Below are 60,948 nucleotides of genomic sequence, written 5' to 3' on the forward strand. Positions count from 1 at the left end.
AGACCTTGCTGATTGTTAAGGATTTTAAGACCTTAGTTTATGTTAAGGATTTTAAGACCTTGGGTGTATTAAGGATTTTAAGACCTTAGGTTCAGGTTTTCAGGGACCTGAATGTATTCGAGATTGTTGAGCTTAGGTCCCGATTTAGGGGGACCTAAATTTTCTTGGAGGGTTTTAAGACCTTTGATGTTTATGAAACTGAATCAATCGTTTTATTAATATCAGATATCAGAGAATACATGATTCAGATTATTTACACAGTAACTATTTTTAGGCTAAGTGTTCTTGGTAACACCTGCCCCTTTGGCTTAGGTGAGGAGGTTGGTGAGAAGAGGTTGGGGCTGCACTCATGACGGAGTTGCCTACGTACCCAGTCAAGGGATCAAGCCAAACGTAGTTCAGGGGTTTTAGGTACCTAATGATAGTATCTTTTGAGGTTCGTGGCATTCCACGATCGGATTTCAGGTACCCCGGTTCGTACCTTCTGGAGTTTGTAAACTCCGGGTCGTACTATGTGGATAATTCGGTAGGGTCCTTCCCAGTTGGTTCCTAACTTTCCAGCTCCCGGTTCCTTTGTTCCTTCGAACACTTTCCTAAGCACTAGGTCCCCTACGGCGAACTGTCGGGGCCTTACTTTGGAATTGTAGTGTCGTGCCATTGCTTGCTGATAATTTTGAATGCGAAGCAAGGCTTGGTCTCGTCTTTCCTCGATCAAGTCGAGGCTATCCATCAGGAGCTGGTTATTAGCTGCGGGATTTGAGGTGCAGAGCTCCCGTCTGAGGCTACCTGCGGTGGTTTCTGCTGGGACGACAGCTTCCATCCCATAAGCTAAGGAGAAGGGAGTTTCCTCTGTAGCTTTTCGTGGGGTGGTTCGGCAGGCCCATAGTACTTCGGGTAGTTTTTCCGACCAAAGCTCCTTTTGGGCTCCTAGGCGTTTCTTGAGGTTTGCTAAAACTGATTTGTTGGCAGCCTCCGCCTGTCCGTTCCCTTGAGGTCGCCGAGGTGATGAGAAGGTGAGGCGGATGTTCCATTTATCGCAGAAACTTTTGAAGTCGTGGGATATGAACTGTCCTCCATTGTCGGTTACGATTTCGTATGGGACGCCATGCCTGCATACGATGTTTTTCCAAACAAATCCTTCGACCTCGAATCTGTTTATTTGTTGGAAAGCTTCAGCTTCAATCCATTTCGTGAAGTAGTCGGTTAGGACCAGGAGGTTTAGTAACTTCTTTCCTTTCCCTGAAGGTACTAATGGACCTATAATGTCCATAGACCACCTCATGAATGGGTAGGGAGCTGATATGTTAGACAGCTTTTCCGCTGGTTGGTGTATGATCGGTGCATGCCTTTGGCATTTGTCGCACGATGAGGAGTAGACCTCACAATCTGCGATAATGGTAGGCCAGAAGTAGCCTTGTCTTTTTATTCGGATGGCTAAGGCTCTGCCTCCGGAATGGTTTCCACAGGAACCGTCGTGCATTTCCTTCATGAGTTTCATAGCTACTAGGCCGTGAACGCATTTTAGGTAAGGTCCGGAGACACTTCGTTTGTGGAGGGCTGACTCGATTATACAGTATCTTGCTGCTAAAGCTTTGAGTTTTCGAGCCTCCCACTTGTTGGGTGGAATTTTTCCCTCTAGGATGTAATCCATGATCGGTATTCTCCAGTCTTCTCTCCTACAACTTTGTTGTGAAGAGAGGAGGGAGATTCCTGTTCGGGACCTGGTGCCGTGGTGCCCCCGGAGATATTTGTTGGAGTAGGTTCTGGGTTCTGAGGAATATCTCCAATTTCCTCGTTATCCCCTGTGGTTTGTGTAGCGTTCCTAGATGCGTTTTTAAGAGCGGTGCGGCTTCTTGTTTGGATTTTATAGACAAGTGGCTCCGAGGTCTGGATGGTGCCCCCGGAGGTACTCGTAGAGTTAGGCTCTAGGGAGTCTGAACTTCGGTGAGTACCTTCACTTTTGTCGTTGTTTTCCGGGTTCTGGGTTGCTTTCCTGGAGGTGTGCTTTCTAAAGCTGCGTGTTCTAGTTTTCGGGAACCAGAATGTCGTGAAAACTTGGGTAGCTACCGTCGGGAGGCTGTTATCCTCTATTTTTTCCTTTGGTTTGCTATCCATCTCAGCCTTGGTAGCTATGTCGATACTTGGCTTCTCGATTCCTTCCACGGGTATAATTCGTTTTACGAGAGGGTCGGATGTGGAAGCTAATGCGGCGAGCGCGTCTGCTGAGGAGTTCTCCCCTCGTGGGATCCTCGTTAGCTCGAACTTGTCAAACTGCTTTGTGAGGTTTAGGACGACCTCGAGGTATGCCCCCATTCTTTCGTCCCTTGTTTCGTATTCCCCGTGAAACTGGCTAGCTACCAGCTGCGAGTCGCTGTAGGCGTTTAGCTCCCGAATTCCGAGGCTCAGGGCGAGCTTTAATCCAGCGATTAGTGCTTCGTACTCGGCCTCGTTGTTGGAAGCGTTAAATCCAAGTCTATAGGATTGTTCGATGGTTTCTCCGGCTGAGGAGGTTAGTCTTAAACCGACACCGGAGCCTTGCCTTGACGAGGCTCCGTCCACGTATAGGCTCCATTTCGGAGCCTCTGTTTCCTGGTCTAGATGTCCGGATGCTAGCTCAATAACGAAATCGGCGAGGACCTGAGCTTTTGCTGCTGCTGCTCGGGTCTGTACTCGATGTCGTACTCGCTGAGCTCTATAGCCCATTTTGCTAATCGTCCGGATTGGCTAGGACTATGCAGAATCGTCCGTAATGGTTGTGAGGTCATTACGATGATCGAGTGCGATTGGAAATAAGGTCGCAGCTTCCTGGCGGCTGTCACGACTGCTAGGGCTAGTTTTTCCATGGTGGGATATCTCGTCTCGGCGTCTATTAAGCTTTTGCTAGTATAATAGACAGGTCTCTGTTCGTTTTGTTCCTCTCGTACTAGCACTCCGCTGACTGCAGCTGCCGACACGGCGAGGTACAGGTACAGTGGTTCTCCTACTACAGGTTTGGATAGTATCGGAGGTTCCGAGAGGTAAGCCTTCAGCTGTCTGAAGGCTTCTTCGCACTTTTCATCCCATAAGAACTTCTTATTATTTTTCAGAAGTTTATAGAATGGAAGGCATTTATCGGTGGACCTGGAGATTAATCGATTTAGTGCTGCGATCCGTCCGGTCAATCTTTGTACCTCTCTGGTCGTTTTAGGTGATGGCATTTCTAGGAATGTCGCTATTTGTTTCGGGTTGGCTTCGATGCCTCTTTCGGTTACGAGGTAACCTAGGAATTCGCCGGAAGGTACTCCGAATGTACACTTAGCTGGGTTTAGCTTCATGTCGTATTTGTTGAGGATTTCGAAACATTCTCTTAGATGGGAGATATGGTCCTCCCCCTTTGAGGATTTGACTAACATGTCGTCGATGTAGACTTCCATGGTTTTTCCGAGTTGTCCAGCGAACATTTTATTTACTAACCTTTGATAGGTAGCTCCCGCGTTTTTCAAACCAAACGGCATGACCTTGTAACAATAGGTTCCTCGTTCAGTTATGAATGCGGTTTTCTCTTGATCCTCAGGATCCATCATAATCTGGTTATATCCTGAAAAGGCATCCATAAAGGACAAGAGCTGGTGTCCAGCCGTTGCTTCGACCAAACGATCGATATGAGGTAACGGGAAGCTGTCCTTAGGACAGGCTTTGTTTAAATCGGTGAAGTCTACACAGATTCTCCATTTCCCATTCTTCTTTTTTACTACCACTGGGTTAGCTAGCCAATCGGGGTATTGTACCTCTCGGATGGACCCGGCCTTTGTTAGTCGATCGACCTCGTCGTTGACAGCTTGGGCTTTTTCTAGACCTAGCTTACGACGTTTCTGTTTGATCGGTTTAAAAGTATGGTCTACATTGAGCTTATGAGTGGTGACATTTGCATCTATGCCTTTCATGTCGCTGGTGGTCCATGCGAAAGTTTTGATATTCTGTTTTAGGAATTCGACGAGCTCCTTTTTGGTTTCGAGAGGTAGCTCGGATCCGATGCTCACCTGTTTCTCAGGGTTTGAGTCGTCGATGCTAACTTTTTCGGTGAGGTTCTTAGGGGGACCTCGGATATTTCGTTGCATTTCGCGACTCTCCTGGATCTGTAATTGCTATTGGGGGGATTCTTTTATGATTTCGAATCCTCCCAGGTAACAGATCCTTGAAATCTTTTGGCTACCGTGTATGGTAGCTATTCCGTTGGTTGTTGGAAATTTCACGCATTGGTGATAAGTTGAAGCTACTGCTTCCATCTTATGAATCCAAGGCCTTCCGAGGATTGCGTGGAAAGGGGATGGTTTGTCGACAATTATGAAGTTGGTCATTTTCATGACTCCGCCAGCTATAATTGGGAGCTTAATTGTTCCCAATGAGGTGGCTGTTTCACCTGAGAAACCTACGAGGTTGGATTTCTGGTCGACAATTTCGTAGTCGTCTATTTCCATTCCCTTTAGTGCGTTGTAGAAAATAAGATCGACGGAGCTTCCGGTGTCGATCATGAGCTTAGGTACCTCGTACCCTGCTATATTTAATGTTATGATAAGGGCATCGTCGTGAGGTCTATCGAGGTCTAATGTCTCGCTCTCCCAGAAAGAGATCTTAGTGTTAGACTCAGGCTTGGTCGGTTTGGACTGAGTGTTTGACACAGCTTTCCGTACGTGACTTTTAATAGAGTTAACGGAGTCTTGACACACACCGGACCCTCCAAGGATGTAATCGACCCTTGAGCCAGGGCTCGATTGGGGAGGTGGTTTACTCAAGAGGGCCTCGATTTGTAGGCTTTTTCCTTGTGGAAACTTTCCAAGGATCATCTCGACTCTCTTTTTGGGAGCTGGGGGTGGTGAGTCTGTTTCTTTTTCAGGTGACCTCTCGCGTTTCGGAGAGCTATCTCTGGGACCTCTCTTCTGATAAGGTTGTGGCTTTTTGAGGTCCACATCTTTTATTTCTCCGGCTGCGAATTTAGCAGCCAGTTGTCGTTGGAGGTCCCAACATTCTTCGGTTGAATGTCCCTTTCGATCGTGGTAAGAGCAATGTTTGCTCTCGTCATAACCTTTGGACCAGGGGGCTTTAGCTGTCGCGGCGACAGGTTTTTCTTCCTTGTCTTCCTCGACTACGTAAGAATGTTCTCCCTGGGTCTGATTATTTCGGGAGCTACCTCTTTTGTGAGGTCCCTTTCCATCGGAGGCTTCGCCTTTCGGGTGACTCTGGGGTTTTCTGTGGAGCTTATCTAATGCTGCCATTTCCTCCTCCAAGGTAATGTATCTAGAGGCCTTATGGAGGGCGTCATCGATGGTTGGAGGGGGATTTAGCGTTAGCTCCGAGAAGAAACCTGATTTATACCAGAGACCTCTCCTAAGAGCCTCAATGGCTACCTGATCGTTGGGATTCGAGAGTTTAGTTCTTACTGCTCTGAACTTTTCGATGTAGACTCGCAATGAGTCTTCCAGTCCTTGTTTGATCTTCCAGAGGTCAGCCTCAGACGCTTGTTTCAGGATGTGAGTTGAATATTGCTTCATAAAGGCGTTAGCCAATTGATCGAAACTGTCTATAGAGTTCGGCTCGAGGCTGGAGAACCATTCGAGGGCTGTTCCGATCAGGTTTTCGGCAAATGTTCTGCAATATCCTGCATCACACTCTTCCTTTGTGAAGTGAGCTTTAACGATAGCTAATCGGAAGGCTCTTAAATAGGCCTTTGGGTCTGCGTTCCCATCGTATTCAGGAATTTTAATTTTTCGAGTATCTCTTATGTAAGAGTTGGCAATTCTATCGGTGAACGGAGTTCCACGAGTCTCCTCAATTAAGCTCTCGATTTCGGGAGCTGAGCTCGTTACCTTGTGAACTTGAGCTCCCAATTTCTGGAGAGCTGCGTGGGTTCGCTCCATGTACCTGCGAATTGCGTCAGGTCCCTCGAAGGGAAGGACATTTGGGTCATTATCAGATACTCGGCGAGCAGGTTCCTGGTGAGACCGAGCTCGGTCGTCTTCCCAGCTAGCTGGCGAAATAGGTCGCATATTGGTCCTTAGGCTCCGAGCAAGGTTAGTGCGGAGAGCTGCAGGATCAGCATTCGTTCTTTGGTATTCGTCTGTGCTTGGGGTTGAAACCCTAGCTTGAAACACTGAAGCTGATGTTCTGGCCCCGGACGGTATGTTGGTTCCTGCTCCAGACCCGGAAGGAGGTGGCGGTGGAGGCAAACGGGTGCTCCCACCGGTGTTTCGATCAGGCATGGAGCTAGTTGTAGCTACATTGCTCCCCATGGTGCTGGTGATAGGAGGGGTAAACGCAGGAGCTGTCCTAGCGCGAGGCGTTCGGAAAGCAGGTTCCTGCCCTTCTGCACCTGGGCTATCAGGGGAGAAGTTCAGGCGCTCTCTAGGGAAGGAAGGGTCGGCTAACCGTTCATGGAAAGTGACTCCTCTTCCCTGGTGGACGGACGGTTGGGTCGTTGCGGATTGAGATCTGGTTATCTCTTCGAACTGTTGCTGCCGTTCGGCTAACTGTTGCACCGTTCGCTCGGTCTCTTGAGCTTTGTCCACTAACTGGAGCATCATCCGACGGATCTCAGAAAGCTGATCTTCCGTTTGGTTCGGAGCGGATTGATGCGATGGGTTATTGAGGGCTGAGGACCCAAAGTTGGTCCCTCCGGAGGCTCTCGGGTTATTTGCCCCCGGAGCAGTGCGGTTCGGTGAGCTATTGCTCTGGTTCGATTGATCGGGGTTAGATGGATTCGTTCCATCTAATGGATTCATCCTTTAAGCTTTAGAGAAAGGGATTCGATTATTTGTCCCCACAGACGGCGCCAATTGTGAGAGACAAGGTTTCACTTCTTAGATTTAGGTTAGGTCAAGAGAGATGAATGAGAATCGTGGGCTGAATCCCGTAAATAAACTTGAAGAATGAATATGATTTTATTGATGAGTTGAAAGATGATGAATACAAAGGAATGTATCTTGTGATGATCAAAGAATACGTAATGCTTTTAATCTAGTACAAAAGTTCATCCATGAAAAAAAAAAGAGCCCTTGTCTTTTATCTTCTCCATCTTTATATAGTCTAGGTTTCGTTGGCAACCCTTCAACTGTTCTCCTAGATATTTGGCTTCAATTACGGAGCTCGCTTTAGGCTCCTCTTGACCGAGTCTCTTAAGGTGTTAGCTCACTTTCTGTCGTGACCTCTGCTATGATGTCTCCCAGGTCCAGTCGTCAGCTCGGCTTTCAGCTCCCTTTGTTATGATGGGCTTATCGCAACCCACATGCTAGCTCACGCTTATCGGTACCTCATCTGAGGGTCATATTCGGGTCCAACAATATCCATTCGGTTTTCAATTTAGTTTTTATTTTTAAATATAAGTTAGATTTAAAAACATTTTTACCGCACATGGTGCAGGAAAACACCTAGTCGTCTTTGATTCGCCTAGCATATGAGGTGACTATTATGATAAAATAAACTAGGTTTTTCGTGATATAACGAAAACATAAAATAAAGCAACAAAAAATAAATAAAAATAGTGTTTTATTTATTCTATTAAAACTGAAGTGCAAAATCATATTTACTTATTTTAAAATAATTTCTTACATATTTTCATTCACATTTAATTAATTCTAACTAATTCATTTATTGTTTTTCTTCATTAATTCGACATTATTTATTACAAAGTATACAACAAAATTTACATATTTTAAATGTTTTTATTACATCTTTATTTTTCACTCATTCTAACTATTTCATTAATTGTATTTACTATAAAAATTCTACATCTTTTATTTTACAGGTTAATCATAATAATTTCACAGGTTTGAATGACATTGATTCATTCGTGACAAAAATTCAATAACAATTTTTTTAATTTGTTTACAGTTAGGCACAAACATCTAAGTAGCCATTCGAGTAAGAATCATTTTTTGGATATCGGTTTTTTTGGTTTTTAAAATTAAACTATATTTGGATATTATAAATTTTTGGAAGGGTTCGAGTCGGATCTTTCCGAGCCCGGGTAGGTTCGTAGAACCCTAAAAATATCACAATAACCTATGTGTTTAAAAATGTCATCAAAAATTTATTAAAAAAGGTAAAAATCATAACCCATGCTAGCCGCGCGAACGTGTGGATCAAGCTCTAATTATAAATAGAGTCATTTACACTTTAAGTCACTTTTGCACTTTTTATTACATTTTAGAACACATTTTACTACTGAGGTAGTTTTGCACACATTCCCACACATTTAACCCTAGAAAATTCCAAAACATCCTTCTTCCTTTTTCCTTTCTCTTTTCTCGTTTGTCTTTTGTTTTTCTCTTCCTCTCTATTGACAGCGGAAGAATAAATAAATCAGTGAGGGTGTCGGGACCGGGGGACCACCGACCTGAGTGGGCGTGTACCGGATTGAAAGATGAGACCTTTGGGAACTTAATGACGGTGGCAGAGATGACTGTGGGAGGAACAACATATAAAGGATTAGTGGTAATGGAGACGGAGGACTGGAGGTGATGATGGAGAGGATGAAGTCGATAAGTATAAGGAGTCAGATACTAAATTTCGATGAAGTTATGAAAGAGACGGAGCGTAAATAGATTACACAATCGGAAGATTGGAGTGACGAAGTCTGTGAGGATTCAGAATCTGCTTCTTCGAGTTACATGTTTAATTTTATTTGTTATGATCATCATGAGGATATGCTTGTTGCTTCGAAACAGCTTCGTGGTCCCGACGCCATCACTGGTTTATTTAATCGTGAGGATTGAATTCAGCTTCGTGGTCCCGACGTCATCACTGGTTTCTTTAATCGTCCGCCGTCAACAGAGAGAAAATAATGATTTTACGATTAAATTTTATAATTTTCTAAAAAAATTGTATGCATTTTTGAAAATTTTAGTTATAAAATTGTATAATTTAAAAATATATAATTAAATTATATTTCGAAATTTATAATGTCATATTTGAATACATTTATTTTAATGATGATTTATGAGTTTCACATTCTAAAAAAATTTCCAAAAATATAAATTGACATTAAATGTAATATATGAATTATTACCATATTTTAAAAAGTTTACCAAAAATATAAATTAACATAAAATGCAATTGTACATGTCATATTAAGCTATAAGACATGTCATCATCAATTTCAGTAGCCATGTCATATTTGTTTTGTGAAATTGATTGTACAAAGGACACGTTTGGCAAAATCTCTTGCAAATACGGTTTGGTTTGGGAAAAATGTGCTACATTAGTCTGATAATTACACAGAGCAAATGATTACCAACTTTTCATGACCAAGATGAACACAAACACACGATTCTTTCCAAAAACGATATAGCTTTCTTTTTATTCAGAAACAAACACAAACAACATTGGAGTTTAAGAAGATGATGATGATGATGACTCCTCTTTCACGCGAACAACACCGTCGTTAAGCAACTTCTGCTCTGTTTTCTTCCCCTCCCCACCACCAAACATCTGCTTCCTATAAACCTGATGCAACCTCCCAAACAACTCCTTCTTAATAGACTCAAACGCCATATCCAACCTCTCCAACTGCTCAAGCGCGTTCTGGTTATACATAAACAAACCATAGTAAAGCTCAAAGCTATCACTGGACGTGTTCTCCACCAAATCAAGCAACGTCTCGTAACCTTTGGTATTAATGGGAGAAGACTCGACTCCAAACTTCTCCAACACCCTCCCCATGGTATGCGTCACGAACTGGGACCCAGCCGCGTGCTTGTCGTGCTCCTCGCAGCTCATCTCCACCATCCTACAGCCTTCGCTCTCGAACACCTTGAGAAACTTGTCGCACCTCTCGTGCCGAGAATCCTCCCCTCCGATCCTCACCTTGTCGTAGACGAAAGGGAGGCCGGACCAGGAGTGCTTGCCGCTCTCCGGTCCGAACATCGGGTGAGTGCAGAGGATGTCGAACTCCTTGGGGAGGTACTTGAGGAAGAGGGTCTTGGGGAACTCTTTGACGGAGAGGACGTCGACGAAGAGCGTGCTGCGGCGGAGGCGCTGGAAGGGGAACGATCGGAGGACGGATTCGGTGGAGAGGATGGAGGTGCAGAGGAGGACGACGTCGGGGTGCTGCTCGCAGAGGTCGTGGGGGTTGTGGAAGAAGCGGGCGCCGATTGAGGAGGCGGCGGAGGAGTAATCGGAGCGGGAGTGGGTGATTAGGTTGTGGCCGTGGCGGACTAGGGTTTTGGAGAGGAACTGGCCGAAGTTGCCGAAGCCTAGGACGGCGATTTTGAGGGCGGAGGATTTGCGGTACTCGGATTTGAGCTGGGTCTCGTAGTCGAAGATCTGGGCGGCGTCGATGGCGCGGATGCGGAGGGATCTCGGCGGAGAAATGGCGATAGCGGGTGGGTTCCGGCGGAGATTGGGGGGAGAGAAGAGGGGCTTCGTGGGAGAGAAATGGAGTAGCATTGTGTGGTGCCGGTGGTGGCGGTGGAGAAGAGATTTGTGGTGATTTGAGGAGTGTGTATGCAAAGCAACAACTTGTGGAAGAAGAAGAGAAGCGATATGAGGAGAGGAGGAAGACGATCGAATCTGATGAATACCACAACCACAAGGACCGTAAAGTAAATTAAAATAATTTGTCATCAAGTTGAATTATGCTTCCCACGTTTTTTCACTTTTCTGTATTAAACCCTCGTATAACATTATAATTAGAAAAAGCCCCACAAGTTCTCTTTCCTAACTCTTATCCCCTCGAATCAAGAGTTCCAACTCTGTCTTCCCAAACGAAATAAGCTCTCAAGTTATAGCAGATGATGTGTTTTTGTTGTTTGTGAGTGAGGAGGTGGATAAATTTTGTGGCTTTGGTGAAATATGATCCTGTGATCCACACTCTCTTGCCACTGACGATGAAAGGAGAGTGTGTTGATGCTATGGAGGATGAGATGTTTAGGCTAACGAGCAAAGATGGGAATCTTGCTGTGGAATGGACGATGCAGTTGGAGCAAGACCCTGTTCAGATACTTGATGCAGTTATGCCTTTGTATTTGAACAGTCGGATTCTAAGAGCATTGCAGGAGTCATTAGCGACTGTCGACTGAGCTCGCTTCCAGGATGAGTGCCACGTGTAGTGCGACTGATAATGCTCTTGAACGGAAGAGGAATATGACGGTGACGGTGGCTTACAAACGGGAGAGACAGGCCAGGATGACTGGGGAGTTGATGGAGAGTGTGGCTGGATACGACGGTGTTAGTTAGAAACCAAAGTTGTTTCTAACCATCTAGTGTATGTGTAATAATGTTATGAAAGAAGACGAAGACGAAAAAAGTAAAAGAAGCAGAGCAGGCAGAACCTCAACAACTAAAAAAACAAGTCTCAAATACTTGGTGGATTTCTAAATTCTAGACAGCACAAAAAGTGATAAGAGAGAGAGAAACATCATTCGGTTGGTTCTTTAAATGAGCTCTCATCAACAAAAACAGGTTTTGTTTAACCACCTACGCAAAACGAAAATAAGAATGGTAAGAAAGAAGATCTCCATCATCTTCATCTTCTTCTTCATCATCATCATCATGATCATCTTCTTCTTCTTTCACTCAGGGATGAGTTTAGAGGTACTTGAAAAGGATACCACCGTGAGTGGCAAAGAAGGGAGCAAACACAAGAGACTCAACAGCCATGAGCTTGATCAGAATGTTCAACGAAGGTCCTGAGGTATCCTTCAACGGGTCTCCAATGGTGTCACCTATAACAGCTGCCTTGTGTGGCTCTGAACCCTTTGGTCCTAGACTCTTTGCGTGTTCCGACACACCAGCCTGAAAAAAAACAAATCTCAATGCTTAAGGATTTTGATTCTCATCTCTTAAAAAATGGTTTGATAAATCAGTTCTGTACCTCAATGTATTTCTTGGCGTTGTCCCAGGCACCACCAGTGTTAGATGCAGAGATGGCAATCTATTTATATAAAACAAGAACGTCGATGAGCATAAGTTATTCACAAGAGAACTGAGAAGAGAATATATATACCTGAACACCGGAAACAAGGGATCCGGCGAGAACACCAGAGAGGGTCTCAACACCAAAGAAGAAACCAACAATGAGAGGAGTGAGCATGACAAGGCAACCAGGAGGAATCATTTCCTTAATAGAAGCATCGGTGGAGATCTTGACGCATGTGGCGTAGTCAGGCTTTGCGGTACCTTCCATGAGTCCAGGGATGGTGTTGAACTGCCTGCGAACTTCTTCAACCATCTTAAGCGCTGCACTTCCCACACTCTTCATCGTCATTGCCGAGAACCAGTAAGGAAGCATGGCGCCGACAAGCAGACCAATGATCACCTTTGGGGTCAAAACATCAACGGTGTGGACTCCTGCACGGCTCACGAAGGCACCGAACAAAGCCAAGGAGACCAACGCAGCAGAGCCAATAGCAAATCCCTATACACAAAAAAAAAAAATCAGAATCACATCAAAAGCAAAGGCATGGTTTAAAGCCACGAACCTTTCCAATAGCGGCAGTGGTGTTTCCAGCTGCGTCAAGAGCATCGGTTCTTTCGCGGATGCGGTGGCTCATTCCAGCCATTTCAGCAATACCACCAGCATTGTCACTGATGGGACCGTAAGCATCGATTGCCAAACCAGTGGCGATGGTGCTGAGCATCCCTAGAGCGGCAACGGCAACACCATACATAGCAGCAAAGCTGAAGCTAACGAAGATACTGATAGCAATGGCGAAGATTGGAATGATGACTGATTTGTAACCAAGAGCCAGTCCAAATATGACATTGGTGGCAGCACCAGTTCTGCATGAATCTGCAACATCTTGCACAGGGCTGCAAAAACAAATACGGGAACATCAGAGTTGTCCTAACAGTGAAGAATGATAGTAATTAGGCCTGCATATTTTGTCTGCACCGAACCAGCCGAACCGAACCGATTTTCAGTTTTCGGTTTGGTTAGTTCGGTTAACCAAAAATACCTGAAATTAATCGAACCTAACTAACCAAATTTAACCGAAAACCCGAAAATATCCTACTTTTCAAATTATACCGAATTTTCACCGAAAACAAAAAGTGTTATTTTCAGAAATTATGTTTAAAAACCAAAAACCAAACCGAAACGATTTTTTGGTTCACTATGGTGGGATTGTGGTCAAACGGTATAAACCGAAACCGAAATAACCGAATGCCTAATAGTAATGGTGAAAGTAGTTTCTTACCTGTAGGCGTTGCTAGTGTAGTACTCAGTGACGAAACCAATAATGAGTCCAGCCCAAAGACCAACACAAACACACAGGAATAGCTGCCTGCAATCCAAAAATTGTACACCGTAATTAGAATCTTACACCGTAGACAAAAAGCAACCACACAAAAGAAGGATCATCATTACCAGTTCTGCACGACTTTTTGTGTTCCAAAGTTGAAGATGGTGAAGGAAGAAGGCAAGCCAACCCATGATACAACAGCGATTCCAACGGTCATGATAGCAGTTGAGATGATGAGCTGGTTCTTCAACGCTGGCTCAATCTCCTTAACAGCCTTAATCTCAAAGAAGTCAGTGGCGAAGAGGGTCGTGATCAAACAAACCAAGATACCCATTGAACTGATGAGCAGTGGGTAGCACATGGCAGTGAAATCGTGGTTGATACCAAAGGAAGAGATCGAAGCAACGACAAGGGCAGCACATGACGCTTCAGCGTATGACCCAAAGAGATCAGATCCCATACCAGCAATGTCACCAACATTGTCACCCACATTATCAGCAATAACCTATAACACAACCAACAAAAAATCAAGTCAAAAACTTATAAATAAATAAATAAAAAAAGTAAAAGATCATATATGTACTTACAGCTGGGTTTCTTGGATCGTCTTCTGGAATATTCCTCTCGATTTTACCGACAAGATCAGCACCAACATCAGCAGCTTTAGTGTAGATCCCACCACCAACACGTCCAAAGAGAGCCATGGAAGATCCACCAAGCCCGTAGCCAGTGATAGCCTCAAAAAGACCTTCCCAGTCATCACCGTAATAGATCTTGAACACGTTAATGGTAATGTACAGCACCAAGAGACCACTAGCGGCGAGAAGGAAGCCCATCACAGCCCCTGACCTGAACGCAACGATGAAGGCCTTTCCGACACCTTTCCTGGCCTCCAAGGTGGTTCTAGCGTTAGCGTAGGTGGCAATCTTCATGCCGAGGAAGCCAGAGAGAACGGAGGTGACCGCACCGAGGATGAAAGCAATGGTGCTGAAAGCTGCGGTGGCTAAAGCAGGCTTGCAGGTTTTGGTGGAGTCGTAGGTGCAAGGCTTGCTCTCTGTGCTGAATCCCTCGACGGAGCCGAGGAAAACGAAGATGATAGCGGCAAAGAACACCATGAAGACACCAACGTATTGGTACTCCGTGAATAGGAATGAAGTTGCACCTGTCCCCAAACACACAACAAATCAGATCCTCACTTTTCAGACAAGACTAGATTCCAAAACACATCAGATTAAAAGATTACTAAACTAGTAGTAGTTTAACGTCCTTATCAATACAGTAAAACAATCTTCAATCATCAACCAAACCAAACATAACCAGATCTAGGACAACGACCGTGAGATCTGAACAGAGTTTGACGAGATCTTACCTTCAGATATAGCTGTCTGAATCTCAGCGCACTTAGCGACGACGCTCTGGTCGTTAACACCTTCCTCTTCCTCGATGAGGTAATCATCGTAGCCATTCTTAGCACCGCCAGAAGACGAGGATGCGCCTTGGTCGCCGGAGACCTTCACGCGAGAGACGATGAACCATTGGAAGAGCGAGAAAACGATGCCGACCACCGCGCAAACAGGGATGAGGATCTCCGTCCAGAGCTCCGGGAGAAAAGCTGACGCCACCATTCTCTCCGTACAAAACGATAAGAGAGACAACAAACAACACAGAGTTGAGATGAGATGAGATGATTCGATGGAAGATGAAATGAGGATATCGTGTCGTTTTATAACACTGCCTCTCCCTTCTCTTGGATGCTCTATTCAAAATCAGGTACGGTTAGTTGCACCGTTCTTTACGCTGCACCCTTAACGCTTGCTTTCATCTTGGCCGTTGATTTTAGGGCTTAAGAGACGAGGTGCGTGTGCGTTACTGCGTTGATGTCCGTCCGATCGTGGAGTACAGGATTAGCGCTCAGCTGATTTTGTAGTCAATCGTCTACGTGGTGTACATTAATTAGTTTGCTTTTTTTACACTTATTGGAATTAATTAGTTAGGTGGAGATTATGTTTATCCATGGTATATTCGAGTATTTATAGAGAGTGATTGTATTTATACTAGGAAGTATATCCTTAAATCCTCGTCATCATTTTCAACCAGTGATTCAGTGTACAGTCAGATATGGATTAAATTAAAATCATTTGAACATTTTTTTGTCATATTTGATATAAAAAAATTTGTCAGCAAAATCTTTACATTTTCTAAACAAAAATATCATTAAACATTTATCTAATTGAAATTTAACCAATAATAAAATAAATTGTATAATATCATTAGTCATAAAATATAAATTATTAATAAATTTTATATTAAAAATATAAAACGTAATTTAATTTGGAACCAAAAAAAATCCAAAACGTCGTATATTTAGCAGTGAGTACAAGATCATGAATTAAAATTTAGAATTTATAAAAGTAAAATTTAAATATTTTTACCAAAAAGTAATAAATATATTTTAAAACTCGTATTCGTGTTATGGGAATCGGTCCTATAGTGGTACAGTGTACTTTAGCAACTTGATTCGACGTTATACTAAGCTCATGTTGGCAACAGGTTCGATTAGGTTTGGATTCCAAAACTTCTATTAGGTTCGTCTCATCTTCAGACGAAAGAGAACGGGTACAGCAAGGTACGGTGCACTCTACTGTATGTGGACATTTCCGCCAAAGAATAAGAGCTGTGAGAGGATATAGCGGAGGCCTTTTCGAGCGGCTACGTATTTATTTATGTGTATTGAATGGTGTGCAACTTTCCAGTCGGATAAATACTCTTTCTAAAAAAGAAATATCTTTATTAACTTTTGTATTTTTGTGGAGCATTAATTATTTTTCTTGTACCAGTGAGTAGTGACCACTCATGCTCATCTTTTGTTCCCCTTTGCATGTTGCTAACGAATATGGGAAAATTACCAAGTGATAAAATCTTTCCGAGTTATCTGGCCAACATTAGGACATTTACCTTTCAATCACGATTTAGTTTCCTTTATTTATAAATTATATAATCATAAATATGGGATAGGTTATCAATCGTGATGGGATGTAAACGTAGAACTCAAACCAGTCTCAGCTAATTAAAGTAACAATAATTGAATTAGAAAGGAAGTGAATGATTTTACACGGTAACATAATGTGGACTTCCCATGATTATTATGATTAGGAGTGATCGTCGGCGCTATTGCAACTATAATGTTTTTCTAATTAAGGCAAGCTCACCAAAGTTCGGTGACATCTCAACGGGTATGAACGGTGACCGGAAAATGACGGGGAATAATGCATTTCCTAATGTTCCTATAAAAAATCATCATTGACAAGGAATAATAATTTCTTCTCATTCCCTCTAGTTCCTTTTTTTTTTAGAGAATTAAAGGACAAAACTATTTCTTGTTAAATTTGATAAGGAACAACCATTCCTTTTCATTCCTGCTATTTTTTTTCCGTATATTCCTTTTCTGTTTGTTTCTCTTGTTTTCCGAATGGTCACCAGTGATACCCAACGTTTATATTGACAATGCCATAAAATGGTTGTACGTCTATCTTATTATTAAAAACATCGTGGATATATCCATAAAAATGATCTCGTGGTTAAGAAGAAAAAATAAAGATCTATTTATTAAAATGAGTGACGGATGGGTCATTTGTTTATAGGTAAAATGTTGAATGGTGGTTTGTGATTTATTGATGTGAATTATATGATAAAGAATACGTGGCCCTTGCATGATTATTGGAGAGTTCTTAGGGTGGAGTTTTTAGCGGAATATAAGAATTCGTCTCTTAACTTTTAACTACAAAAGCTAAGAACCGGCTCTTAAAACTCTTATTTAAGAACTAGTTAGTTTTTTAGTTAAAAGTTAAGAGACATGTTCTTATTTTCCGTTAAAAACCTCATCCTAAGAACCCCCGATAATCATGCTCTAATTTATTCTTTTATCACTAAGTGGTGTCAGATACTTTTATGGTATCTAAAAATATAATAAAGAATTTGCAAAACATAACTCAGAACTTAATTTTAAATGCAAAACTATATCAAAACTTGAATCAAATGCAAAACTAAACTAAAAGCCTTGTGAAATTACAGTCGGTTCTTTCTGGCCAAACAAAAATACAGTTACGAATATAGCTCCGGAAAGTCGTCTGAATCTTTTGAGATGTTATAAGTCATATCGTTGAGATCTCAACTTGGCTTCCTCTTCCTCATGAACTCTGATGGAACTTCCAAATAAATAGCAATTTATTTTTCCGAAAAAGTACTTCAGTTAATAACTCATATGTATTAGTCTAATATAGTTATCACGAAATAGTTTGACTGTTTATATAAACAGCTGAATAAGAAAAAAAAAGGTTAAACATTAATATGATTACCGGACAATAATTAGAAAAAAACGAGTCAAACAAATCTAACAATTTTTTATGTATCCACATACAAGACACATTGCTAGTTTACATACTTCTATCTATAAATTAATCTAAATAGAAATTACACCAAAAACGAGTAAATGTAATATTCAAAAGAAATAATAATAAACGTGTTGGTATCGTAAGAGAACAATATGTCGCGTCATCACAGTTTGCTATCTTTTGCATCATCTTGATTGCTTTATTTTCTCTTCATGAATGTATGTATTTAAAAAAGTTTTACTTTGTTCATCATCTATTTTTTTCACCATTGCAATCACATGATAATATCATTAATAATTATTTTTTCCTCCGAATGATATTGTTGTTACTTTTTTGTTTTTGAAGCGGGCCCTGCAGCTAAGAAACAAGTGCATGCAAATAATATGCCCAGTGCGCCTAAAACATTTACCCAGATGTATTTGTTGTATCATCCCTAAATCTATTCATGCGCCCAAGTGTTACTCTAAGGAAGAAGACTGTAAGCGCAAGTGCAACTTATTATAAGTTATCTCGAGCACTTACATAAATGATTTTAAAACAAATTATGAATAACCTTTTTTTTCTGCGACAACCCTAAGTCAACATCGTGATTCAATCGACGGCTCTACCGTCGCTGCTGTACAGAGTTTCTAGAGGATGGGCATTCCTCGCGATGTACTCCTTGAAGGTCTGGAAAATCAAAAGGAATTTGTTTTAGGACAATTATATAGATGCTCTTCCCCTCCTAATGGATTGGTTCAGTCTGGTGGTGAATAGGATTTGGGGAACAAGATGTCGTATTTACACTCGCCAGTTAGGAGATTCCTCCTTTCTCTTCCACATTCCAGATGAGGTTACTCGTAAATGGGTAACACAGAGAGGAATTTGGCATGTTGATGATTGTATTTTGTTTGTGTCTGCTTGGAATCCTGCTGGAACTCTAGCTCTGCTTGAAATTACAACTATTCCGGTTTGGCTCACCTTGAAGAATATTCCGCATCAACTTTACTCCAAAAAGGGAATAAGCTGGATAGCTTCAGGTATAGGTGCTCCAATGCTCACTAGTAAGCCATGGCTGGATCCTATCCTTATGGGAGAGGTAAAGTCAACTGGAACTACTATAAACAACACTGAGGTAAATGTCCCTACACCTCCCAGACAATCTGCCTCAATAGCGACTGAGACTACCCATGCTGTAAGTTCTCCAAAAGTTGTCTCCAAAACTTCAAAAGCTCCTTCATCTGAAACAGATTGCATGTCAGAAAAGGCACAATTGACCCCCAATTCTGGTTACAACGAGACCTCCACTTCGACAACATCTGTTTCACATACTGTCTATGCTCCTCTAGACTTCATTAATGCAGGTTCACTTTCACCCTCTCCAGCAATGGATTTGAAATGTGAGACCACATTAGGTGACCATGGAGATAAGATCAAGCAAGCAATTAGGTGAAGCATCAAGCTCAAACAGATTTGCAAACCTAGCCATGTTGGAAGAGGAAATAGAGACTGAAATTGTCTCCTCCCCCACTCATTCTCTGGCCCAAACAGTCAACACTAACTCACCTTTTGTCTTCAACTCCTCGTTGCCGTCATCTCCAGCTTCAGTGTCAGATCCTCTTATTCTTAATTCGCAAGTGCCAGATGAATTTGGTTTCACTTTGGCGGTGAATTCAAGATGTAGTTCGGATATGGCTCATAGATCGCGTGGAGGTCGTTGCTTAAAGCCTTCTCAGAAACTAAAGGATATGGAGTGGTTTACATTCGGTAAGAAAGGAAGGCGTGGAAGAGGTGGTACTGCTCATCATCGTTCTTCCAGCTAAGACTCAAATACCATTGAGTTCTTCATCTTCTCGTTCCTTCTTTTATAACTATGTTAAGCTTTGCGTGCAATTTGTTTTACTTCTATTCTGAACACTATGGCAGAGTCATTCTCTTGTATCTTTCTAGTATTTAATAGTAAGCCATTTTTCAAAAAAAAAATAATAATAATCTTTTTATTTAATACCTCATAATATCTACCTTCGTTTTATATGATTAATACAAACTTATTTGGAGCCCAACAAATATAATTATGTCCATTGTAATGCACACTAGTTAAATCTATTTTCTTCCTTTTCTTTTGGATTTGCTATTAATTTCTAAAAAATATTTCTTCTGGTTAATAACTAAATATAAGTTTTATAACTTAATAGTTTTTAATGGTAAATGGTATAATTTTTCTATGTTCTTCTACACCGTATCACTACCACTTGTGAGTAAGGAAACAAATAAAAAAATCTAATTTTTTTTTTATTATATGTCTGAAAACAACGATAATTCTTTATATCAGTCTCATTTATGTATTTTTATTTTCTACCGATCACGTCGAATATCTTAGTACAACTGGGATTAAAATTCAAAAAGCAAAGTATAGATAAAAATGGTAATCTTATACCATCCATGCTTTTATATATAATTTTGATGATTGATCTAACCTTTATGACAACTTAGGACGAAAAACCTTTATGACAACTTTTATTCTCCAATATTTTTGATGGAAATCTTAGCCACAGGCCCACAAAGTATGTCGTTTCATAATTTTCTTCACCTTATAAAAACATGAATGCTAATATACTTATTCCCATGTGGAATTAAGGTGATTTCACCCAGCCTTAGTTTTAGGACATGATAGTTTTAAACACAGCGATTAATGTTGTCGATTACAAATAGTTGTCGTCTCAAGTGTTAATAAGTATATTATACAACCATTTCAACAATTAGTTGAAATTAGTGTATTTCCAGGATATTTTTAACTAATTAAATAGCATATACAATACAGTTTATTAATAAATTAATAATAGACTAATTTTCTGACATCTATCATTTTTTTTTTGTCATCAAAAACAGATTCATACTGACTCTGTGAACCACACCGAGAGATCCTGATCCATGTTAACGACGAAAGACGGTTGTTTCCTGACACTGCGTGCTAGGCTATCCGCCGTTGAATTTTGCGTCCTTAGTACATAGATGATCTTTGATCTAATGAAACTCTCTCTCAGGTTCTTGATATCTTCCAAATAATTTGCAAATGCTGGACATTCTTCTGGTTCCGAAACCATCTTTACCAATTGAGAACAATCCGTTGCAAACGTAACCTGAAATTGAAGTAAATTTTTCATGCATTCCATTGCCCATAATAAAGCTTCCATCTCCGCATGCAGAGGAGTTAGACAAGCCCGTACATTCCTCGCCCCCAACAAATTAGCAAAACCTTCTAAAGTACTAAGTCAACCTTGTCCTAAGAAAACATAATTCTCCTTCCAAGAGCCATCTGTGAAGCACCATCTTCCTGGAATCGAAGGAAGGGTTGTAGGCTCGATCGGTAAGACTCTTCTGTTTTCCTTGGGTACCTGTGCCTCAGTCCAGAGTGTTGATTCTGTTTCTGCCAATTTGAGCGTATCTCGAGGATCTATCATATAATATTCTTATATAATTAAAATGATGTTATTTATAAAATAAAAATTGGACCCTAATAACTAATAATAATGTTGCATATATTTTAATTTTTGTGCTCAGATAAAATTATCATTTTTAAGGAAATATTTTTGATGAATATTAAAATTAAAAATTTAACATATTTTATTCCATATATATATATATTAGCGGTTAAAATTCTATAGAGAATATAATAGTTTAAAAGTATTATTAATATAAATTATGATAATGGTCAATCAATAAATTTTTTATTTATATATATATATATATATTCATGTATTCTAAACAAAAAAAAGAATGATGCAGTAGAAAATACAATCTTTATAAAAAAATGTACCTAAGAACAAGATTTAGTAAACTGATATCATTCAAATTATTTTAAGAAGTGACTTTTACTCTCTCAAATCTTCTGGTGTAGTTGATCTTAAAAATAATTCATAATGTTTTTAAAAAAATATTTTGATAAGTGACAAATTAAAATCATGTAATTATAAACAATTTTAAGTGATATAAATTAAGATATAATAAAACTGAGTAGTTTTCAACATAGATGAGTGAAAGTAGTTAATCACGATATTTTTTTGCTTAGGGTTTGATAACATATGTTGTAGTATTGTATGCATTCTTAGGGTTAGATTTTGGAAAGCTTAAATATTTTTTTGAAAAATTAAAATTTTACCTATATGTGTTTATTTTTGTGTATAGTAAATACTTTTTAAGTTTATTTGATTTTATGAAGTGTTTTAGTTAGTTAATTTAGTCTAAGAGATATTTTTAGGGTCTAGACGACTAACATGTAAGTCGTCTGGCGATTAGAAAACTTCTCTGAAAGTCTTCTAACTCTCGCTAAAAATATTTTAGTTTCCCGCTAAAAATATTGAAGTCTTCTATGCGATTTACAAGTAAGTTGTCTAGTAAGTCTTCTATTAGAAGACGAACTTAAAAGTCTTCTGAATCGAAAATATTTAACATTATTGGAATTTTTGTCACCATATATAATGAAAAATTTACACATTCTCTCACCTCATCTCAAATAACTGCAACAAAAATGGTATGTTCCTCATTCTAAAACTCTCCAACCTCTCTCTAATCATTTGAAATTATAAACACCAAACTTTATATCAATTTATTGTTTTTGTCTCATGTCTTTCTCATTAGTTTATCTTATTTTGCAGGTTTTTCATCACATGGTTCTCATCTTCCACTCATTTAAAGGTAGATCTATTAATTTTATATATGTATTTTTGTGTGTTCTATAAAGGTAGATCTATCTAATATTCCACTCATTTTCTCTGTTTTAAGCCATTTGAACGTTTTTGGATATGCAGGTTTTTTAGATCTGAATTTGGATATGTAGGTTTTTCAGATCTGGAAGACTTCTAAGACGACTTACCTGTTAGTCGTCTAAATTATGATGCGCTAGAAGACTTCCAGGATGACTTACCTGGAAGTCTTCTGACGGAGTCTTCTCACATGTCTCCCTTTCGTAACAGATCTAAGCGTTTTGGTAAGTTTTTATGTTTGATTTTTCTTCATTTGGTGACCTCCTGTTGCATAAAATTCTTACATTTTTTTCAAATTAAAACTCTCCAAACCCACTATAGTCTCTTTGACTTGAAAATACTAAAGTTTATACGAATTTTTCATTTTTGTCTCATGTCTTTCTCACTAATCTATCTTTTTGTTGCAGGTTTTTAACAAGATGGTTCTCATCTTCCAATTGGATTTGTACTTTGTGTGTTCTATAAAAATATATATATAATCTTCCACTCATTTTTTATTTTTTTAAGTCATTTGAACATTTTTTTATATGCAGGTTTTTCAGATCTGGGTCTGATATACATATTTTTCCTGATATGGAGCAGATTTTGGAAAACTTATGGGAAGTCTTCTAAAATATAATGCGCTAGAAGTCTTCTAAAGTCTTCTAAAATATAATGTGTCAGGAGACTTCCTGGAAATCTTCTAATGGAGTCTTCTTTTATATCAAGTGGAGTCCAAACTTGTCTTTGTAAAGAAATGATCTATAATAGTTTTGTTTCTGGTCTGTTTTGTAATTTACATGTGTACTCCTTTAGTTGTGATTTTTTTTTTTGTAAATTTGAAGAGATATTAATAAAAAAATTTGGTAAATATGTTCATATTCCACAATATTATCTTGCCAAAATTACTTGACATAATTGAAGTTATGGATACAACTTCAATAGCAAAACACAATAAAATAAAATAAATCAAATTTATTACAACTAAAGGAGAAGAATTCTCAAGAAAACTTAGTCAAATTCACAAAAGATAAACCATTACATAAGTTTAAAGATATAACACTTTCATTAGAAGTCTTCTCGGAAGACTTAAATTTAAAGCGGGAAATTGAAATATAAGCGGCAAATTTAAGCGGAAAATTAAAATTTAAGCAGGAAACTCAAAATTTTAAGTGAAAATTAAAATTTTAAATTTCTTGAAAGTTAAAAAAGTATATCTTATGATCTAAAAAGACACATTAAACCATATTACTTGATATTCTTGAAGTTACTTTACACTTTTGAAAATTAAATAAACATATCTTAAAGTTACTTAACACATGAATATCGGTAAACTCATAATTAAAACCGATTAAGTTATGAATTTCATTCAGGAGCTCAAATATCGACTAATATACATGAATTAACAAAAAAATATTAAAAAGTCATTATAGTTTTAGAGAAAATGAAAGTTTATTAAACATTGACGCAAACGACTTCCACGGAGGTTGTCTGGTAGACTTCTAGGAAGTCGTCCATTTGGGTTACTTTTGCAATTGATTTTTAACCTAGAAGACTTACATGAAAGTCGTCCATCTTTGTTTGTTTTAAAAAAAATTCGAGACGACTTACATGGAAGTCGTCTAGGGTAAACGGGTTAGTTTTGCATTTGACCGGATTGTATCAGAAATTTGACTTTTCCTAGACGACTTACACATAAGTCTTCTAGTAGAAAATTAAAAAAATCAATATTTTGTTATACCAAGACGACTTCCATGTAAGTCGTCTCAGGTTAGTTTTGCAATTGAAGAATAAAACAAAAAAAAATTATTTTTTTCTAGACGACTTACACGGAAGTCGTCCGCCCGACGACCTACATGGAAGTCGTCCAAGATAAGCAAGGTTTGACCAGAATCTCGGAATAAAATCATGTACGACTTTCGTGTAAGTTGTCTAACGGGCGACTTCCATGTAAGTCGTCTAGAAAAAAATAAATTTTTATGTTTTATTTTTCAATTGCAAAACTAACCAGAGACGAAGATATAACAAAATGTTGATTTTTTTTAATTTTCTACTGGACGTCTTATGTGTAAGTCGTCCAGAAAAAGTCAAATTTCTGACGCAATCCGGTCAAATGCAAAACTAACCCGTTTACCTTAGACGACTTACATGGAAGTCGTCTCAAATTTTTTTTTTAACAAACAAAGATGGGCGACTTACATGTAAGTTGTCTCTAAAAACACATTTAAAAGTCAATTGCAAAACTAACATATGCATTGACCAGAATACTTCCATGTAAGTCGTCTATAGCTAGAAGACTTACCCGGAAGTCGTCTGGGCGAGCAGATTTGAAAAAAAAAACTGATTTCATAGTTTCAACCAGTGAAATAAATTGTTTAGCACACATAAGTCATTTCCAAGCACCCAGAATCTCAAACAAAAGTGACTCACCAAGAATCGTAAACTTCAATGGCTTTATGAACCATAAAAATTTTAGAAACAAAATCTTGATTTTTTTTATGAATATAGAGAGAAAATAAAAAGATGTTGTTTTTAGTTCATAAGAATTGAGAAAGAAGAAGTGTAACTCGATTTTATGTGCATTAAGAGTTTCAAATTGGTTGTTTATAGTGGTTGGTGTATTGATAGCAATGACAATCTTGTAAATAATTGAAAATGATGAGTTTGAGAGATTTAAAATGTCATTTTCGAAAAAAAAAAAAAAAATAATGGTATTTTCGTGAATAATTTGTACTTATAGGGTGAATAAGGCAAAGAAAATTTCCAAAAAAATATAGGTTAGTTTTATGGTTGATTTTGAGTTTTGAGTCAATTTTGCAAAAATTCCCAATATAATATTTGGATTTTATTTTTGCGTAAATGGAAGATAGCGGGGAAAATCATGTTTTTTTTTTTTTGAACTACCGGGGAAAATTTTGTATAAAATTAATAATTTGTATGCACACTACACCAAACCAAGTGACCTTGCAACTTGCAAGAGTTAAGGAGCGGTCCCATGATATTCCTGCGGGTAAGTTGGGGTCCATCACCACCTCAAATAGATCAAGACCCTTGGATTGGTTGGTGTCTGAGAGTCCCTCTGATCCAACGTTCCATCTCTCTGTCTTAACAATTCCTCTGATTCGATCTCTCACCGACACAAGTTCCGGAAACTTTTTGCCTCATTTGTCTTGACACAATCACCGCAGATAACTAGGTTCATTTGTTTTAAATGTAATTATTATAATTTTTTTACAGTATTAAACAAAAATTGAAGTTTAGTCGTAATTGGAAGAATAACAGCTTGTTTTCTGATGCAACCTCCAATGTTTGTCTCACTTTTCTTTTGTTTCGTAGTTTATCAAAGAAAGGGAAATGACAGATCATATTTGGAATATTCGATAGATATTCGTTGCCATTTGCAGAATTTGCCGCCAAACCATTTTATTCGTTTCTTACCCTAGGCTTCGTCATCGTTTTACGTGGGCCTCTCTATCTATGAACATTTGTAGGTTTTGACCAAAACAGCTGGGCTTTGGTGACATTTTCTAAGTTTTTATAAATTATTGTTGTTCATGAAAATACAAGTGTATCAACACATATGTTGAAGTAGACAAATAACTTGAGGTACAAAAGTAAGAACTATAGCAATATTAGCAAGAAGAAAGCGAAAGGAAAGAGAGGAAGCTGAATCCGGCGATCCAAAGGTTGTAACTCTTAAAGGGCTTCGGATATATCAACAAGAAGGGTGTTAAATTTTCAAATCATGCACTAATTGGGCCCCAACATAACACTTCGATAGTTTAGTCTTGTCCACTGAAGCTTTCATCTTTTGTGGATCATAACAGTAATACTATAGAGTAAGGATTTAGTTGGGCCTATTTGGACCAAATTTAATTATCCAAAAAAGTAGATTTTCCGCAAATTTTAGTAACACCACACAAAAATGTAAAACCAATCAACAATAAATTTACAGTGAAGCTTATAACCTTTTCTTAATATCCCTAGAATACTTGTACAGTCACAACTACGAGAAACCAACCGACCAATCTTGCATCATTTTGCCTGAACGACGTCCCATTGCTTATATCTCCAAGAAACAACCAGCTTGAACGTGGCCTTCATATTTTTCATGTGTTTCCAGTTTTGCCCATCGAGAGTTGCTCATATCCCAATTATACCCTACACTTGGTTCGCCGTACCGGGCCGAACCGATCACGACCACATTCCCAGACCTCCTTACCGCCATGTATGATACATTGCACACGTCATCAGGTAGATTCACAACTTTCTGCCATGTGTCACCACTCTTCAGCATCAGATCACGACGGCAGCAAGCGTAGAGCTCACCGTTCTCAGCGGCTGCACAGACCGGTGGCCATGTAATCCCGTGAGCGAGAAAGTCTTTCGTTTCTTGACCCCACTGCCGCATGGTGACGTCGAAAGATTCAGCGGTTTTACTAAACTGCCCTTGCTCCTCCGTGGAGTAACCACCAATGACGTGGAATTTGCCAGCATGGAAAGTCGCCGAGCATTCGTCTCGCTCACGGCCCATATCTGGCAACAAAGCCCATCTATCTTCCGCCACGTCATACATTATAGCTGACGTCAGCGCGTTCTTGTCTTCGTCGTGTCCACCGGCCACGAACACGTTCCGTTCAGAATCCGAAGCGCAGGCGAAGAAGGACCGTGGTCCACCTGGCATGCTTGTCCCGCTACGCCACGTGGAAGTCAAGAAGCTGAAGATGTAGACCGAGTCAGAAGTCCGCCATGTGACCGGGTCAAGTCCACCAATCACAACAAGATCCGTCCCGACAGAAGCTAATCTACAAAACAGAGGCAACCCGTTGGATTTTCGGGGAACCGGAGGCAGCTCGGTGCATAAACCGGACTCTGGTTCGAGAACAGAGATCCGGTACACTGGCGTGGGGATGGTCTTTCCCGATCCGAGTTGTGAAACCGGGTTGACACGAGCTTGAGACAAGACAACAAGCTCCTGGCTATGTCCTGAAGCTTTCCGGTGTCGTAAAAAATCAGGGAGACTGATCTCTCGCTTCCAGACTTTGCAGACGGAGGAGATCAGAGGAAATTGCTTGTAGGAGGTGCGTAGGAGACACTCGCGGGCTAGGGTATCCAGAAGATCAGGTATAAGCTCCATTGTCACAGAAATATCAAGGTTGAAGAGAAAAAAGATGATGTGATAATTTTTTCAGCAAAAGTATTCAGGTTGTGATATGAATGATGATGTGAGAGAGAATAGTGCTGGCACTTTATAGAAAAGGTCTTTTTTTTTTTTTTGACGTCAGATAGGTCTTCTAGAAGCTAGAAACTGAAAGTGAAATATTATATAATTCGTTAATTAATAGAACTTATTTTTATTATCTTAATTCTTAAATGAAGAATGCTACAGTATATTGGATTGATTTGCTGCTGCATAGACAAAATATTGTAATTATTTGTGTCAATAATATTAATTTCATGATTCCAATAAGAAGAATTAGAAGTAATGGTTAGACTACAAAAAAATGTGAATTTTAACATAGAAACGTAAGGTTTACGTTTTTTCATAGAGTAACGATCGGATCGGTTAATAGGAACAATGTGCGGTTATGGTTTACGTGATTGAGACGTTATACCAATCGAGACATTGTGGACTTGTATGATGTGATAGCCGTTGGATTTTAGATATTCAAGCAGTTTTGTAAGCAGTCTGATTAGCTAAATGAGAGTCTCGCTGCTTAATTTACTGTCGACCGTTTATTTTACTATTTAACTAATCGAATGCCACTTGTTTTTTCTTTAATTTGGGATATATTGTAGATTACTTGTGTGAGAGAGATTGTATGTTAATTTACTGATTATTCACGTTTAGCGTCTTAAAATTATCAGCTGGATTCGCAAAGAATGTAAAATTAGTTATATAGTTTAGAATATTAAGATGCTCGACGTGGAACCAACGATACCGTGTGCCATAATTACTAAACTGTGTATAAATAACAAAGAATCTTCAAGTATCTCATCTATTAAAACAGAAGTCATGACTTTTTTCATGTGTGATATTTCATTTTTGACCATCTCTTAAAAAATCATAGCATTTAATGGTTTTATCATTTTCTATATATTTGGCCTATTAATGCAAAATATTAAATCTTATCTATTAAAATAGAAGTTATTAATTTTTTCATGTATGATATTTCATTTTGGACCATCTCTTAGAAAATCATAGCATTTAATGGTTTTATCTTTTTTTTTTTGACAGCAAACAATTTACAGACTCATAAAGACGGTTGATGCCGGACATTGCGTGCTAAGCTATCCGCCTTTTGGTTCGCCGTCCTTGGTACATGAACGATGTCTGAGTTGAGAAAACTGCTCCTCAAAAGCTTAATATCTTCTAGATAGGGTCCAAATGCTGGCCATTCCTCCGGTTCTGAAACCATCTTCACCAACTGAGAACAATCCGTTGCAAACGTAACCTGAACCTGTCTTAAACTCTTCATACATTCCATTGCCCATATCAATGCCTCCATCTCCGAATGGAGAGGTGATAAACATGCACGGACATTTCGTGCGCCTAACAAACCATCAAAGCCTGGTAAAGTACTATACCAGCCTTGCCCTGAGAACAAATCCTTATCTTTCCACGAGCCGTCTATAAAACACCATCTTCCTGAATTCGTTTGAATGGAATTAATATGTACAACCGGTGCCACTCGCTGATCCCTTATAACCTGAGCCTCAGCCCAAAGTGTTGATTCCAGTTCAGCTGTTTTGAGGGTATCCCTCGGATCAATATCAATATTGCTAAAAATCTTATTATTCCGACCTTTCCAAATATACCATAAGATCCATGCAAACTGATGATCATCCATCTTTAGATTAACTCTCCAAAAGAGATGGTCCATATTAGCAAAGAAAGAATCTGTAGGGAAAATATTCGGATTCGATGGTATCTTAGATAATGCCCACACTTGTCGTGCTGGCGGACAATCAAAAAATACATGGTTAATCGATTCTTCCTGGTCTCCACAACGGGAACAAAATATGTCTCCTTGTATTCCTCTCGCATTTAGATTCTTCATGACTGCTATACAACCTGAAAGCAACTGCCATAAGAAATGCCTTATCTTTGGAGGACACTGCAATTTCCAGCAGTATGCTTTAAGGGCATCCACTGTGGGTCCATAAAATTCCAGTGGTTTTTCCTTATCTGAATAGACACGTTCTACTTGGTACCCAGATTGTACAGTGTATTTTCCATTGTTAGTGAAATGCCATCCATTCCTATCTTCCATCCGATTTTTACTCAAAGGAATACTTGTAATGATTTTAATATCCTCAGGATCAACCAAATTCCTTATCGCCGATAGATTCCATGTGCGGGATTCCGAATGAATAAGGGAATCCACTGTGAGATCCGGGTAACTGTAATTAAGGTTTTTATTTGCTGGTCTTGGGCGAGTGGATGGGATCCAGAGATCATTCCATACAGATATGGATGATCCTGTCCCCACCCGTTTAATTAGTCCTTTACAAACCAGAGATCTAGCAGAAATAATACTCCTCCAGCCATATGACGGAGAGTAAGAGCGAATCGGTTCTAAGGGTGAAGCATTCCTGTAGTACCGTCCTTTGAAAACTCGAGAAAAAAGGGTATACGGTTTCTCTATCAGCCGCCACAATTGCTTACCAAGCATCGCCGTATTAAAGTCCGTAAGATCCTTAATGGTTTTATCATTTTCTATATATTTGACCTATTAATGCAAAATATTAAAACAAGATTTACCTATAATCTAGCTGTTCTATAATTTTCTCTTCATTAAAAATAGTCACGATTTTTTTTACAAAAAACAATAGTCAGGACTTATACGTAGAATAAGGTAAATGATTAATAAAGTCAGGACTTCATCAAAAAAATATTTTGATATTCAAAATTGTACCAACTTTAACTTTTCTTTTTTGTTCAATTTTTTTGATGAAGCCTAAAGCTTGGTTTCTTTTTGCTTGGTTCTAAAACTACACGAATCTAAAGCTTGATTTATAAAATAATTTTCAAAGCATATATTTACCATCACATAAAATGTTATACTTTTCATATATTATGTTATACTTTACTTATAATTTCACAATATATTTTTTTATATTTATGTTGACCAATACCAAAATTAAATTTATATAATACTCAATTATATAACCAGGACCTCCAGCTCTGGTGGTAAAGGGCTCACAGCTGTGAGTTCCGCCACCTTGGTTCGAGCCCGACCACTCGCAGATGCCTTAAGTGGCAAGAAAACTCGAATTTCTATTGGTTTCATAGTGATTAGTCATTGGGTTTAGAAAACTTTTGGGATCACACCACGATTATAAAAAAAACTTAATTATCTAACAAATCAACATTTTTTAAATCTATATCTGTTTGAAATCTAACAATGTTGAGAATCTACCTGACTATTTTTATTATCTACTATATATATGTAAAAATTACAATAAAATCTATATTTTTTTGAAACAAACAGATTTCAGAATATGAAAAATATATTACAATTATCTACAGGTTATACATCAAATAAATAAGAGATGATAAATAATTGTATTAACTCATTTCCATTAGCCAATATTAAAACAAATTTTGATCGATAAATTATTAGATATAAGACAATAAACAATGTGAAACAAGTTAAATAAACAAATATATTTTTTGTTAATTAAAAATAATCATGTTTTTGAAAGTATAGATTAAAATCTAATATTCATTATAATGGAATATGAATATTGAACATAATCATGCAATAATTTATTCATATTTTAATAAAATCGCTAATATACTATTCTTTCTAATGAAGTTTCCAAAATCTTCTACTATTAATATTATATAATAGCTAACATATTATATTTTCTCAATTGCATTTAAATCATAATATGTTGTTCCGCGTTTTTTGCTATTTTAAACATGATAAATACCTTAATAATCACTAACCCGTCTATAAATAAGATTACACATAATGTTTCATTTAATATTTAGTAGTTCATTTTATCATATATATAAATAAATAAACCAAATGTTTAACTATTATTTTAACGAATGTCATAATACAAATAAATTACTAAATAATAAATTATTTTTTAGTATTTTAAAACTTTTTTGCAACCCCTAAGATAGATAAATCATTTTGTTATACATCAATTTGTCTAATAGTAAAATGTAAATCTAATAAAATAAATATATAATAAAAACGACAAAATACATGTGACGATTTGAAACAATTAATTTACATCGTACAAAATATAAAATTATTATGTTTGAAAAGTCAGATAAACGTTTAGCTATATTGTTAATGTTATACGTATATATCACTAATGAGATAAAATGAAATTTTGTATATATAAATTAGGCGGGTTCAAAATCTAGTAACGTGTTAATGGAGATGCTTTGCGTAGGTACATTATATTTAAGAAAAATTTAAAATTACCTAACTGTAGTAGTGGATGTATAAAAATGTATATGATGTAGGGATTTAAATCAATGCTATATAAAGACATAATAAAAGCGAAAAAGTAAAAATATGGTAGATAAAATATTTGAGATAGTTTACGATGGTCCATGTGATCCCATGTGGCTTAATTATTTACGAAGACATGCTAACCAATAGGCACCCAAATGCTTATTATATGTTAATATTCATAATACCAAATAATTCAACGTGGATTGTTATTGGACTGGAGATACAAGGTGTTAATGGTTTGTAAGACTATTGTTATTGTGTCATAATGAAGTTTAGAATTTTAAAATACACATGTGTGAATTGTAAATAATAATTCTGACATAAAAATATATGATTATCTGCTTGAATAAAGATTAAATCTCTAAATAAACTATTAAGTAATTACAGTATAACCTCTTTAAATTAATTCTCTATAAATTAATATATACTAAAAATCTCTATAAAATATTATAATTTTATAGTCTCAAATTGAGTTTTTGGTTCAATTAGTATATCGATAAATTAATATCTCTATAAATTAATAAAAAAATTATAATTTTGGTGTAGTCCCAACATTATTAATTTATAAAGGTTTGACTGTATATAGTTTGAGTATAGATTCAAAGGTAAATAGTATCGTATTTTGGGACAACAATCATCATAAAGCTAGTAAATCAAATTTATAAAAAACTAATATGTGTATAGAAATTTATAAAATAATAAAAAAAAATCAGTAAAATGTACTATTAGTATTATGTAAGTATTTTTCATCATCATCCCGACCATTGTGTATTTGTGTATCTCTTTGCTCTAACAACGTACAATTGTATGTCATGTCCAAACATATGAAAAATCCAAATTATTTTATACACAACTCACTATGCAATTAAATAGAATACTCCGTTTAACTGGGCGTATAGAGTCACACAAATTAAAAGTCGATGATAACACAAACTTTTTGAGTTTAACTAAGACGACTTTAAAGAGGCAACCTTCCGGTCGCCATCATAATTCATTGTCAATGTTTAAGATAAATGTTTTGTTTACTATGTAGCTGCCATTTGAATAACAAGAAATACATATCTTAACCTAAAGTTTATCATCTGTTCTAAAAGTAGGCATAATCCAAACGTGTTTTCTATACATACATGTGTTCAAATTTTTATTTTATTTTCTGGGCTAAACAGTTTCTTCATGAGATTATGCTAGGAGAAAAAAAAAGAAATATGCAGCAACCTTTTGGTTTTTATTTTTATCTACTCGTTTATTATTTTAAATAAAGTTCTCTAAATTTATTTCGAATTAAGTCTAGACCGTTTTTCCTATATGTCTATAAGTTATACCTTGCTTAATAATGACGATCTAACCAATTTATTAAACAGTACCCATTTAAAATCTAGTAGTAGTAAGTATGCTTGAAAATCGTGTAAAATGGTATTTAGAAAATAAACGACAGCTAGAAAGCTGAAAGTTTCCTCTTATGTTCATTTTCCTTCTTAATCATTTTTCTTCTTCATTGTTTTGGGCATCCAAAGAATATTATCAAAAGTATTTGCAAAAGATAACTTGAGAAGCAAGAAAATGATCATTTGATTGTTGAGGAATGTATAATTTTGAAAAGTAATTGTTGTTCTAATCTAATCTATAATACATGTTTGCTTCTACTATTATTTTCTTATGTGAACATCTAGTTTATCAAATATTTTTCGGTTACATAAATATATATGAACTCTTATCTTATGGCTCTCATTTATGAATTAATTGATAATATTAATATTTTCGTTTACAATATATCAACTCAATATATTTAATAAATTAACATGTTTATTTTCTACTAAACCTTTTGTCAATACCTTTTAGCTTTTTTTAGAAAGGAATACCTTTTAGTTTTTACTACTTTTTAATAACAACTCTTACGATTGTTATTTAGCTAACAAAAAGTCTGCTAAATACCAAATGCCTAACTGGTGCAATACATGAGATGAGACAACGTTTAATTATTATACCGAAGACAAACATTTTTTTTATTCAACTAACAATATTCTTATCAGAAACTGAGATACATTTTTTTGTTAAAAAAAAAAAGAAACTGAGATACATGTTGCAAAAGATATCACGAATATTTACATCATTTGTATATATGTGAACATGTACATAATTTCTATACATGTGTACATGTACATCATGGCTATAAATGTGGAGGAATACGATGTATGTAGTATTTTTAATATGATGTATGTAGTTTGTACTTTGTACTTTGTACTATGTTGGCGCTTCGTAAAGTTTAAACCACTTAACTTTATATGTCATTCCACCACTATTTGTTTCACTAATGTAGGATGTATATGATGTCTCACAAATAAAAAATAATATATGTGATCGTGATAATAGGCAAGTAATTTATATTCATTGATACACAACACGAAATATGAAATGATACAAATAATTTGGAGAAATGGCATGTTCCATGCAACTAATTGGCCACGTACTAGGGTCCACCACATCTTCCAAGTCCATGAAACATATCCGTATACACTTGTACTGTAAGCTGAAATCATGCATTTATTTCCGTGTAAGTGCAGTTAGTTAAGAAAATAAAATACTAAAATTATGGATAGTCCACTCTCCGTATTATTGAAATTGGTGTTAGAAAATTTAAATTTTACTCTCTCTGTTCCTAAATGATACTCCCTATGTTTTTATATGTAAGTAGTTTTATCAAAATAAGTTTATTTCACAATATAAGATGTTTACACAATCCAAAGCAGCTTTTACATTTATTACATATTTACATATGTTGTGACCAATCTAATAATCCATACCTTTTTATTATTGGTTAAATTTATGTATTAAATGTTATTTTTTCAAAAGTAATAATTTTCTTGATATTATCACTTTTGACTAAAACTACTTACATATAAAAACAGAGGGAGTAAAGTTTTTAGTATTTTCACACATATTAATAAAACACATTAAACTACCATAATAAATTTATTGTTTTCTGCAATTTTCAATTTTCAATAACATTTAACCAATAATAATTCAATAAAGTCAATTAATTTTCTTGAAGTTTACAATTTTATCATAGAAAACACAAAAATACATCTTTCTCAAACAAATTTTTTTTCTAAAAAGTCTATTATTAAGAAACGGATGGAGTAATATTTTACCGCTTGCCTTGACTAACCTGTAGAGATTCGCAACATGCTCCGTCTGTTTTATTTTAAGTGTCGTTTTGAGTTTGTTCACACAAATTAAAGAAACAATTAATTATATATATTATATATATAAAAATACAATTACCTATACACCTAACCATATTTCAATTAATAAAAAAATAAATTACTGAATAAAATTAATAAATTTTGCATTGAAAGTCGAAAACGACACTTATTCTGTAACGAGAAAATTTCTCTACAACGACACTTAATATGAAACGGAGGGAGGGAGTACTAGTTAACGTTCATATGATTTTCATTTTGAAGCAAATGAAGAGCAACACATGTTGGAAATGGTAAAGGTGATCTGATAAACGACAATATCGAAATAAAAGGAACCCCAAACGGCACGGCATCTGACCGCAAAACGTTGGAAAAACGACACGGCGTCAGGCTGACAATAATTGGAAAATAACAAACGATAAGGTCACAATATCCTAACTGGAAGCATCGTCGGCTGGTTCTTCAGGTCAACGCAATAAACAAAACAAATAGTATTACAAAAATTGAATCATAGATAAGAAAACAAACAAAAACATGATTTATTGTATAGCACCAAATGAATCTAAACATATATCTTACTGATAAAAGAACAATATAGAGTAGATTTACTTTGATTACAGATGATACTGAATTACGTATTAATTAAATCAAGTATACGTCGTATAAAAAACAGGAAATAAAAATCGAGAAAACGTCATGGCCAAATCAATACATCATATTGTTTTATTATCTTTCCATATTGTATAACCCAAATATATCTTTGGTCAGCTATGCGAGACATGGTAGCTTTATTATTTACAAATATATACATAGTACTTGACTCATAATTGTTTGTACGGTCGACATCACATGAAATATAAATCAGAAGTTGTAGATATCCCGTGAGTAGCATCAACTTTTGTATTTTGTTTTATACATTTCTTATATTATCCTTGCTTCGAGGTGATATAATTTGCTGATGTGTGTGATTTCTTTTTTAATTACCAGTCAAATTAAGTAAGATAATTAGTAATAATCTGGTTTTTAAATACTTGAGCGGTGTTTATCTATCCCTCCTTGTATCTATCAATCGTTGTCTCGAAGTCAAGCGTAAAAGGCGGACGGTGAGATTCCAGAAAGGTTCCCCCAAAGAACAAGAGGCGTATTTAGAGCGTGAATGGTGAGGCAGATAGTTAGCAGATGTCATGCGCATTAGTATTTTTTGTACTGCCACAGTCAATCACAGTTTTTAGCTTTTCCAGAAAAGAAAAGCAGCAGACCTGTCCAATGGTAACTTTTTTTTGTCTTTATCTGTGTAAAAGCAGATGATCTGCATGTCCTTCTACCCTCTCAACTTTTGATGCAGTTCACGGATTCCACCATTTTTTCATCCAATATAATTTTTTAGTAAAATTAAATTAATTCTGAAAATATTAATAATTCACCACTTATAAATAAAGAGAGTAAGAACATACGTAGTTCCATACTTCTTCGATTAAAAGAGGTTCTAGACAACAAAAAAAATTATGTGCACTACCATTCTTAGAAAAAAAAAAGTGTTGTAGTTCTTTTATACTAGTACTGTCGTAAGCTTCATTCATTCTTACAGTAAGTTTCATTCATATATATTAATTTGATCACATATATAATACATATATTAATAATTCAAAATATAGTATAGTTAATTGGAAAAAGAATCTTGTGTTGTAGGGTGGGAGATAAAAAAAGAAGGTGCAGTAACTTTGTGCTGTCTTGTGCCTCAATCATTATTTTCAGCTTAAGGTAAAAATAATTTTTAATTTAGTTTTATTATATTTACGTAATTATATAAATATAAATATATATATACATATATGTATTAGTTTTTGTCAAATATAATATATTAAAATTGAAAATATAGTATATGAAATTCGAAAACTCTATATGTCTGATATAAATTTTATAGTTTTTTGAACATTTATATTTTAGAGTTTTAATCTATAAAATATGCATGTAAATAAATAATAATTATAATTGAAAATATAGTATAGTTAATTGGAAAAAGTGGAAGATAAAAAAGGTGCCGTAACTTTGTGTTGTCTTGTGTTGTACCTCAATCATTACGAATTACTAGTTCTCACACATGCGGTCACCCAAAAAAAATTCTTAGACAATAAAAATGAAACTCTCGTGTTGTGTTATGTATTGTGGAAATTAAAACAAAAGTGCAGTAGTTTGTGTTGTGTGTACTGGTTAGGCTGTGTTGTGCAATATTCATTTTGTCTAGCTTAAGGTTATATTATTTTTTATTTTCATTTTGTTAAATTGTATCTATTTATTTATATTAGTTTTAATTATTAATCGAAAAACTCTTGTGATGTAGGGTGGAAGTTAAAAAAGACTGTCGTAGATTTGTGCTATCCTCTGCTAATAGTGTTGTGCCTCAATTCTCTCCAACATAAGGTAAATTACTTTTTATTGTTATTGTTATTTATATTTAATTAATTATATTAATTATTTTTGTTCAAATATAATATATCGTAATAAGAATATTTATTTGGAAAACTCTCTATATATATTATACATTTTGGTTTTTTTGAACATTTTATTTTAGAGTTTAAGTTATATTTTATGCATGTAAAAAAATAATATAACTATATATATATATATATATTAACTGAAAAGAGAAAATGTGTCATATTTTAATTCAACCTATTAAAAATTGAAAGTATATATAAAAAGAGAGATATTTTGAAAAATATATTTTCAATGTAAAACATATACATGTAAATTATTAGTATAATACTTTATACTTGTATCAATTGGAAAAAGACATGTGTTACATTTTAATTCACATAAAATGTAAAACCGAAAATAAAAAATAAATAAATATAGATGACACTATAATTATTTTTTTAGAAAGTAATACATTTATTATTAAGATATTATTTCTAAATTTATCAGTCATAAATTAATATGATTTTGTACGAAAAAATGATTTTGTATTATAAAATCAATATAAACATCTCCATTTTTTTTTAATATAGATTTTATGGTTAAATTTAAATATCAACTTGGAAATCATTTTAGGAAATCATGTGCTATTCTTGATTCCAACGGTCTTTGATATCTACCAAAATCCACATGCATGTTTAACTATCAAACTGATTTTAAATCTATATTTTCATGTTTTGCTTATAAAGATAGTTCCTAATTAGCTCGATCTAATATTATTTATAAAATTTTAAAATTGTACATATGACTTCAAATCGTCGACAAAGTACAACATTTTCTGATGAAGAAGATATAAATCTACCTACTGAAATGTCAGCACGGGTAATTATATAATATTTTTTTAACGTTTTAGAATAGTTAATAAATACTAAAATAAAATGATTCAAAATTGTGTAAATTTATAGAGGGAAGACAATTTTAAATGGAATCCTAACCGAGAACGAGTATTTATTGAGTTGTACGATCGAGCTATTTCCATGAGCGATTATCGTTTCAAAGATCCTACATCCGCTGGTAAAGAGTTTGTCGTTGCTAAGTTCAACCAAATGTATAATATCAGCGTAAACTACCGGTTCTTCAAAGAAAAACTTGATCAGCTGAAAAGAAAATACAAAAAGTACAAGCATCTAATGAAAAATTCTACGGGTATTTTGGTTGATCCTACGACATCTGTGATATCTGCGTCTGATTCATGGTGGAAAGATCGTGAAGTAAGTACAAACAATATCCCTTACAACCAAAATATATTTAAAAAATAACATATCTATAATATTTGTAAGCTAAAAACTACATAATCTTATTAACAGGTAGATAGGATTGTAAAATCATTTAAACGAAAACCACCGGAGCTTTGGGATGTGATGCAACGATGTTTCGTATTATACGACGTCCAATCACAATCTCAATACTCCTTGCACCAAAGAAGAGAAGAGTTGCTGAATGATGGTCAAAATAATGATGAAACTGAAACATATGGCGGTGATATGCAAGACACTCAGGTCCAGGAGACACAAGAAAGCGAAGAAGTCTATCGCGTTAATATTGATGATGAAATGCGTCATTCAAATCAGTTCACCCGTGAGAATTTGCGTCATAATTCTTCACCAGCTGCTGATCATTTTCAGATTCCTACTTCTAGAGTTCAACAACGAAGTGGACTAAGGCGTGGAAGTAGTTCACAAAGAGGTGCAGGAACCTCCCGGATCACTGCCAGGAGTGGATCCCAAGGAAGTCGTAGAAAACAATCATTCGAGACAACTCTGACAGATACGATGATGGGTTTTAGAGAGTTTCAACGCCAAAGTTTGCAACAACTACGTCCAAATTCTTTTGATGAAGATGATTACAATGAATTCGATAATGCGGTGAAGATATTTGAATCAATGGATCTTCCAAATGACACCAATTTCTATTAGGCGTGCATTCATGCATTTAAAGAAGAAAGATTTTGGCGTAAGTACTTTATTGACAGAGCCGAAAGAACCACAGAAGATAAGTTGAAGTTCTTACAAGCTCTTAGTGGATATACACCGGACGGCGAATTCGTGGGAAAGCGGTTAGAATCTGGATAAAAGTTTGGTAGTCCAACTTGTGGGCAATGGAATTCTGGTCTTCAACAATGGGGAACACCTCCAAGTGCCCCGCAATGGGGAACACCGCCAAATGCGCCGCAATGGAGTTCACCTTCAAATGCTCCGCAGTGGGGTACACCGCCAAATGCTCCACAATGGGGTACACCGCCAAATGTTCCGCAGTGGGGTACACAACCTTTTTCACAATGGGGTGCGCCTCAAAATTCTCAACAATGGGGTTCATCAACAAGTACTCAACAATGGGGTCCTACATCTGCTGTTCCTCAATGGGGATCATCACCGACCACTCATCAATGGGGATCATCACAAGATGCTCCACAATATATTCCTCCGAGAAATGTTCAACATGGATTTTCCCTAGAAACAGAAGTACAAACTACAACACGTGAAAAGGAAGTTCCTGTTTCCGAGAATGTTATCAGAGGAGTTTCACCGGAATTCACGAACTATGCTTCTACAAGTAAAGCATCACGTCCACGAAGACGAGGAGGATTATTCAATATCTGGGGAACTGAACGAGGACTAAATCTAAATGAAACACAAGAAAGTGATTCCACATCGGATAACTAGCTTAATAAGATTCGTGCTTTGTTTGTAGTCGTTATGTTTTGTTTTATATTTTCTTTTGTAATATTTGTTATGTATTGAATTTTTGATTAAGGATATTTCTCATTGATTTAGTTTTTTATTTTGTGGTTAAAATTTTCAGGCTTTTCGTATATGTCAGTTGCGATCACAAAATCCCCACAATCTAAATCACGATGAAAGACTTGAGTTATGGAATTTAGAAAATGAGCAATTTGAAGAGTTAATAATTCAACCATCATTGAGTTATTACAATCGTTTCTTTGAAAGAGGAGCAGCTCAAACTGATGGTGGTTTAGGATGGAGAAATATTTGGCGTCGACTACAGGAAGATGATGCTGCGTGTCTTCAGTTACTACGAATGTCTCTTGGTGTTTTCAGATCTTTATGTGACATATTGGAATCAAAATATGGTTTACATCCCACTCTTAATGTTAGCCTTGAAGAGAGTGTGGCAATGTTTTTGCGAATTTGTGGGCACAATGAAGTTCAAAGAGATGTTGGATTACGGTTTGGACGGACACAAGAGACAGTGAATAGAAATTTTTTTGAAGTTCTTAGGGCGACATAGTTACTTGCTTGTGATTATGTTAAGACTCCAACAAGACGAGAACTACTTCGAATTCCTGAAAGGCTGCAAATGGACATGAGATATTGGCCATATTTTAGTGGATTTGTAGGAGCTGTGGATGGAGTTCATGTATGTGTTAAAGTGAAGCCTGAACTACAAGGAATGTACTGGAATCGACATGATAGGACATCATTTAACATCATGGCGATATGTGATCTCAATATGTTGTTTACATATGTTTGGAATGGAGCACCCGGATCATGTCACGATACAGCAGTTCTCACGATGGCACAAGACGGTGATTCTGATTTTCCTTTGCCTCCAGGAGACAAGTATTATGTAGCTGATTCTGGGTATCCAAATAAGCAAGGTTTTTTGGCTCCATATAGATCTTCTCGGAATGGGGTTATTAGGTATCACATGTCTCATTTCAACAATGGTCCTCCTCCTAAGAATAAACAAGAACTGTTTAATCGATGTCATGCATCTCTACGTTCCGTTATTGAAAGGACATTTGGAGTTTGGAAGAAGAAATGGAGGATTTTGAGTGAATTTCCGAGATATGATATCGCAATTCAAAAAAAAGTGGTAAGTGCTACAATGAGATTGCATAATTTTATCAGAATTTCAAATTATTTTGATGAAGATTTTGTTGAAGAAATGGGACATACAAATACCAGCAACGAAGATTCTGAAAATGATATAAGTGACATGGAGACAACAAATATGGCTGATGGAGATCATATGACAAACATTAGAGACAACATTGCCGATATGTTATGGGCAAATCATTAAATTATTTTACCTTTGTTTATGTATTTTTTATTATGTGTTTTGATATTTTGGTGTAATCTTTATTGTTTCAATATATGATATGCACTTTTGAACTGCTTTTGCCATTCATAACTTTGAAACATAACTTGTTCTGCTTGATCTGCATCTCTCCTGCATGATCCACTTGGTCTGCACTTGTCCTGCTTGATCTGCATAATCTGCTTGATCTGCACCGCTTGATATGCTTTTACCATTCTGAACCTTACTCGTCGGTTGAAATTCAGATGCAGCATTTATTGTCATAGAAAATTGAAGCGTGTAAAAGAAGTAATATGGTCGGGTTTCAATTATTACGTTCTTCCAAATTTGTGAGTTTTTGCCAATATTGGCATCTTACCTAAAAAGTAAAATGGTGGTACTAAAGTCACGTTGCGACTTCTATCAACTGGTTAGGACCATAAGTGATAGTTGAACGACCAACTCAAATGTATATTTCGCGACACGATCCAGGAAAAGTGGATCAAGACTGGGACGAATATTGAAGATTTAATGTATAGATAATTGGATCAGCGTTGATATTTCGTATTTTTTTATTTTCTATTATGAAATTATCGAATTAAAACCAAATTTTGCTATCTATTTAATATGGAAAATAAAACAAAATCAAATTCAGTTAACAATTGTCCCTATTATATACCATATAAAATAGTAAGAAAACATGTATTTTAAAAAATTCAAACTCAGAACTTCGAAGTTATAGTCATGAACCATTTATAAGAAAATTTGGCATGTTGACCCACGATTGATTTTAGTTTGGACAATTCAGTTTGCATCAAATAATCACCCTTAGTTAATAACTAATATAATATCTTTGATAAAGAGATTAAAATAATATAGTCAAAGGGGGCTTTTAAGCGAGAGATGGGGACAAAAGGTACCGTAAAGGATACCAAAGACTTTGAGACTAATCAACATGACAAAAGGCAACTTGACATAGCAACATGAAAGAAACCAGTTGAAAGTTGAGACAGCTGCGGTTTGAAAAAGAAAGAGAGTTACAGGTTTTGGACCCAACGTGCTAATTAATAGTAAACGCGAAACATCATATCAACAGAGTTATAATCAGAAAAGGATTTGCTTTGAACACTTCCCCCATAGGATTATGATTCTTCAGTGCAAGGCAGCTGAATCAACTAGCTCTTTGTAATCATCAGAGACGATAAATACTTTGTGCCGATAACAGTAGGCAAACCTTTCAAAACAAAGATAAAAATTTAAATGAATTGGTAAAATTTAATGAATTGGTAAAATACGAATATGCGACTTACACTCTCATGGATACGTCCGTACAAAAATCTTTCACCTCTCCAGTATTCAGGTGGTCTTGACTTAATCCTTGTACTTTGTCTGACACCGTTTTCCCATTCAGTACGTACCAGCAGCTTCGAGAGAGGCAAAAACAATACAACAAAGAGAGTCAGTTTAGTATTTTTAAACCGATAGAGAGGCTTTGAAGCATGAGTAGTAGCGAATGGATAATGTTTTCGTTTGCTCTCGTCACTTTCACTCTCACCATGAAGGGTTTTGCTTTGCTTTATCATATTGCCTTCGCAAGATCCTCTCTTTCTTCGTTTATTTGTTTGTTTGGGTGAAGAGTTGTGAGCCTCCTCCTCCTGCTGAAAAGAAGTAAAAAAGAACTCTCATATTCGTTTTGTTAAGTAAGCTCATATAATTGAAACACACAATATACTCTCTATTAACAACACACAACATCTAAGAAAAACAACAAAATCTAACGATTCTGTTCGGTGAGTTACTTTAAAAATGGATATTAAAACAAGGATCACTACTGTTAAGAAAACCTGTAGTGGTTTGCAAAGGATAAACATAGAAAGAATCAATGATGAAAAACTTTGAGCCAAAACTTTTTAAGTGAACTGAGATTGTCAATAGAGGTGTATGTACAAGCTACATAAGGAGATTATATGTTAGTTTGCTTGTCTAATTTTTGAGAATTCACTAAAGTTTGAAGGTGGAAAAGGTTATCATACCTTGCTGATATGGGATGATTTCCTTTTCTCCAGTAAAAGGTTCCATTCTTGCATCCTCTTTAGATGCATATTCCGCCTATATCAGAAATAAAGTTACAAAATATGTTGATAAAAGTCATGAATAGTCGAGGAGAAACTAACCAGGTTGTGAGCAAGCAAACAAGCAACTCAGTCAAAATATTGTCTGCGTCTGCGATTATATCTGCAGAACACAATGGCTCAACGCTATCAGAGACTTAACAAAATGGTGTTAGAGAACATGATCAAACAAAACTGTAGCTCATGACATTTCTTTCCTACTGCAAGTCCTCACTCACCATCTACTTCTCTGTCCTCTCTAAGCTTTGTTCAGAAGGAACGGGGTTTTCCTTTTCTAAAGCTTTCAGGGCAATAAGATCACTATCCGTGTACACCCCTATATGGCTCGTTGATTAACTGTTTTTCAACACCAGCGAAAAAGAAATCATATTTGAATGGTAGTGTTACATAATTAACAAGATAAAGGCTATGAACATTAAAAAAAAAAAAGGGTGTGAACTCACTTAGAAATCTTTCATAAGCAGAGCAAAGAACTCTCCAGGTTTTGGATATTTGCTAGGATCAAAGCTTGGTTCTTTTTGAGGTAAAGCGGGGATTCAGTAGTAATCTAGGGTTGGGCGGGAATGCTAAGGAAAATAAAATTTTAAAATCGTGAACGGCAGGATTCGAACCTGCGCGGGCAAAGCCCACATGATTTCTAGTCATGCCCGATAACCACTCCGGCACGTCCACTTGTTGTTCAATTTTCCGTAAACAATAATTTGAATATATAATTCTCACACGAATAAAACCGGAACGAGAGACAAGCCAAACCGGTTCGGTTTTATGTTTATCTTCACCAAAGCGAACCCAGCCTGTACCGGGAAAGACAAATGCCTAACCAGAAATACGACTCAGTTTGGTTAATTTTCTATACGTTTTTGTACACAATAAGAGATGCTCAAGGCCCTTGCCGTTCAGTAATACTTTGCTCAAAGATTACGATAAGAGAGGATTCAGTGAATGAGACGTGGGATTTTTATACAATGACGAATATATAGAGAGTGTTACAACAATGAGTGAGCAAAAGAAAGAAGTACACGATATATTATAATCCACCATTAATATTTGCAATGCCTTATAAAAATTCGTGTATGGAAAACATGTCTCAAGTCTCTAAAATGTTTTCTAATCGCCACTCCCTTCTCCTCGGGGCCGGATCTAAATACAAGGAGTTAAACAATGGCCTTTGATCACAAAAAAAAATTGGAAAGTTTTAAGGCATAGGCCCTCAAACTATGATATCTTTTATTAAGGTGTTTTAAAAAATGTTTATAACTTTCAAAATCTCAGATCCGACCATGTTTCTGTAAGAAAAGATGATTAATATGAGAGTAAAAGACAATGAGGAACAGAGTAAACAGAGAGATAAGTGATCAAGAGTAAATTAAGTTGTGAATAAGAGAGTATGAGTATCAAGAGATTATAGAGATTGACAATAACCAAGAGAGAAGAGAATGGTGAAGAAGAAAGGGGAACTCCCCTCTTTCAGCTTAGATTATAATTGATTACAATGAGAGTTCTTTATACCCAACACACACTAGACAAATGAGAGGAAGAAGACAAAGAGAGATAGATCTGAATTCAAAATGAATGGTTGGGATGAGAGGATCTGAATTAATTTGAATTGAATGGCTGAGATGCAGGAGAGCTTCCAATGTGATAGTGACAGCTCCTAACAGTCATCTTTCTTCTCTCCAACATGTTATTTTAATCCTCACTTGTCCAGCCTCTCTCTCCAAAGGTCAGAACCTAATTTGAATTCAAATTTACCTCTCAAGTTGAAGTTGCACGAATTTCACTCTTAGGCTCAAGTCTGACACTCAAGTCTCAAGTCTGGCAGCTTGCATCTCAAGTCTGGTGCTTCTTATAAAACCTTTATAAAACCTTATAAAACCTTATAAGACCTTATAAGTATTTTCAAGTATGACAACTTAATTCTCAAGTCTAGCTGCTTAATTATGCTTCATGTCAACACTTCCCCTCAAGCTTGCCCAAGGATCTCCTCAAGCTTGACCATAGGAGATCCTTGGGCAAGCTTGAAACTGAGAGTACTTGCCTCATTAAAAACCTAAACATAGAAAACCCTTTGGGATAAAACCACACTTAGGAAAAGAGTACAAGCCTCTCAGCCTAGGGATTGGCCAGTGAGTTTATGAGCCTTATGATGATGTTGAGGGACTCATAAACTCTGGATCATGGCCTTACCTCAATGGCAAGCAGACTCCAATGCCTTCCTTGCTTCACACTTAAAACAACCTTTGAGCTTCTTCTTATGACCAGAGCTTGTCTCCTCCTTTCTTCTAGCTTCTTGCTTCCATTTAGGGTTGAATCCAAGCCTGCTTTTTCTCATGAGATCAATAGGTACCTTGTAAACATTTCTGGAATGCTGGTGAGGAGTACTGAACACTTGAATCTCTCACACCAGCTGCTTCTCAACCAGTATGTGCATTGTCACTCTTGAAGCTTTCAACACGTAGGGGGACGTTGTAACTCCATGATCTGCCACCATCATGTGATTGCTCAGCAAGAAAATTCCTAGTTGAATACTCCTTGTGTCCTTGCATATATGTGGCCAGATTGTAAATCACCATTTGCTGGCTTCCTTAAACTTCATCAACCAGGTACAAGCACACATGCTATGGGCTGATTCAAAGCTTCCCAACTGAAGGTATCTGTTCTAACTCCATATAGTAGCTGATCCATAGCTTCCCAACCAGAAGGTATTGTTCCAACTGAAGGTAACTGCTCTAACTCTATATAGTAGTTGATCCATAGCTTCCCAACCAGAAGGTAACTGTTCTAACTCCACGTCTTGGGCTGATCCATAGCATTCCACTCAGCTCCACCTGATTTTCTTGTCAAGTAGTCTATGATGGCCATCTGTTCTAACACCAAGTTGTTGCTGTCCATGTTGATGTTTCTTTGTAGTGGGTTCTAGATGGCTGGTGAACTCCACTTCAACTCCACTTCTGATCTCTGGTGAGGCACTGGACGACTTGAACCTTCAGGAATGATGCTCACCATTACCCCTCCTCAAGCTTGATCCGGAGAAAATGAGTGAAGGACCAAGCTTGGAAGTGAGCAACACTGAGTCTTGAAACCAGAAGTGCATCACCCTAACAGCTGCGCTTAAGCTAACCGATTCCTCCCTTGATCTCTTCTCCCCTGCCTCTTGTAAGTCTTTTGAACCAGGAGCTCAACAACCAAACAGTCTGCGCTTAAGTCAACCGGTTCTTGCAATTCATGAGGAGATTCAGCCTGGTGGATGGCTGATCAAACACTGGTCTGCCTCTCCATCAATACTCCTTCCTGAAGTATCTTCAAAGCTCAGCCATATTCTATCTCAGCCACGACTTATTACCATCTGGACTCCTCACACAAACAATCTCTCCATGGTTAGGAATATACACACTGTGTAGGCTCTGGATCATACAGGAATGTACACATGTGTAGGCTCTGAACAGCATGGGAAAAGTCTTCGTCTTTGTCTTGATTTGATGATGGACAGAAAACAACACTTGTGTACCTGAAACATCACTCAAACTCCAGCAAGAATCAGACCACACACACTAGGATCAGACCTTGGTAACTCACCAATCCTGATCCCAATGTTTTAAGAAAATGCAATAGATAGAATCTAAACAACTCATTCAGTTCAAATCCATGCAAACTATTCACTAAATGCTCAGGTATGATAACTCATCAATTACAAGGCATTTAGGCTATTTTTAATAACCATTAAGTAACAACATGATTAATTAAATGTCAAAACATGGACTAGATAACTCATATAATCATCCCAAGCAGTTCATGAATGCATCACAGGACCAGAAACAACATATGGATGCAAACAAGACTAGAAACAACATATAGATGCATTACAAGACCAGGAAACTCTCCTAGACTTCTAGCAATGCAACAAGACATAAAACAGGTTCTAGACAACTCGCCTAGACCTTACACAACTCAAACAATTGACCTAAAACAATAACTAGTCATAACCATGCTGGTAAACTTAGAAATAATTTAAAAACAGAATCAACAAACACAACTTAAGTATCTTGAGACATGAACTAGGTTCAACAACTCTAGCAACTTGAACATGTCCCAAGTATACTAAACACACCACTCAACACAACCAGAACCATTATCCCAAACTCATATCAAGAAGGAGAGGTTTAACTTACAACAAGGAACCTGAGCTGGTTCCTTGAACCTCCAATACACATGGGTCATGACAATTTGTTGGATTTGAGATGTTGAGTTGAACTCCAACTCCTTCTCTTTAAGTACATGACCTCATTCTTGTATCCATCACACCAAAGTCTCCTCCTTTCTTCATGCTTGAGAGTCGTCACCTTTTTGGAAGCTCTCTTCTTGGATAGAGAAAGAGAACCACTTGTACAAGGTAGTTTTGAAGCTTTGCTAAGAAAACTACTCCATAAACTTTTGCTTTCAAGTGGTTTCTTCACCATATTTGACAGGGGAAAAGAGATTGGAAACTTTGGAAAACAATAGACCACTGGATAAAAGAGTGTTCTCAGGAATCTTCAAGAAAAATGAGTGGTAGACTGAACTGGTTGAGCTTGATGAGGGTTCTTGAGGCTTAGAGACTTGTACACACCTTGCCTTAGAGCTGGTTGTGGGTTCTTCCTTCTTGGGAAAACCTTTGGACCGCTGGACAAAAGGTTGTACCAGACTCAGATGAAGATGAACTGAGAATGAATTAGATTTGCAGAAGCTTTTGTGAGGTTCAGGAGCTTAAAGCTCTGATACCATGTAAGAAAAGATGATTAATATGAGAGTAAAAGACAATGAGGAACAAAGTAAATAGAGAGATAAGTGATGAAGAGTAAATTAAGTTGAGAATAAGAGAATATGAGTATCAAGAGATTATAGAGATTGACAGTAACCAAGAGAAAAGAGAATGGTGAAGAAGAAAGGGGAACTTCCCTCTTTCAGCTTAGATTATAATTGATTACAATGAGGGTTCTTTATACCCAACACACACACTAGACAAATGAGAGGAAGAAGACAAAGAGAGATAGATCTGGATTCAAAATGAATGGTTGGGATGAGAGGATCTGAATTAATTTGAATTGAATGGCTGAGATGCAGGAGAGCTTCCAATGTAATAGTGACAACTCCTAACAGTCATCTTTCTTCTCTCCAACATGTTATTTTAATCTCCACTTGTCCAGTCTCTCTCTCCAAAGGTCAGAACCTAATTTGAATTCAAATTTGCCTCTCAAGTTGAAGTTACACGAATTTCACTCTTAGGCTCAAGTCTGGCACTCAAATCTCAAGTCTGGCAGCTTACATCTCAAGTCTGGTGTTTCTTATAAAGCCTTATAAAACCTTTATAAAACCTTATAAAACCTTATAAGACTTTATAAGACTTTATAAGTATTTTCAAGTCTAGTAACTTAATTCTCAAGTCTAGCTGCTTAATTATGCTTCATGTCAACAGTTTCTCATCATCACACGACCAATGATTGACAGAGAGGGCATGTGCTTTTCACTTTCAGCCATGGTTTTATACACTCTAAATGGAACATGTGGGAGCATTCAAGTTTTCTTATGGCTCTCTTTTTCTCTCCAAATTTCTCCAAGCAAATGCAACAAGACTGCATAGTTCACCATTAAAATAGTCAAAACAAAAATAAAGCAAAATATGATATGATAATTATGATACTCACATCATCATTAATCGGTCCCTGAAATTCAAATCCACCTTCTTGACCTTCCCCTTCAGAATCCACGTTATTTATACATTATCTATGAGAAGTAATATTCCAAACTCTTTTGAACAATGCAACGCAAGAAGAGGCAGATACCTGTGGAGAATCGAAGTAATGCAACAGAAACCCTAATGCAGCTGAGAGCAATGAAAGTTATACATAACCTACAGAGGACGACCAATTAGACAAAGGTGAGTACCAATTAATTATACTTTAATTAATTATCTCTTGAGACATGGTTGTGAGTTGAACCTATAGAGATTAGGAGCATCAGACGGAGATGATTTGTCAAAACTAATCCAAGAAATTCCCCAAATTAACCACAAAACAAAGAAACATTCTAGCCCAGTCTTCACTCCCTCCATCACTCTATCCACTCTGCCACCAATATCGGTTTGGTTGAGAAAAAAAAAACACAAATCTTTATTTTATAACACAAAGCTAGAGTTATTGTTATACCTTGTGTTTGGATATTCCTCAACTTGGTTATACATGCGCTAAGATTGAAGAAGCGTACCGGTAATACAGCCACAAGTGTAAACAATGAGCCCTGCTAACAATTGCCCTTGTGGATGTTCGTCTTTTGATAGAGTCCAAACCACTAACGCTGCAACAATCTGGACAGAAGTTAATACAAACTCAATTGAATTCCATCCAATCGTACATGAACTTGAGCCTTCATCTGACGTCAATGGCGGATCTAAATAAATTTTACCCATGGCAGAATTATAGTAATTGTTTAATAACTTTAATAACAAATTTTCAACAGGAGCATTACTAAAAATGTGTGCAAAACTACACCAACTTACAAAATTCATGGTGGGCAGTTGCCCCTCCCATATTAGATTCGCCACTGTCTGACGTTTCCTCATCCGTAGACAAGCTTGATGAAAAATCTGACGTCAATGGCGGATCTAAATAAATTTTACCCATGGCATAATTATAGTAACTGTTTAATAACTTTAATAACAAATTTTCAACAGGAGCATTACTAAAAATGTGTGCAAAACTACACCAACTTACAAAATTCATGGTGGGCAGTTGCCCCTCCCATATTAGATTCGCCACTGTCTGACGTTTCCTCATCCGTAGACAAGCTTGATGAAAAATCTGACGTCAATGGCGGATCTAAATAAATTTTACCCATGGCATAATTATAGTAACTGTTTAATAACTTTAATAACAAATTTTCAACAGGAGCATTACTAAAAATGTGTGCAAAACTACACCAACTTACAAAATTCATGGTAGGCAGTTGCCCCTCCCATATTAGATTCGCCACTGTCTGACGTTTCCTCATCCGTAGACAAGCTTGATGAAAAATCTTCATCGTTCGGGATGTCGATGGTATGCTGACCATTACCATTGTGGGTTTCACGCTTCATTATCACAAAGTCCTAGAGATTCCACGGTTGATTTATTAGCTAGCTAAAGGCAGTCGGGGATATACATTCTACATGGTCGAAGAAACCCTAAAAATACGTACAAGGAAATTTAACTTACAAAAATATGGAAATCTAGCTTATTTATAATATATATGCACATTCCAAAATTGTACAAGTTGGTGTGGAGATACAGAGATATGTTGGAATAATTAGTGAAGTTATGGGGCACATGTATGAATAGCATGAAGTATCTACATATATTAATTTTCAATTGTGGTCTCTTATGATTGATAAACGAATAAGTAAATAAATAAAATTTTGTATGACTGAGTAAAAAACATGAACTTTATGGATGTAGGTGTATCACAACTGCGTGTGGGTGTTCTCTGTGTATAACTTGTCTTTGACCTAAACCTTGAGTAAAACGTGTTCGGTTGTCGAGAAACATGAGTATACTGCAGTATTGTATAATCGACCATTAATATTGTATTAAGTTCTTATGTCGTTGATTAGAGACAACAAAGTACACACATAATATGGGATGTCTAAGTAGATAGCATTGTGTATTTGATCCAACGGCTGACAAAGAAACCATACTTTTTGGTAACGAAATCGTAGCCGTCTGATTTGTCGGTTCAACGGATCCATGTTGTCGACCTTTGAACACGAAGCGGCAAAACAATGAAAAGAAATGTCTTTAGATTTGGACAAGATCTTCGAACGGGGCCGACAAGATAAACCAATGTTAAACGAGCTTGTCTCACACGGTACCCGTCTTGGTTCTCATGAAAACATATAAAACGTCCAACAAAATCAAAATGAAGAAAACACATTAACTTACATCTTCAACTCATAAACATCAAAATGGCTGATGAGAGTAATCTTGCACATGAAATCACCGAGCTACGGCTAGGTCTTCCAGGAGATATCATCGTCACAGGGAAGAAAAGGGTTTCTTCGGAAGTAGAGAGTGAGTTGAAATGTGAACCGGCGACAAAGAGTCAAGTAGTGGGATGGCCGCCGGTTTGTTCGTTCAGGAGAAAGAACAGCCTCGAAGAGACAAGGACTGCGTACGTGAAAGTGAGTGTAGACGGAGCTGCGTTTCTGAGGAAGATCGATTTGAAAATGTATAAACGTTACCAAGATCTCGCTTCCGCTCTACAAATTCTATTCGGATGCTTCATCACCTTTGATTAGTTTGGTCTTCTTGATTGATTTTGGTCTTTAATCAGTGCATTAATGATCAAAACATGATATTAACTATAATGTTCACATATGAAATGAAGATGATACATTGAAGGAAAGTGAATGCGTTCCAATATATGAGGATAAAGATGGAGATTGGATGCTTGCTGGTGATGTTCCTTGGGAGTATGTTATCAGTTACTTTGATAAATTTTTCAATTAGACAATTAATTACGTTTCATTTGATTAATTACTAATGATGAAATTATTTTATGTGCAGAATGTTTGTTGCATCATGCAAGAGGTTAAGGGTTATGAAGAGATCAGTAATGAAATGATTGTGAGTGAGAATTAGGGATATCGAAATATACATATTTTCATAGATTAAAAGAATAAAACTCGTTGAATAATTCATTTTCATCACATAGACAAATTGTATTCTTTTATACATGTGGTTCCCGTGCCTTACAGATAACAAGGCAATATCAATAATTAATAATAAAAAATATAAATATATGGTACAATTTAATGGTATAAATATTGTAAGGACTTTATATAAAAAAATAATATAACTTCCGAAACTGTCAACATTGCCTCAAAATGGGGTGAAATGTACATTCTCGTTACAAATTAAAATAACCTCTCGTTACCAATAACTAGGGTCGGTGTCCGCGCTTCGCGCAGATTACATGTTTAATAAAAGTCTGGTCAATTAAAATTGGTAGTTTTGAAGTTTCCAAAAGGGCAAGTTAATTTTTGTATTTTTTTTATAATGGAGAGACGCTGTAAGCGGTGATAATTATCTTTTATAAAAACATAGTAAGTTTGAGTAAATAATTTTGTTGAGGACTGGTGGTGTTTGCTATGAGGCTTAGGATAGCAGTTTATTCCTCTTTTGGAAGCGTTGAATGATATCAATTTCGTTGTTAAAGTAGAAGCGCGTTCCAAGTGTTGATGTGAGGGATAGTTTTCCTGGAAAAGTCAAATATTTGTTAGCATTTAGTTTTTTGTAAAGTTTATGTTTAGTTTATTACCTTCATGTATCTGTGGAATGATACTTGTGATGTTTAATTCAACGCTATGACTTTCCTTGTTTTAATATATGTTTTAAACAGGGCAAGCTTCTGATGAAAATAATTATAATTATGAACTTTTATATTAGTTTCATAAGAGTTTTGATTCGTGTATTAAATTAATATAATAATACACAAATATATTAAATAATTGTTATCCACATAGAACCTGATACTAAAAAAGTATTTTCCTTTTTTTGTATGTTTTAAAATCATATTTATAAACAAATAACATTTAATAAGATGTAAAATAATTCACTCATGTGAATTTTCATTAAAAAATACAGTTTATTTTTTAGTTTTAAAATATAAAGTAAGTGAAAACATTTTATTCACATTTCGATAGTAAGAATGTTTCTGATTCTAAAATTATAATAGTTAAGGTACAGTATATAATTTCTGGTGTTTTGGGCTTTTTCTTATTAGTGGGGTTTTTGGAAAGTAATTTTTAAATTTTTATATTTTTCGAAAACTAATATATTTGGTTGTATGGTATTAAAAAATAATATGACAAATCAAATTTAATAAGATGTAAATAATTATATTTATGAACTTTTAGTTTTGTTTAATGTGAGTTTTGGAGTCCCGTATTAAACTAATATAATAATACTAATAATGTTTTTGATTCAAACAATAATTTGGAAATTCAAAATACCTCCTAGAAGCGGAGGATCTTTGGAGGTTGGTTTCACCATGGTCTTTATGGACAGCCGTTCCTTAAACAATCAAATAAACGGAAAAGAGAAATAAGTAAGATATGATGACCCAAACTGGGATAAATAAAGTTAGTTAACCGGGACTGGGTAAGAGGGATGATATTGCTGCAACCATGTGAAGCTAATTCGCTTCTGCGACGAAGGGTATAGCCGGGTGATGGGATACGATTTCTTACCTGATGGGGCGGTAGGTGTTTTCCTCTTCAGGCTTCGAAGACGTAGTTGGGAAGATAGAAGGAGAATCTCGGTGGAGGCAGTGGGTGTTTGATATGGTAGAGACGTATTGAGGTTAAAGTTAGAAGCAGAATATCTGTTCAAAACGTTATGGTTTTGTTTCCATATCTTTAGTTATTTGGATTAATGGTAAAGATATTTTTTTCAATTATGGCATGAGTTATGGAAATTTTCTTTATGGTAGAAGAATATTATTATGTCGTCTTTTATGGTTGCAAATATGTGAGAATCTGAACTGATCTTCTCGCTAGATTTAAAGATTCGATGCATGCAATGTTTTACTATAATGTGATTTATAAAGTACGTAGTCCTTATTGACTGCATGTTTTTTGTTTTTTTAAACTGTTTTAGTCTAATAATGAACACCTAGACATTAAAAACTATAGTTTCATAACCAAGATAATAATAAAAACCAAACAACTTTAATAAGAAAACCAAACCATAAGGTTTTTCCAATAACAAACTGTCTTAGCGAAAAGAAAAATCAAAACTGAATAAAGAGAAATAAGAAGACTGTTATTAGAGTAGCATGATGACTGGGCAGTCTGTACCAACCATTCATGGAGTGACTTTACTGCATCCGATCTAGCCACTACGCTTGGTACGCTTTCCATTCTTCTCATCGTCAGTGGCTGAAGTACCACCACCACTGCTCGTAGCTACATCTGAGATTTCCACTTCAGTTCCTGCTGGTGTGTTGAGTGGGGGGTTCTTTGGGGGCAAAACTGCTGATGAGACAATTTTGGTTGCAGTCAAGGATAGGCGTGTAGATGTGAAATTGTAGGGCGACACCTTGATCCTGAATTTCTTAGTCTGTCCTATTGCATCGATAAAACACTGTGGCAGTGGAACCTCAAGCTCAGCCCCATCTCCCCCATTTTCTTATTATAACAGAATCATTTATCAAATTGGTAGCACTTTATGATGAAAATAAGTGTCAAGTTTATCAAAATTATTACCTCAGCATATGTGTCGATCAACTCTGTTGCTTTTCTGCCAGTGAGCTCTTTCCCAGCATCTCCAAGAATGATGAACGTGCACTGCTCCTCATTATCATAGACAGACATCTCCACCCGGTAGCTGTTTCAAAGGCAAGTGATTAATACATTGTAGGATGAAACATGTTAGCATGGAGAATCTTACTTGGCTACTGCAGTAGCATTTTCATTGCCGCATTTTGGACAAAGCAGTGTTGTCGGCCCGCGGTTTAGCTTCGTCTGGCAATCCTTGCAAGCAATGTAATACCACTCAGTGCCATGCTTGACATCATCAATTGTGGCAATGCAGTCAAAGTAGGCAACCTGAAATCACATACCAAAGGTTATCAGCAACTTAATTCAGAAAATGTTTGATTTTAATAACCAAATGGGGATTACCTTAGCAGGCTCACGCTTGATGAAGGCAGCAATCTCACTTATTGTGAGTGTTTCAGCTTCAACCACCTCAACAGGATTGACTGAAGAAGTTGCACCAGGGTTCGTGGCCAACCTTGCCAAAAAAATTAACAACAGGCGATCATCAAGGTTCTTAAAAGTGGTCAAGTAAAATATATCTGAACAATAACCGAGTGTAACTGAGTGCGAGTGATTAGTGGTAGGGTTATGTAAAATACTAACCATGTCAAGTATTCCTTGGTGGGGTCAACCTCTTCGTCCAAAAACACTCTTGATGAAGACATTGAACTTAGGCATAATTTCCCTGACAATACAGAAGCAGTTAGTGATAGGGTTATGTAATTGAATTTGAGTGATTAGGAAGTCTTATATGGAGTGTGAGATATTACCACCTAGTCTCTTAGGATTGACCGTTGTAACCAATAGAACCGTTGGAGTGTCTGCACAGGCGTCAAACTTCACGCGGAAATTCTCCGTAGCCTCGTCCCATAAGTACACATTAATCACTGGACCACTGCAAAGTTAAAAAAAAATAGATGTTTCAGTAAGGATCATAAATTTAAAAACAATGGCTGAATTATAGTAGCTTACTCTTTAAGTTGCAAATGAATCATCACTTTCCGAGAAGCTGAGTCATCCTTGGTGCACAAAACCGGACACTGATGGAGAGGATGCCCATCAACCAGCTTAAGGTGGCCGACAACATCTACAACACAAAGTTACACGGATTGTTACTCAGACGGCTACAAACAATCAACTGGGAAGCTGTACTGGTCTAAACTTGGTAAGAAAACAACTAAGCCCTTACCGTGAAGATCTCCTCTGAGATCACAGTTGGCTTCAAAATCTGCAAAGGAATGGATTCTGAAGCGCTCTGTCAAAATGGCTTCAATGTCTTCTTCCACCTTCCTCAGCTCAGAGGCGTGTGAGATGCAAATTACCAGCCTCTGGTCAGCAACATGGTACATCACCTTGGTGTTCGATGCATAGTAGTTGGTCAGTGTGTAGATCATCCCACGCTTGAGCTCTTTTTCGTATTGGTTGCGACGGTTCAGACCGATGAACCCCTGAGCCACAGTACCCTATATAACAGAGAGACATTATTGGGTCAGTCGAATATCTAAAAGTAAAGTGTGTTATTTGAACAATATATAAAACTAAAACCGTTCAAATAGATAGATGCAAGGCAACAAAAACAATCTTTCCACTTCTCGTATTACTCAGAGCCATGTTTTATATTAACCTAATCTCTATCACAAATACGTTAATCTGATTTCAAGCTGATCAATCAAGTTTTTTTTTCAAAATAGTTGCGGTGAGTTAGCAAAACAACAAAACTGGAATGATATAGCAGTTTAAGTTCTGATAAAGACACGTTCATTTAATAGGCACATGATAATGAAACATGAAGACAAATCAAATATACGCTAATATCATTTGAACATGAAGACAAATCAAAAATAGACTAATATGATGTGGAACCAAACAATCAAGTTTTTTTAAAACATACGCCTTTATAATTTCATCTCAAACCAATCAGTCACGTTTGTTTTCAAGATACGCCTAATAAGACAGGAACCAATCAATGAAGTTTTTTATCAACAGACGCAAACGAAATGCATAATAAGACAGGAACCAACCATAAGTTTTTTATCAACAGACGCTTATATAATTTCATCTCTAACCAATCAATTTAGCTTTTATGAAGATATGCCTATATAATTTGATCTCAACACAATGTTCAATTTTTTTTCGAAAAACGCTTAAACAATTTACTGTTCGTGTATTCCAGAAGCTTAAACGACATGCTAAGGAAACATGAAGATATACCTCCGAATCAATCATAAGCATCTCGATCCCAAGAAGGATGTCGGGTCCTCCTTTGACATTCTTGCGAGCTTCCTAGAAATGAAGAAGCCTAAACTGCAAGGTCGAATCACCGGGTCCTGGTGAAACATGTCGGAAGAGGAGAGGAGAAGAAGCTTCGCCGGAAAGATTTGCAGTGTTTTTTGCCATGATAAGACTGTGGATTTTACGATCTGTGGTAAGAGTGAGAAGAATATATATAGGGATCTAGATATCAGCGAGCCGGAGAGGGGAAGTGGAGGGTCCATAGGAATCTTGAATGGGGGATTTATGAGAGCACATTGAAGTGCTAGCGCTCTCATCGGAGGCGTTATGCGGGAGGAGGTAGGGGAGAGGAAGAGAATCGACGAAGGAATGAAGAGGCGATAAGGTAAGATGTTGAAGGAGAGAGATGTGTAGAACAGAATGAGACGGCGCTTAGGGTTAGGAACAGAATGAACACGGGAATATGCTCGGGCTTCGAGATGGGCCAAACTGGATTCGTATAATTTTTTTAAAAAAAATTTCAAGCCCAATCTGGCGATGAAGTGACAATTTGATTGGCCCTGATTATTTTGAACATGTAGATAGCCTTAGGAAGCTTAAAAATAGCCCCTTTTATATAGTGGGATATGAAACCGGGTTTGGAAGAACCAAACAACAGATCAAACTAAACCAAAGCTAAACCGAATTCTAATCAGGTATTAGATGAGTGGGAAGTGGGAACTGTTTTATGAACAAAAAGAGCAACAGATGAATGAAGACGAACCGGATCATCAACGTTACAGATCAATTATCGGTTAGGAGTTAAACCGTTCGGTTTACTCCTTCAGAATAGTGTGTCAAGTAGTTTTGGAGATATAAGAACCGCCACAGATTTGAACTGCAAAATCAAAAAAAAAAAGTCTCATGAGGATGGAGAACCAAACCGGGATTAGTATGCGGTTTAAACTTACTTTTTCTTGCCTATACTTCATGCGTATAGCACCCAAAGGGCAACCTCTGGTGTTAAGCTGCAGATCTTGCAACGCATGTACAGATGCTTTCAGATCAGACGTTTTGTACGTTGTGTAGTGCTCAAGAGTTAGATTCTGCATGAGAGAAAAAAACAAAAACAAAAAGAAGTTAAAGATCCAAGATTCGTGGAACTAAACTGTGTCTGGATATAGAGAAACAACATGACAGACCCATGGGTGGTTTGACTGGTCCAATGTCCATTTGGCAAGAAAAACCGCTGAAGCAGCGATGACTGAAGGAAGAAACTTCAAGAAACGACAGTCTATCAACGTCAGCTCCGTCAAGTAGCTGGCTAGAAACTCCAGTTCAAGGCGGCGCTGGCTCAGGTAAGAAGAGGCTGCTCTGAGAAACCTCCTTAGGAAAGTTTTCGGAGTGGGAGTGTATATCTGAAAGCTGAAATGCGCAAGCACTTGGTTCTCCATCTCCAGGACCTGATCTCTTGCGTAGGTGTTATCCGTCATGAGGCAGAACTCTTCGACACGTGGCGCACAGATCTCCTCATACTTCCTGTTAAAAGTTAAAGAGAAGAAACAATTAAAAATTTTAAGTTTCATTTGCTAGTGAGATTGGAAGAGGGAACCTTACGAGGCAATTAGCATGCAAGTGATGCCAAGGAGTTGAAGATTCTGTCTTTCTATGTGGTTTCCGTGGAGGAACCAGTCTATGAGATAGACTGTGAGGTAAAGAGTGTCGGGTACAAGCGTGTATTCCTCAGAGACCTGTGGATTGAGATAGGAAACTTTTTGTGAGAAGTTAGCATTAAGGAGAGTGGCACTACTAAATCACTAAACCTCCACAAGCCAGTCAACTAGAATTCCACGCATGGAGTGAGTGACATCCTTCTGTGTCACCTCTGGAACCGGTCTGCGTTTAAGCTGTGCTAGGAGAGAAGTTACACATAAGCACAAGGACTCATCAAACTTTGAAATGCTTAGGCTTTATCAAAGTTAGCCTAGGGAATTATTACCTCTGATACACGCAAATTGTGGTAGATTTCAGGGGCGTAGAGGCAGCAGAGTAAAGGATCCTTTTCATCTGAATCAATGTTTATGACTTTTGGGATATCTAATTCTAATGCAGTTGAGCTACCAATAACATCACTTTTACAGTTATCAGCTGTGTCATTTGATACTTCTTCAGCTTTTGCATGGGTCTTGGACTGAAGATCTGTGACTTCTGAGGTATCAACCGATTCTTTCTTGACCTGCTTGATGATGGTTTTCGCCTGAAATGAACAAAACCCATGTTTCAGAAGATGCAGAACATTAACAAAGAAAAAAACATGATGCACTTTTTAAACAACCTCGAGTTTAGCTGCATTGAAGCCAACGTTTGAGATATCTCCTAATACCACTCGCTTCTTCTTCTTATTGGATGTGGGTGCAGTGATGTTCTTATCCTCCTCCGAGGCTGGTCTTTTTCTGTTTGCTCTCTGTTGATTATGTGTAGTAGAAGCGCGCAAGGAAGAGGCAAAGGCACGAGTGAAAGGACGAGAGACAGCATTTTCCTTCTCCATGTTTGAAGACACAACCTTGAAGTCTTGAGTCTTCTTAGGACTGCTTCATGATCTCACTTCGATCTGTGAAACTGAAGCCAAGAGAACACAAAGATCAACGGCTAAAGCAATAGAGAGGGAGAGAGAGAGAGAGAGAGAGAGAGATCTGCAACAATGCACATATATAATATCATAACCACATGATTCTTCTTATTTGGAAACTTTCCAAGGGAATTGGTCCGTTAAACCAAGAATATATCAAGGAGAGATACATTTTCAAGTTCAAAGCTTCAAACTTTATTAAACTCCAGTAAGATTCAATGGTTAGTAGAATCAAAAAGTTATTTGATTTCCTTATCAAACAATGCCTACAGAGTAATGTAGAGATAATACCGAAATAAAAAATATATATAAATAAATATCTCCCAAAATTTGGAAAAAAATATTCGTGAATTTACCCAAACGGTTTCTTTCTTTTTGTTGGGTTTTACAGCAAAAACAAGAAAGGAGAGTTCTTTCTCGGGAAAACGAACAGATCCTGAGAAACCCAAAAGATTAGAACTCATGTGCTCTTCTTTGTTGTCTTCACATTCTGATTTGCAAGAAACCCAGAAGACAAAACTCGTCGGCTCAGACGCAAATTAAATGCAGGTATGTGGATGCACAAGCATGAGAAAGTAATTAACAAGAGTCCAAATGGGAAGGCCCCAACAAAGAGAAAACTTCATCGCGATTGGTGGATGTGAAATGCTAGCAGAGATCTTGTTCCTTCAGGCCATCCTTGATAGTCTTTTTCCTCTTTATAATTTTGTCGATGTTGCATTGTCAAAAAGCTTGTTGCTGGTGTTGTGTTCTTAATCTTAAGAAAGAAAGATTCATTTGTTGGAAAGAAAACAGTAATAATCAATATGATAGGTTACATTATATATATATATACAATCATGGTACTGTATATATTAACACTAACAAAACTCTTTTCATATAATTTGTAGAATACTTTAATATACCACAAAATAAGTTTTTGTTTTTAAAATAGCACACTTGAAGTTCAAAAATATATTAACTTTTGTGCTTGAAAAGAGTTCATATGATTTACTAAATTATTTGACGACACATTCTTTAACTTTTTATTAACCTTCTTTTAACTAAAGTTTATTTTCCAGAATTTTTGTTATCTATATTATTAAAAGAAAAGTACCCATTAAAAATACCCCTTAGTTTTGAAATT

At 36.8% G+C, this 60,948-nt stretch overlaps 4 protein-coding genes, 1 non-coding gene and 3 pseudogenes across 10 annotated transcripts; 3 read left to right on the plus strand and 5 right to left on the minus strand.

Moving 5' to 3' along the window:
- Positions 1–9,207: 9,207 nt before the first annotated feature.
- On the minus strand, positions 9,208–10,963 carry LOC125591290 (arogenate dehydrogenase 2, chloroplastic-like). The gene has a single exon (XM_048765224.1). It carries the CDS (start codon positions 10,594–10,596, stop codon positions 9,364–9,366), a length of 1,233 nt encoding a protein of 410 aa, XP_048621181.1. The 5' UTR covers positions 10,597–10,963; the 3' UTR covers positions 9,208–9,363.
- A 349-nt stretch (positions 10,964–11,312) lies between these two features.
- Positions 11,313–14,942, minus strand: LOC125591287 (pyrophosphate-energized vacuolar membrane proton pump 1-like). Its single transcript, XM_048765217.1, has 8 exons — positions 14,584–14,942; positions 13,802–14,376; positions 13,340–13,719; positions 13,170–13,256; positions 12,453–12,783; positions 11,978–12,388; positions 11,846–11,905; positions 11,313–11,766 (listed from the first exon to the last, which is right to left on the minus strand). The coding sequence occupies exons 1-8, from the start codon at positions 14,837–14,839 to the stop codon at positions 11,560–11,562; spliced, it is 2,307 nt and encodes a 768-aa protein (XP_048621174.1). The 5' UTR covers positions 14,840–14,942; the 3' UTR covers positions 11,313–11,559.
- An 11,255-nt stretch (positions 14,943–26,197) lies between these two features.
- LOC106414046 (F-box/kelch-repeat protein At1g15670) lies at positions 26,198–27,563 on the minus strand. The gene has a single exon (XM_013854762.3). The coding sequence runs from the start codon at positions 27,461–27,463 to the stop codon at positions 26,390–26,392; it is 1,074 nt and encodes a 357-aa protein (XP_013710216.2). The 5' UTR covers positions 27,464–27,563; the 3' UTR covers positions 26,198–26,389.
- A 10,894-nt stretch (positions 27,564–38,457) lies between these two features.
- LOC106350486 lies at positions 38,458–40,143 on the plus strand (annotated as a pseudogene).
- Positions 40,144–40,293: 150 nt separating this feature from the next.
- Positions 40,294–41,581, plus strand: LOC125591292 (annotated as a pseudogene).
- A 2,662-nt stretch (positions 41,582–44,243) lies between these two features.
- TRNAS-AGA lies at positions 44,244–44,325 on the minus strand. The gene has a single exon. It is a non-coding gene; the product is annotated as a tRNA-Ser (tRNA).
- Positions 44,326–49,886: 5,561 nt separating this feature from the next.
- On the plus strand, positions 49,887–52,470 carry LOC106412331 (annotated as a pseudogene).
- Positions 52,471–54,369: 1,899 nt separating this feature from the next.
- On the minus strand, positions 54,370–60,599 carry LOC106412329 (cyclin-A2-3). Of its 6 annotated transcripts, XM_048765227.1 has the most exons (10): positions 58,165–58,268; positions 57,978–58,091; positions 56,172–56,445; positions 55,955–56,069; positions 55,753–55,877; positions 55,586–55,667; positions 55,346–55,457; positions 55,113–55,270; positions 54,929–55,049; positions 54,370–54,806 (listed from the first exon to the last, which is right to left on the minus strand). In XM_048765227.1, exons 3-10 carry the CDS (start codon positions 56,374–56,376, stop codon positions 54,555–54,557), a joined length of 1,170 nt encoding a protein of 389 aa, XP_048621184.1. In that variant the 5' UTR covers positions 56,377–56,445; positions 57,978–58,091; positions 58,165–58,268; the 3' UTR covers positions 54,370–54,554. The 6 variants fall into 6 exon arrangements, 5 of the variants coding, with proteins under 5 accessions (XP_048621184.1, XP_048621183.1, XP_048621182.1 ...); XM_048765226.1 differs by lacking the exons at positions 57,978–58,091; positions 58,165–58,268 and adding an exon at positions 57,194–57,976 and having other exon boundaries at positions 55,756–55,877; XM_048765225.1 differs by lacking the exons at positions 57,978–58,091; positions 58,165–58,268 and adding an exon at positions 57,194–57,976.
- Positions 60,600–60,948: the final 349 nt, after the last annotated feature.

Source organism: Brassica napus, chromosome C8 (assembly GCF_020379485.1).
Source record: "Brassica napus cultivar Da-Ae chromosome C8, Da-Ae, whole genome shotgun sequence".
Lineage (NCBI taxonomy): Eukaryota > Viridiplantae > Streptophyta > Magnoliopsida > Brassicales > Brassicaceae > Brassica > Brassica napus.

Coding starts and splice junctions, on each gene's coding strand:
- LOC125591290 (XM_048765224.1), bottom strand. CDS start 10,596: ATGACAAATTATTTTAATTTACTTTACGGTCCTTGTGGTTGTGGTATT.
- LOC125591287 (XM_048765217.1), bottom strand. CDS start 14,839: ATGGTGGCGTCAGCTTTTCTCCCGGAGCTCTGGACGGAGATCCTCATC. Junction 12,784..13,169: donor TACACTAGCAACGCCTACAG/GTAAGAAACTAC, acceptor TTGTTTTTGCAG/CCCTGTGCAAGATGTTGCAG. Junction 12,389..12,452: donor CCACTGCCGCTATTGGAAAG/GTTCGTGGCTTT, acceptor TTTTGTGTATAG/GGATTTGCTATTGGCTCTGC.
- LOC106414046 (XM_013854762.3), bottom strand. CDS start 27,463: ATGGAGCTTATACCTGATCTTCTGGATACCCTAGCCCGCGAGTGTCTC.
- LOC106412329 (XM_048765225.1), bottom strand. CDS start 57,214: ATGCTTATGATTGATTCGGAG. Junction 55,668..55,752: donor CAATCCTAAGAGACTAGGTG/GTAATATCTCAC, acceptor CTGTATTGTCAG/GGAAATTATGCCTAAGTTCA. Junction 55,050..55,112: donor AATGCTACTGCAGTAGCCAA/GTAAGATTCTCC, acceptor CCTTTGAAACAG/CTACCGGGTGGAGATGTCTG.